The sequence below is a fragment of the Diadema setosum genome, chromosome 21, assembly GCF_964275005.1.
Source record: "Diadema setosum chromosome 21, eeDiaSeto1, whole genome shotgun sequence".
Lineage (NCBI taxonomy): Eukaryota > Metazoa > Echinodermata > Echinoidea > Diadematoida > Diadematidae > Diadema > Diadema setosum.
In genome coordinates this window covers 13,753,947-13,826,035 of record NC_092705.1, presented here as the reverse complement: position 1 = coordinate 13,826,035, position 72,089 = coordinate 13,753,947, and the positions used below count along the sequence as shown (strand labels likewise).

General features: G+C 39.0%; 4 protein-coding genes across 4 annotated transcripts; all 4 read right to left on the bottom strand.

Annotated features, from left to right (window-relative positions):
* Window positions 1-3,301: 3,301 nt before the first annotated feature.
* On the bottom strand, window positions 3,302-9,338 carry LOC140244544 (uncharacterized). The gene is made up of 2 exons (XM_072324170.1): window positions 8,796-9,338; window positions 3,302-5,466 (listed from the first exon to the last, which is right to left on the bottom strand). Exons 1-2 carry the CDS (start codon window positions 8,880-8,882, stop codon window positions 3,796-3,798), a joined length of 1,758 nt encoding a protein of 585 aa, XP_072180271.1. The 5' UTR covers window positions 8,883-9,338; the 3' UTR covers window positions 3,302-3,795.
* A 6,885-nt stretch (window positions 9,339-16,223) lies between these two features.
* Window positions 16,224-26,884, bottom strand: LOC140244736 (probable E3 ubiquitin-protein ligase HERC4). The gene is made up of 8 exons (XM_072324349.1): window positions 26,789-26,884; window positions 22,990-23,235; window positions 21,512-21,616; window positions 20,015-20,136; window positions 19,254-19,439; window positions 18,280-18,454; window positions 17,296-17,398; window positions 16,224-16,553 (listed from the first exon to the last, which is right to left on the bottom strand). The coding sequence occupies exons 1-8, from the start codon at window positions 26,882-26,884 to the stop codon at window positions 16,306-16,308; spliced, it is 1,281 nt and encodes a 426-aa protein (XP_072180450.1). The 3' UTR covers window positions 16,224-16,305.
* A 510-nt stretch (window positions 26,885-27,394) lies between these two features.
* On the bottom strand, window positions 27,395-33,616 carry LOC140244330 (uncharacterized). Its single transcript, XM_072323972.1, has 6 exons — window positions 33,453-33,616; window positions 32,712-32,841; window positions 31,081-31,291; window positions 29,923-30,068; window positions 28,046-28,167; window positions 27,395-27,410 (listed from the first exon to the last, which is right to left on the bottom strand). Exons 1-6 carry the CDS (start codon window positions 33,614-33,616, stop codon window positions 27,395-27,397), a joined length of 789 nt encoding a protein of 262 aa, XP_072180073.1.
* An 8,683-nt stretch (window positions 33,617-42,299) lies between these two features.
* LOC140244621 (probable E3 ubiquitin-protein ligase HERC4) lies at window positions 42,300-70,353 on the bottom strand. Its single transcript, XM_072324241.1, has 9 exons — window positions 70,226-70,353; window positions 68,069-68,164; window positions 64,220-64,474; window positions 63,279-63,383; window positions 59,020-59,141; window positions 51,291-51,476; window positions 50,639-50,813; window positions 44,815-44,917; window positions 42,300-43,067 (listed from the first exon to the last, which is right to left on the bottom strand). Exons 2-9 carry the CDS (start codon window positions 68,090-68,092, stop codon window positions 42,820-42,822), a joined length of 1,218 nt encoding a protein of 405 aa, XP_072180342.1. The 5' UTR covers window positions 68,093-68,164; window positions 70,226-70,353; the 3' UTR covers window positions 42,300-42,819.
* Between the last annotated feature and the right edge of the window lie 1,736 nt (window positions 70,354-72,089).

Genomic DNA, 72,089 nt, shown 5'->3' with positions numbered 1-72,089 from the left:
AAAACCGAAACGGAGAATTGTGTCCTCTGATTTCATGTCATCTCTAAAGTAGCTATCTATCTTCTGTTGTAGTTACAATTGAGAAAGTGGAAACATCATCGCCATGTAGCGACAACACTAACAAGTGACACAGTGATATGTAGACTGTATGAGTGACCGATGAAGATGAAATGGAAAATGATTTCGATGGATGGGGAAGATCCAATTCACCCGTTGCCTTATTTTATACTATATGCCACATACACATGCGTATGCTTCCCTCTATACGTGTGATATGTAGGAACAACAATATAATCATTGCTTTATTTCATTTTTTCTGTTGGTCTTCCATGCAAATATTGAATATGCAGATACAAATATGCATGCGCTTCCGTCTTGTGTAACGTGTAGGAAGCCTATGGAAATGAGTTTCTTTTCATATTTTCCAATCCAAGTCGTACTAATTTTAACAGTTATGTATAAAGCAACACGAAATGAGTCTAAGAAATGAACAATACTCAATAATGATCGAGAAGATTGATAGCTTCAATCGCACTAGCAAGATACGATAGGTCTTCGGAGGGATTCAGAGCAAGATACAAACTGGATGGTAGATGTATTCTTCAGACTGTATTTCATTTTTTAGCGTAATAGCACCTCTTTCATACGGCCTTTTCTTCTTGTCTTTCGGGCAAATCTTCCATTGTTTGTTATAAAAACGGAACGTATATAAAGCTTCCCTCCAGCTGTATGACCATAAATTCTGAGCTACTTTCCAGTCCGACATTAAAATATGGAAATTGAAAAAAAATAGGATTTTTCTTGCATATCATGTATTGTTCTTTCTAATTCTTTTTTTTTTTTTTGGTGAGACTTCATTCTGTCACATTACCTTGATGTTATATTATGAAAATAAAATCAAGCAATTACCATCTTTATACCAGAATCTCCTATGCCAATTCATTAAGTCAGTGTAATTTGCACAAACGATGATGTGTTAATCATCGTGCAAGTTTAGGTTCTTGTCATGCACAGAGTCTTTTTTTTATGTGTGTGTGTGTAACGCTGAAAATTATTCTATAATTATGAAGATGTCGTTGTGTATTACTTCGTAGGAGACTGTCATGAAACAATAGTATTTTACGTACATTTCCGCCGTAGAGGCAGTGTCAACAAACTTCGTGTCAACGATCTTCGTGTCAACAAACTTTGCAATCGAGAATCCAAAGCCCTCATTCGGTATCTCGAACCAATCACATTTCATCGCTATCGATTTCCGATAGATCGCCTCTTAAAGAAACTCGAAGGTTTGTAATGAGTATTTGTCATTTTCCTGAATTTGATCAGGAAAATATATCCACACGATATGAATCGTGTGGATTTAAATAAATACAATTTTCCTGAATTTGATCAGCATTTATTTTCTTTTTGTGTGGATTTAAATAAATAAAATTTTCCTGAATTTGATCAGACTTTATTTTCTGTTTGTTATGTAGTGGGGAAAATACCGACTTGTTCATACAATATAAATCGTTTTCTCTTTTTATTTGCCCGCTAATATGTCGACATCTTAATGTTTAATTATTGTATCATCTGATGCCTCCCGGGATGCCTCAAAAAGAGATACGAAGAGTTTGTTTGCAAAAACCGATAAGTACATTTTTGAAGATTTTGAAGTATGGTCTCTGTCATAAAGTACAAAATAATACCTTTTAAGTGATATATTGGTCACTACATATAAAGGTACATTTTTTAAGTTATGGTCAAAAGAAGCAAAAATTTTCTTATTATTCTCTTTATTTTTCTTGACCTTTGATCGCAAATATCTCTATTTGGCAAATATGGACTTATCTTATCGGTTTTTGCAAACAAACTCTTCTGATTTACACAGACACATGCGTGCATTTCGCGCACTCACACGCAAACATGTAGAGACTTCCACATGCTCTAAGTCATCAACACTCTTCAGTACTTACGACTTCTGAACTCTGACTTCAATTCGCTGATAGCTTCTTACGTCTGTGTGAAATGTGTGGATTTAAATAGGGCAAAGAGACGACTACACGAGGAAATATTGAGAAGACATAAACGTCATCTGGTTGATTTGAAGAAGCATCAACATTTGAGCGTACCACAATTACATTCACTTTCGTATCTTTGTAGCATTTACAAAACAAACATTCAAAAAATGTACCATAAATGGCTCTTTCAATTTTAATTGAGGAGCCATCTATGATGCATTTTTGAAGTTGTGTACTTAAATACTGCAAAGTTACGAAAGTGAGCGTAACTGTATATATTACATTATCTTACACTAACTTATATGAAGCGAAGCAAAAAGATAGTGGAAGGGTGATGAGGAGGAAGAAGACGACTCCGGCAGATAGAGATAGATGGATAAATAGATAGAGGGGAGGGGAGAAGAAGAAAAGGAAAGTGGAGAAAAATAGAGACGTTTTGCTTGTAATCGACGAGGGTATACAAAAGGCTTGTATATGATGTAGATGTCTGAAGATAGTGATAGATATCAAAATAAAGGTATGATATTGAGGAGGGAAACAGAGAAATGAATGAGAAGAAAAGATTAAAGAGAAAGAAATATTTACACGCATACACAAGTACACACACACACGCACGCACACACACACACACACACACCCAAAACCTTCAAAGTTTTTATACGCTCCCTCATTTAGACACAAACATACACTCACTTCAATCTTTTTGAAAACTATAGTCATTTTATTTAACACACACACACATGTGCATGTTATACGCACATCACATCAACACGATTTTGACTCGGTACAGTTAGAAATTTTCCTCCAATGCTATGCTTCTCTGACATTCATATTGATTATTATATTGTTATATATATCCCTTGCATGTCTATGTATATATCCTATAACTGTGTTCTGTATGTATGCACTTGGTATGTACCGTTGTGTTTTGTGTATACATGCAAACAAAACAAATTTCTAGAAATGGAAAATAAAATCAAATTGAAGGACAGCTTGCCAGCAGAGCTGAAGAGGATAGAACTAATTTGGCAGAGGGAGAAGAAGTGTCAGTGAGGAAAAAAAAACACAGGATGGATATATCGGAGAGTATGGATAGTAGGGTAAGGTAGAGAAAAAGGAGAGAAAATGATAGAAAAAGAGAGCGAAAGAAGGGAGAAAGACTGCTAGCATGCATTATACGTGCGATATATGCATGGTAAAACACACACACACACACACACACACACACACACACACACATTAGGCCAAGAAAGCAACATGAAGACATCGATACATACAAGAATAAGTGGAAATAATGTTTTGGTGACGATTGCGCCTTACATCAATAAAGAAAGTGCGATACAGGAAAATTTGGAGGGTATCATTGTTTATTGCCATCTGATACTCTTTCGGCAACGATTTACAATCACGTCTACATCACTAGAAGTCAAATGGTTACTTTGCAGAATTTTAAACATGCTTCGTAATCTGCAACTTGACTACTTCCTTTTGACTCAAAATTGAAATTGTGTCTTGCCTAACTTGGGGTAAAATCTGAAGGATCAAATTCCAAAAAAGTGAATTATACTTGGTGAGCATTGACTAAAAGTTAACGGCTTTGTATAGGGTTTCGATTGGATGTCACACCAGCAGCGGTTAATACAGAAATTACAATCGTTCATGAAGTTTCAATCCTCATTGAATTATACACATTAATATCTCAGAGACATTTAGTGTTTATCTCGATACTTTGTATCACATTACAGCACTTTACACAACATCTAATGGCAATACTTGCCGTTTGGTTTTGGACAATTTACGCCATTAGCTTACGGAGTATGTCCCGAACTCTCATTTCGTCCTTCCGTTTTTCGAAGGATTCCTCCCCAAGCTCGGTGTCGTTCGGCGACGCTTCGTCATCTTCGGAATTATCGTCAATAGCATCGGTGACCTTCGGCTCTTCGTCTTCTCGCGAAGCTGTCGTATCGACGTGGAGCAATTCCATTGGTGCTGTGGTGTCAACGTCGTCAACCCGCGCCGTTCGGCCGAATCTATCGGGAGTCATCGTCGCACGAATCGAGTCGGTTTGGATGACTGGCTCAACATTCGTCGTCGTGTCAGGTATCGATATCTTCTCTGGGTCGGCCAAGTTGCCTGTGAGGCCGATGCTATTTTCGTCTAGAGGAGCCGATCGATTGCCTATGGCAGCTTCGAGTTTATCTACAATGTTGCCGATGATGTGAACGTCGTCGGGAGTAACATCCGGAAGACAAAGGCGATAGATGAGGTAGTCGATGACGTCATACATTGTGTGGAAGGTAGACACGCCCCCTGCTTCCATCTCCATTGCATGGTTCGAGTAATGGGCGCGCACTACCTGGCAGAGCTTGTCGAGTCTCTCATTCCAGTCTCCATTCTCGCTAGATTCCGTAGATGTAACCTCAGACAGGGACGTTTGTGCTGGGGACGAGGTTGGTGATGCGCTAAGAGGGCGCATGGAACTCGTCGACACGGAACTAGCAGTAGTCTCTTGTTGGGATTCGGTGTTTGCTTGCCCAGGCGACTCCGAGTTGGTGTAGGAAGGAGCCGTCGATGACTGCTGGTTTTCCTCGGTGGCTGTTTGGTTGGAACCTTGTTCTTTGGCACTGGTTTGGCCTTCCGGAGCAGAAGTTGTCAAGATTGATCCACTTGGTGTCTCGGTGTTGCCGTTGATCAGGGATTCACCTGTTTCGTTAGAAGAGGTCGTTGCATTACCTGCCGTAGCGGTTGCCATGGTGTTCTCGGGCGAGTGTGGTTTGACAGTTTCTGCATTCGAAGTGGTCGAAGATGGTTGCAGGGTGCCCTCCGCATTAGTAGGGTTTGGATTAAGAGTTGTTTCAGCATACACAGACGAAGTGGCAGATGCATTTGTAGGAGGCGTCTGGTTGCCAATTTCAGAGGCAATATACTCCAGGATGCTTGCTATGGCGCGGAGATTGCGAATTGAAATGTCGGGGAGGCAGAGTCTGTAGATAAGGTACTCCACGACATCCTGCCGAGTGCGGATTGCGTAGACGTCGGTGACGCGAAACGAAACAGACCCATGCTCTCTGAGAGCGAGACAGAGAGGATAGATGCGAGTTCGCCACTCGACGGCGACCCTGTCTTTCCAAGATTCAAAGGAAGTGACCGACAACGGAGTTACCGCTGTCGACATCGAGTCCCGGCCAGGCGTGGTAGCTTCAAACTCTGGCCACTCTAAAGCGTCCAAAACGGTTGTCGACTTGGTAGACGAAAGTAACTGTACCGACGTCGTCACTAGTCTGGAGATTTCATCGACGACGTTCGAGGTAGTGGCAGATGTCGGGCCAGCGTCATCCACGGTAGGTGCACTGCGCGTGAAAAGCTTGCCTGCGGCATCGCGAATTTCGAGTCGCTTCCTGTCGTCTTCCATTCCAAGCAAGTCCAGGATTCTTTTTGCCACCATGTCGTCATCATATAGCTCGGTCTGGAGTGAGAATTGAAAAGAAAATAAATACAAATTGCGATCAATTATCACTCATCCACATTGGGATCTCTTACAAAATGAGAGTGTATTTAATCATTAAAGTGAACCCAAGTCTATTTCCCCAAACTCGGATAACGATCAGAAGAAAGCAAAGAAATAGTGATAGAGTCGCCATTCTAAGAATTTTCTTACATATGCCCATGTGTTTTATGGGTACACTGAAAACTAAAGCTGCAATCTCGTCCTCCAGCGCCCTCTATCCACAAAAGGCTGAGAAAAAAAGTCTAACACTATCTCCGCTCCCTCCCTAACCTTACCCTTTCCCGCCACAATAGACAGAGAATAGAGGTCTAAGTGTTAGGAAGCTCCTTGCCAAAGCTGCGATACACTTGGGGGAAACCAAGGTCTTGCTGCTAAAAACTGATTCATCATAAATCTGTCCATTTACAAGTCAGTAAACTATATTTCTGAGTTTGTCTGCTTTTTGTTGGGGGGGGGGGGGGGTCAAGAATGAAAATAGCGGACCTGAGGGAGTGAAATGACCAAGCCGAGTACGGTCTGAGAGGGATTATTATTTGTTATAAAAATCAATTTTTACTTTTAGTAGTTATCTTTGACATATTATGTATTATACACCTATCATAATTGAAGTACAGTCTGATTTTCTTTAAGATATCAATTGTTCTGCCCTATTCAATATATTCAATATTAAACGTTCAAACTTAGTTTCACCGTTTCTTTAGGCTGGATTTACATAGAAGTATACGATATACGGTATTCGCTATTCGTTATTCGCTATTCGCTATACGCTATTCGGGCATGGCGGGTCACATAAGGTAGCACGCGTGTCTTTCTTTTGGCGCCGTCAAGTCGACCCAGTACACCATTACCCGCAAAATCAACTCCCTATCCCATGCAGTGAGGATTTCTTCCTCCTACACAATCTTATTAACAATTTCTAAACTGAGATGACATTGGAAAGTACCATTTTTGTTACAAGAAAGCTGTAAATTGAGTAAATGAATAAAAAACTGGCCCAACTCTACCAGGGGTCATTTTGGTTAAATCAATTAAAACTGATTATTTCTAATTTGTTGAACATTGAGCAAAAAAAAAAAAAAAAGGGATTCCATCGGGATTTTAATTTGTTTAATAACATTAAATTTGATCATGATACACAACACTACGTCAGAATATCAGTCTACATGCTAATTTTTGCTATAAAAGGGCAAATCCAGACCAACATTTTCATAATTTCATAAACGAGAGATGGTATAACGCTGCACGAAAATCGAACAAGCACGATTCTCACTATACTGTTCTATACGCAGCAGTACGGCATTTTCCAATAGTGCCCTCTTATGTGACCCTGTATTAGGAAATCCTATCGTTCGATTCAAGCTATTCGCGTGCCCTCGAAAAACGTGCACCGTACACCCGATTAGTATACTCCTATGTGAACGCAGCCTTATATCAAGTTAATTAACCATCCATCCTTCTTGGATTTATTTGTGTTGCTGAATATTTCAGGTACTTTCTACAGTTACTGAACTTGAAGGAGTGTGAGAGGCGATATTTGAGTCAATGGCAGAAATGTTTTCATAGGTGGGTAAATCTTCAACACTTGAGGACACGCGTAACCGAGGTAGTGCAGGCCGGAGACCGAGCGGGTGGAGGGTGTGGGAGAGGGCATTCCTTCTGCCTCTTGCATTCATGTGATTGAAATTCAACGAACGGGTGCACTCTTGTTGAAATATTTGGGGAAAAAAACTCAATATGACAAGTATGAGACCATATTTTGTTCACTTTAGTTGCATGAAAAAGCGTCAAACCAACATTTCTGATGAAATCTGTTAAATTTGACACCTTAGCGAATCAACCGAGCGGCTGCGGTGTGGGAGGATACGTTTCTCCCACACGAGGAAGCTTTGCATATTTACAATTAAATTTCAAAGATCTGTTGTAAACTTTTAAAGGGATATTTTTGGAAGATTTTCACTCAAGACATACGATGCGTTGGCCAGTTATATAAGTTGCAGAAATAAAAGCCCTAAAAAACTAAACTTTATAATTGTTGCGTGATTTTCTCACGTATACTAATGAAATTATTTGGAAATCTAATGTCCCGAGTTTAAAGAAAATTGGAGAGGAGAGAACATTTTTGGAACAAAATCACCCCCCCCCCCCCTGCTGCGTAGGGCCATGGCCCAGATTGGGTCACACTGGCTAAAAAAACATCTCGCTCAGCCACTTAGGCCTACTCGGAATCATACTCTTACTCTCAAACTCAAACGTCAAAACGAGAGAAAACTATCTACGGGACAGTATTATCGATGCGCATGCTGTTCTTAAGGTATCACACCCGTAAATAAGGGGACCACCCGAGCCCCACCACTTTTTCGTAGCTGAGATAACTCAAATAGGACAACCTTGAAAAAACAAATATAGAAAATTAAGTCTTACAAGCCTGTCAAAAATTAACCAGGTTAACCAGTTAATGTTGGTGAATCCTCCTTCAAAATGCATCTCGTTTGAATTTAGGTACAAATTTTAAAATCAAGGATAATTTTTCAGCGTAGAATTAAATAAACAGTTGTTTTTTCTTGCAGTAGTGAAATCAGCCACATTTAACATTGTTTAAGGACCTATGAGCAGAGTTGTGGAGGAAAAACTCCTTGCAAATAAAAAAAAAAAGATGACCGGCAATAGTTTCTTTTGGGACAGTCACCCAAAACTCTTATTTACTCCAGTATTACCTCCTGCCACATTATTATGTGGGCGTGCACCTGTTTGTAATCTAAACAATAAAGGGTAAGGTGTTGTCGAGTAGCTGGGATGGCTGTCCCAAAAGGAACTATTCGGAATCTTCCACGTATTTTGCAATTTAAATTGTTTGGTGTTTCACTCTTTAGATGTGGGCCTGAGGAGAATCGTTTACAGGTGCGAGACCTAGTAATATGCTGAATCGTATAGTAACATGGAGCTCTGTTATCATCAGCTCTAGCTTCAAAAGCTGCGAGCTTCAAAGGCTTCCAAAGCGGCACAAGGAGGCAACCATATTTGGTACCAGCGTAAAGATACGGTTCTGAAGGGACATGTTGATAATCGTGTAACTAATATTACAGCTGAAATCAGTAAGTAAAACACGGATAACGTGCACCATTGACGAAATTTGATGTATGATAGCACATTATGATAGCAGCTTTCCCCATTCAAAATCTTTAAACAAGCACGTCTGTATCAATTCAAAGTCCTTCTCCTCGTCCCCAAAATTATAAGCAGAATAAGCTTCGATTCGATAGAACATTTATGTCATATAATGTACTTACATCATCAAACAGATCCTCGACTGGTCGAGCGACAGCGGGCGCCATACAGCCCGCAAGGAGAAGGAGAAGGAACGTGTGGAGCTCCATCCTGCCGTAAAACGAACCGTCACAATTTGCCCACGCGTGAAGAAACTCAAGCTGAAAGGCTTTACGAAATTGGCCTCTTGAAAAAAAGCCGAGGCTATTCGACGGGAAAAGGCTTGGCAGATACTTCGGCAAAGTTCCGGCGTAGAATTGGCAGAGCAGAGCTTAGCTCAGAAGAGCCATCCAAACTTGGCAAGGAATGAAGAGAGACTGAGCTTTGTAGTTCACCACAACGCCACAACTGACCGTCTGCAGAACCTTGCCTCAAAGTACATGTCCGCGACTCATTTGAAATAGTTATTTAACTACCAGTCAAGCTTTTAATGTCCTGTCAAAGCTCATGTTCACTCAACCGGGAATGTAAAAGCTCAGAAGCAAAGCTTCTTCTTTTCTATACATGTTTCTGGTTCAAGAATGAGGAATTTAGGTTGACGAGATATTCGTAGGTAATCGAGTGAATAACACAGGGAGACGACCGCGAGAAACAATCAACTTAGTACCATTTATCACGCCATCTCGCTAAAAGTCCTCACATTCACTGTTTTGGGGAACAGCCGGGTTTATTGTTCTCATTTCTGTTTTTTTTTTTAATTTTCAAACTCCGTGCCTGATGTCGGGTGTCAGTCCTAAGATGTCATTGACACCATCTTTTTAACATCTTTTAAAGGAACGATCACTGCTGTAATAGGTGAGGAGAAAATTTATTAGCGTTTTCACGAAACTTTCAAGTTATGTTCCACGTATGGCGATGAATGTTTGAGGCTTTAGTCAATATATTGTAGAATGTTAGTACGTACAGGTAGTTAATTGTAGATTTTATTATATCTATTGAGCATAAATCTATCGGCTTTAGATGATCCGGGGTACAGACAATAAATTACGTATTAAAACTATTACATAATGAAAACATGGAAGCAGCAAATCTGTACAGTGTTGTGATAAAAAAAAAACCACAAGTGTATTTTAAGTGTCTGACACAAAGATATCGATGAAATTATGTATCGTGAAGTAACATCATTAAGTCCTCTTTAAGATGCAAATCTTACACTGATTAAAAAAAAGAAAAAGGTTTTTCAACGAAAAATTCACATTGACAAATTTCACGATCGACAACAAATTTCACGATTGCTTAATAAGTAATCACGTTAGCAGCATAGTTGGCGACATTGGCAAGTGACATACCAAATTCGGGCCTTTGCAGTTTGATCATATCAGTCACAGAGGCCATAGATGTCACAGATTTCACCATGTTCTTTATGCCATAATCGTTCGGTCCTTGTTACGTTGTGGTACCTCCCGGGCTCTAGTTTTTGTATTATTGCCATATTATCGATGACCGGAACAATTTCAGTCTGCTAATTTCCTGTTCTTTATATACTTTGTTGTTGTAAAGGGGACAATGACATTGAAAATGTAGCGAATTACTTCAAGCAAATGAAAAATATCTTCTATCATTACCTTTGCCACTTCTCCTTCTTTCCCTTAACTTAAAGGGAAGGTAAACCCAAAGAGCAATGTGGATTGAGTGAAAGCAGCAACATTAGTAGAACACATCAGTGAAAGTTTGAGAAAAATCGGACAATCGATGCAAAAGTTATGAATTTTTAAAGTTTTGGTGTTGGAAGCGCTGGATGAGGAGACTACTAGAGGATATGACGTATGAGTGGACAACAATACAAAGAAAATATAAAGGATATTCAACAAAAATTCACTTTTCTAGAATTATGAAAGAGCAGTGGACCAACCGCTTTCAGAAAGCAGGGGGAATAATTGCTACCCTTAACATATGTCAATATCAAGTTGATGGAATTTGTAATTTTCATGAAAAATGGATTTTTGTAGTATTTTCTTTATATTTTCTTGATATTGTAGTCCACTCATACGTCATAACCTCTAGTAGTCTCCTCATCCAGCGGTTCCAACACCAAAACTTTAAAAATTCATAACTTTTGCATCGATTGTCCGATTTTCTTCAAACTTTCACTGATGTGTTCTACTAATGTTGCTGCTTTCACTCAATCCACATTGTTCTTGGGGTTTATCTTCCCTTTAAAGCGTATTGATGATGGAGAAGGTTCCGGAAACTCTGAAGTGAATTTTTCCTTGAATACGTACGTTGTGCGTGAATGAAGTCAAAGGTGACGCAGGGAATGAAACAAACAACTTCACACATTTTTGTTTCTGTTTCTTCCCAATATCTTACGCAACATCCCGAGTTCTTCGCAAACGGATTTCTTTCGCATTCAAATCTTTAGGCATTTCTCTTGTTTCAGATGTTCTTCTCTCCCTCTGCAGTTGCGTAATCACTTTTTACAGGTGTCAAGTGTCAAGTGCTAGTGTCCATTGCCACTTTTCCCGTGAAAGTTGCTCTATGAGTCGCCATTATACTGACCATCGTATCAGGCAGCTCATCTGACTGCACAATTTGTGGCATTTCAAATAGTAGGAAGTCAGTTTGTAGTTCCACTTTGCTCATGCGCAGAGAAAGGTATTGTTGTGCTATAAGGCATGTCGGTTAATAGATTCATTGAGACAAATATCTGTGAAGTAAGGATTATTTATGTAATCATTTTAAATGGTGCTTGCAAACACATCCACCTGCCAGCAACAAAGTGTTCATTGAAGTCTAGTGTTTGGCAATACAATAGAAAAAAAAAAGAAAATTGTTGACGTATTCAATGCGAAACAACGAAATGGATCCTTCCCCAAGTCTGGTAACCGGGTTTATGCAAGTTTATTCTTTGTTTGACCATGAATTCTAGAAATTGTTACGTCGGGCAAGATTATGCCTTACATCGCTTTGAAAACGAGACTAGTGAAGTGCCTAACTAACTGAGGAAAAAAAAAAAGAAAGGAAAAAAGTAATTTGTACAAGGGTGGACATGAGCTAATCACAAATTCTCTTATTATATACATGACGTGGGAGGGGTTTTTATGCCTTTGAACTCACATACGACATTCTAATCTAGATAAAGAGGAAAAAAGGATGGATGGGGGACGTCACAAAGAGACGAACGGAAAGTAAGGTAGACAAAGAAAAAGTACGACATCGTCAATAAGATACAACAATTGCGTAACACACTAAAAATTCCTTTTTGATCCATGAGATACTGTTTAATAAACAAACCTCATTTACCTTCAGCAAAGCACATTTTAACACGGACAAACATGTATTTCCTAGAATGATAACTTTGTGGAGTCACTTCTGTTAAAACAAACTGTTTTCCATAAAATACAGTCAAACCTGTCTAACAGCGGCTACCCATGGGAGACGAAAAAGTGACTGTTATAGACAGGTGGTCGCTAAGGCAGGTTTGACTATACCTTTACAACATGTGCTGTGATCTGATTTCGCAACTCTTAAGCAGAAAACATCTCTCTATAACGAGTAGAATCAACTTAAATGTTGCAACATGATATATATTTCCTTTGTGGTATGTTTACCCGGGCTTTATATTTTATGACTGTGTTCATGAGCGCTATTTTCCCGTTTTTCTCCACTCTGCCCAAGTTTATTCCATTGAGTCTGAGTGACAGCATCATCAGATATTTTCTGTACATTTCGAGCGCTGGCAGCAAATATACAAATACACCTGGTTGTCCTACGCTGATCAGTACAGCCATAAATGAACTGTAATACACTTTAAGGTGGGTGAAGATAAAGCATAAATATTAACTGCTCTAATTATATTCAAACGCAATCCATCACTTCGCTGGAATATTGAGCCATGGCACGAAAATACGCTATCATACTATGCAATATACTATTAATGTTTAAATAATGAGGCTCAGTACTAAAATTTGCAAAATTGCAAAATTTGAAAATTATAGATATAGAACACATACATATTTTGACCAACCTTCAATCAATATATGAATACATCTTTGAAATATTCAAGACGGTCAAAAGTGAACTGCAATGTACACTGCAAAAAGTCCGGTGTTAAATAGTGAACACCGAGCTGGTGTTAAATTTTCGGTGCTCATTTATGGTGTTAAATTAACACCTACGGGTGTCATTTCCAAATTTTAAACTGTTTTTTGAAGAGTTTCTTAGTAACTGCACTTCTTGTTGATTTTTAATTTAAACAGGACGATCAAGAATTTTACATTGAAATACTAGATTTTTGAAAAAAATGTGAAAATAAATTTACACCAAAGTAACAACAGCTGGTGTGGTCCCTTATTGAAGCTGGACGGGTGTTAAACCATTGATATTAACACCAGCAAATATCAAATCAACACCATGTGGTGTCATTTTTGAATTAACACCAGTACAGTGTCAAAATAACACCAGGTACAGTGTCAAATTAACACCACGAAGTGTCAGGTGAACACTTTTCAACACCATCACAGTGCATTTTTAACACCTGTGGGTGTGGTCCTTTATTGAAGTTTGATCGGTGTTAGATTTAACACCTGTGGTGTTAAATCTAACACCGATTTTTTACAGTGTATACGTAGGAAAGGTAGATTAAACATTGACACTTGTTGTTCTAATACTTCAAATGAAACATTTTTTAAAACGATTTCAAAACGTTGTCCAAAAAACTACATCTAACTTTTGCTAGACGCAAGATTATTCCGTTAAAGCAATAGTACTGTGATCATATTGTACATTGTATATACTTTATTGTGATATATGTGAGAAATATGAAAATAAATTGAAATGAAATGAAATGAAATATCATTTCAAAATGACGAGAGGTATTCAAGATTTCAAGGAATACAAAAAGTAAAATCTTCACGAATTTCAGTTTACATGCGGCAGACAAGATCTAGATACTCAAGATACTATTAGATACTGTAATCAATTGGCACAATACATTTTAATGATAGTGCCATTCATCATAGCAAATTAAACGTTTGGGTTTGAGTAAAAATAAATCGCAATAGAGAGGCTCATTTCATCATAACTTTTTCTTGCAAGGCACATGGATAGTATACTAGGTTTGATGACACAGGAGAATATATTCTCTTTGTGTTCACGACTGCAAGTGATAAAACACTTTCAAGCTATTGTCCAAGGCTGAACAATTGTCTTGTCGTTGTTGTTTGCATTTTTAAAAATTCTTAACCCAGCTGAGCAGCTGGCATAAAGTCTTTGCTAGAATTACAATAGACCACTTCTGCAATGTATTCCACTTCATGGATGTTCCTTTTCCTACAGCCCAGTGACAAAGCAGTTCATTTACCTGCTTCCTCCAACTTAGTTCAATTGGCAAGAATTCACTTAGTTGTTGTTGCTAAGTAGGGCAAGCCTCCGGCAAGCTTTGTGGTTGTTAAGGGTAACGTTTGTGAACGAAGCATGCATAAAGTTTGGATCATTACAGAACCGGTCTATAGAGATTGGCTGAATGAGAATGTAAACGCTAGCATTCCACGGATATATACAGAAGGTACTCCTTATAGCCCTACGTCACTGCACTCATGGTGACATTACAGGAGCACCAACTGCAGAACATTTGTACTGGAGTTGACTCGAAGATGCTTCTTTTGGCAGTACACATAACACACCCACATACCTACACACATTCAAAAATACAGAGAATGGGTATAGACATTTAAGGATTTTTTTCTTAATTTGGCATTTATATTTAGAACATTAGAGCAGGACTCGAAAAGGTTTACGGCGCTACCATATGTAATCATCACGAATCATGAAAATTGATCCGATATTCATAAAGCTTGCAAAGCAGTGTCATTTATCTAAATTTCAAATTCGCTTTCAAGACTGAACCTTTTCTCTCTCTCTCTCTCTCTCTCTCTCTCTTTATTTTTGTATCCTGGGAACATGTTTAAAGATCTGCAGACGAGAGTATAGTGCCGTATCAAATATCTGGCAAAGTACTGTATCTGGCAATTTATGTGAGATGGGTGTTCTTTCTTTTTATTTCTTTGGATCTACAGCAGATATGTGACTACGACTAGAACCATTATCTAAACAATATGATTCGAATTCTGCTACATAATTACGATCATCACAACCCTTGATATCTGGCAATTTGATGATATTCCGGGGAACATGATGATTTTTCACACATCTTTTGAGATACTATGCTGCAGTCTATAAATATCAACTGCTGTATACCAATGTATAACGACATTCACACAATTGTTATGAGGAAGCAAGGCAGTGTTAGAGGGATGAAGACTTATAAGAATACAGAAAGAAAAATCAAAAGTTACATAAAGAGATTAAAAAAAGCATTTTGCCTACGTGAAAAATCTGTGAATTCATTGAAAGAGCATGTCTTTGATATTATAGTTTAAAAAAAAACTTGCAAAGTATGCTGAATTTTCAAAACAAAATGATCTCAGTTCTCAAAACAGCTTGTATTGCAACATCCCAATGCAAAATAAAGTTTGAAATAATTGGCGAACACGTGCAACGCGTGCAAAATATTCAGAAATCTTGCTTACTTATAAAGATTGAAAGATATCACAAAAGTTGGAGGCAATTATTAATTTTATCCAAACATATTCATAGAACCTATAACAGTGCAAGAGTCTTACGTGACATTACAATGTCACGTGCATGATTTTCATTGTGTAGACATGAAGACATGAACATCAAGGTGTTTCTACAATCACACCAAATGAATAGTTTATGGTTTCTAGTTTAAGACTTGTAAGCCAGTTCGAAGTTAGTTCATGTGCACATGGGTACAAATGACCTTTCTTTCTTTCTTTTCCGAAGTTGGTGAGCCACTTCACTCGTCTTCAAAGGAACAAAATATTATATAAGCTTGCCTGACGTAACAATTTTATGGAATTCATCAGTCATTTTCAAACAAAGGAAGAACTTGCGTAAACCAGGTGACCAGAGTGGTCCATCAATTAGCACTTGGGAAAGCATCCTTTTTATCATTTTGCACTTAATGTACAAACAATTCTTTCTTTTTTTTCTGTTGATGTTGCCAAATACCACTTTTGCTCTCAGGTATATATGTTGGCAAGCACCATTTTTAGGGATTTACTTGAATAATCATTACATCACAGATGCTTGTCTCAGTGAATTTTCAAACCAACTTGCCCTGTTGGTATATGACCCTTTTCTGCAAATGCGCAACCCCGAACTGGCCTAAAGCCACAGTTTACCATTGGGAGCAGTGATTGTTCAAAAAAAGGGGGAAAATGACTTATCATATTTGATGCATATATACAGTTCAGTTGCATCACAAAACATCCTACCATATACAAATTTCCATTAAGGGGTGGGATGGTAATAATAATGATTGCATCCATAAGATTTGATGTTTTTGAAAGATATGGACCCTGTGTTCAAATACGTTCGTTGTTTTTTCCCTCTTTCATCCTTTTCGCCATGACTAATTCTATGAAGCACACATTCTTGAAATCAGAAACATGTCACTGTGTCCTTGCCTCTGAAGCACATAGCTGTTGCTTCCCTCCATTCTTCCCTTCAAGGTTGGGGCAACTTGTGGAAACCTGTGGTGATATTGAGGGCTTTCCTCAGCCGAAATTCCAGGTGTTCCTTGCGTCGGTACATGGGGAGATGCAGCACAACGTACCCCTGGCAGGTGTTCACTTCGGGGCACATGTCCTCCGCTCGTTCCCCGCGACAACTGAGTTCCCCACCCATGGGCCACATCCGAGGGCCGATCACTTCGAATCCACCAACAGGTACATGTGTGGCTCCAGTGAAGAATCCTACGGGGATACAATTTATGATACATTCTTATTTAACGTTAGCACACTTCCCCCATATGGTCCAACTATTATCATAGCCCCAGTCTTGCTTTAACTTCTGCTTATGCATGATATGATTTTGAACAAGTGATTATGGTTTTCTTCTCTGGATTGATTAAGATCCATCTGTGTGCATTTAATAAAGGAAAAGAATGACCATATGGTCATAAGGATCTCAATCGTCTTTTTGTTTAATACTAATGAAATCTTTGCAAGGTCAATCCGAGTTCAGGGACAACTGGCAAATTGTCTTGATCAAGCACAAGCTGCCTTAAGCTTAAAAACTATAAAATGAATCACACATAATATTACAATATGAATGTGCTAAAACGCTTCTCGTTTTTGTTTTTTTGTTTTTGTTTTTGTATTTGTTTTTGGTGTTTGTTTGTTTGTTTGTTTGTTTTTGCTTTGCTCATCATTATACAAAACACTCACACACACGCACACACACATACACACACAAACAATCATCGGCAACTGCTCTAGCTCATTTCCCACTTTTGCATAACGTGTGCATGCTTAAAAATTCAAAGTGTAAACTTTGTACAATGTTTTTATTAGACTTATTTATTAGCAGTTTGGCATTATCTCACACAGAATATGTAATGAAGCATGCAGTGTTTTTTCTAGAATAAATATATGCTTGTGAGTTTAACAGGAGGAAATCATGTAATCATGGATATCAAAAGTTTAACCAACTTACCCAAAAACTTTCTCTTCTCTTCCTCTTGAAGACTGTGAAAGACTTCCCAGAACATCTTAATGACGTAATGTTCGCGTGAGTATCCGTGTTCATACCGGAAGCTCTGAAAAATATTTTCAATTTTTTTTTTCACCGGTAGTAAGCTTACATATCATACCAATTACATTATTATTTCGTTGCAAAATAACGAGCATACTCTTAGCAGGAAAAAAAAATCAAGCTTATGCGACATCAATTATGTCACATATTAGCATAGCAGACGACATGGGCGAGTGAGAAGTTAGAGTAACTTTTTGTACCGGTATTTCATGACCTTGTACAAATGGATGCATTTCTTGTGGAGAATATAAAACTTAGTTGCACTTGAAAACTTATCTTTGCCCACTCTTTGATTAAATTCCCCGCTGTGAATTGATATCCGTAATCATTGCTTAGGCATTTATATTTGTACAAATTCAGACAATGTGCTACTCTGCCATTGTTCATGCTTCAATCATATTATGCAGCCGGTCACAAAATTATGTTTTGATATACTATATAACGTTTTCAATCTGTTGCTTGTTGTTATATCTGTTTGATCCTTTTTTCTCAACATTTTTTTTTTCTCAACAAGATTTTCTGTGTGGACATGTGCCCTTTTGTGGGTATGTTAATACAGCGTGTATTTCTTTGTCTAATAGTGAAAGACAGCACACTTTTAAAACTTCGTTTCTTTGGAAAATATATCAATTAACACTTACTTTATTTTCCGTGTGGTCTCTCATTTTCTCATATATCTGTCATTGATCATTGCTTTAATATCTATCCCTTTGCGTGTGTTTCTTTAACACCGGTTTTCATGATTTAAAGAAGTGAATTGAATAAACACTTCTTAACGGGGAAACGTAATGACGGGTATCAGGTGAGGTCAATACTTAGCAACCCACGTTTCACTCCAGCATGGAGAAATTTTGACCTGAAGGGAAAGGGGGAATCAAAACTCACCTTCTCAAACGCCTTCCAGTCGTATTCGCCACCGAGGAAGAGCGCTCTCATCTCCTCCCACTTGAAAAGCTCCTGGAAGCGGTTCATGATCGGCACTTCCATGAACCCACTCTTGAATGCTTGCACCTGCTCTTCAGCCGTGTGGTATCTGGAGCACAGCTCGATGTACTCTTTGCTGTGAGTGGGGATAAAGATCATCAATATCAAATGGGAGATTTAACATATTTTAACAAAAAGATGATAGTACCTTCTCCCAAATATCTGTGGATTAAGTGGATGCGAAAATATTGATGACACATTAAGCGAAAGTCTGAAGAAACGTTGACATTTCAAAATTCATTGACTTTGGAAGTTTTTTTTTTTTTCTTCTAAGTTTTAAACTGCAGAATTTAAGACACCACAACATTACATTACCGTACTTTTAGGACACTGGAAGAACATTCATTTTGATTTAACTGTCCCGAAATCGTGGATTCTTTCCCGAAGTCTTGGTGTTTCTCTAACGTGTAGCATAATGACAGTCGCGGAATCTGCTCTGATATCAATACATGTAATTTATGTAATGTGCACACAAACAAGAAAATCATAGTTTCCTCCACCTACAATTTTTAGTTTAAATACAAATGTATGATTGTCGGTAGGCTACTTTTGTTTTGATTTTGTCTTGCTAGTTTGTTTGTTTGTTTTTGTGTGTGTTGTTGTTGGTTTGTGGGTTTTTTTTTTTTTTTTTTTTTTTTTTGGGGGGGGGGGTTCGATCTGTACGTCCACACCAAACAATATTTTCAAGTCAGCATCAACTTGTCAAATATATTTGTACTTAATAAAAAATTATGTATGTGATATACGTTTTAAAAATATCTGTTGCTATTTGTATGACCAACGCTCCCTGTATCAAAGGTTACGTAGGCTGTATGGAAACTTAAATTTGGCCCAAAGTTAATGAAACAAAACATTGCATTTTATAGAAAACCTACACATTGTCTTTTGTCACCATCACTGCATCACCACCTTCTTTTAGTTCCTTGGTCTCTCCTCTGGAGTCGTCTACAACAAATGTCATCTCCATGGATTGAAGGTCTTCTTCAGACAGCTGTGATAAGGACTGAATGCTCTTAGCCATTTCTGGTTCTAGAAGCTGAAGATCTTCGGTACTGGACACTCTGTGAGACATTGATTGATGTTGTTTTATCGTAACAGCTACATATTTCAATTATCAAACTTATTCACTCCATGATATAATATATAATATATAACATATATATATATATATACATATATTTATATTTATATTTATATTCATACACGTACAGATAGAATGAACATTTCATTTTGACTTACAGGTTTATTTTTATCAATGGTTCATAAATATTTGGATGATTCCTTCATAAAAACTTTCAAAGAAAATGATGAAATTGATATTATTTACTACTGAACTGAAAAACCTTTACGTCACAACGCATTGACGCTTCGCATAATATAATGGATATTCTCTTGCACTGTCACTCATTTGAGTGAGTTAAACTGTTAAGAACTTCTACGTTCAGTTTTAGTGTTTGTTCTAATTTCTTCGTAAATTCGATGATTTATCACACTAGAGCCAATTTTGTGAGTGGAAAACCATATTGCCTTTGTGGTGATGTTCTAAAAGTTGCATATATTTCCATGAACCAAGAGGAAATGCAAAAAAAAAAAAAAATCAATAATGAAATTCCCGTAAAAAGAGAATGGTACTGACATGTCCACCATGATCTTCTTGTAGAAGAGATCCGGGAAAGGAAGAGTGATGATGACTTTGTTGTAGATCATCAGACCAAAAAGTTTCCCAATGGCCTTCAACATGTCTAGGCCATGAAAATCCTGTATCAAAGGATAAGAAATTACGTAACATAGTTTCACAAAAGCATGTGTCGCCTTGCCGATGCGTTTGTTTTTTTGGTTTGTTTTTTTTTTTTGTTTTTGCCTTTTCGTGTTTTCTTTAGTACTGCCGGGTAATGTATATATACAGTTTAAGTCCAGAGTTAGAAACATACACATTTGATTAAGGTGACGTCTATTTTACCATTTCAGTCTGGACAAATGCAATTGGGGAAAACGAGTGAAATGAGGTATTCGAAATCAAGTTTCTGTCAGAAAAAATAACAAACATTTCTCAGTCTCAAAACGATTTCGCCTTTCGATCTTTTTTTCAGGAAAAATTTTTAGTGCATGGTAAATTATGTTCGCTTATTCTTTGTTTGAAATCTAATACCCCCGCCTTCACAGACTTCATTCACACGTTCTCCGAGCGTTCTGTTGAGAGGAAGTAGAGGGTAGCATTCCACGAGTAATTATGAAACCACGGGGTAAACAATTATTTGTAAACTCAAAAGACATCGGTAATTCGGAAAATTGAAGGAATGGAGGAATCTTATAAAGACATGATGAAATAGTTCAATTTACTCTTGCATGAAATGAAATTTCATTACTACGAAGTATAAACATGATATAATCAATGCCTTTATAGAATAACTCTATTATCCATACAATTTTTAAACTGCCTGTTGTGAATGTGGACGCTAAACATTAAAAAGATACAAGTGCATGGATGAAATAACATTAGAATAAATCTAAAAATCATACTTTTTCATCAAGACACCTTCTGAACCATACTCATACATGTACACGTAAAGTTCTCTATGAAATTACAAGATTAACGGGATAGTACAGTGTTGGTGGAGATAAAAATTGGGATTTAATTTTTTTCAAGATTCCAAGATAACAATTATGAAATAGTACAGAACATACCATGTTAAGAGGAATTCAAAGTTTATTTGATGAAAATTGGGTTTGGAATAGCTGAAACATCCAAGAACAAAGTAAAAGAAAACGATCGTAATAAAATGTGGGTCCCATACTTTATTAGGATCACTCTGTTGTGGATATCTCAGCCATTTCAAAATCAATTTTCATCAATTAATAAACGTTGAAATTCTCTTGGAATTACATGCTCTTTCATATTTCATAAGAGGTTTCTCAATATCTCACCAAAAATGATAAAAACCTGAAGTTAAGTCTCTACCAAAACTATACGACCCCTTTAAAGCTATTGTTGAATGAAATAAAATTGTAATATTCACACTATTTGTTGAACCAGTATCACATATTCATCACACTAATTTTAGTAGTCTTGTATCGTATCGAAATTGTCTTACAATGAGCACATCAATGAAATCCAATTATATCATCCACACACCTTGTTGAACCAGCATGTTGTAGATGTAACAGGATCCCCTATTCTCTTAAAGGCAGGATATTTTCCTGGCTCGAGAAGCTTTTTAAAGAACAGCTCAAAGAACTCCTGGTAGGAATAAAGTGAGCGCATCAGTCATGTCGAGAATCACAGATTTTTCATTGAATCATCAAGTTGCTCACAGTTTATTAGCAGAAAAGTTATACTAAATACTATAAAAACAATTCAAACACAGTTTACAGGATTGTCCAAGTACAATTCCACGCCATTTTTAGGTTGACTCCAATGAAAAAAAAACCCAAACAAACATAGATGTAGAAATGTCAGAAACCTTAGATAAAGCATGGAAGGTTTACATTTCAATACGTTTTAATGATATTTATGGTGTACCTCATATGCAAATGAGCTGGGGTCTCCAGGTCATGAAGTTACAACTCTCCCATTGGTTTGTGAGCAGGTAATAACACAAAAATTATGTTTTGGGTGAATATCCCTGCAACTACAACCCTTTCCCTGAACTAGTTTAATTTGTGATAAGATCACCAGAATGGGACGCAAAAGATGCAATACAGTGCTATTGAGATCATTTTTGTAAGTCACGAAATACTTGTGAAGTGATGACATAATCGCTTCCCCTTTGCACAAACATTGATCACAGGTGTATATACACACATACATACAATATAAGCGTGCGCGTATGTGTGTGTATGTCGGTGCGCGCGTGTGCGGTTAACAGGTAGATTGATTTTCTAACAAGGAATTAAGTTTCTTGAATATAGTTCCTGTCACTAGGATAACAAGAAAAGTGTCTCGTGTTTATTACAGGGTCACCTTAATAATCAAGGACTTTATTAACACTGATACGTTGAGCATGATTTTATTAACTGATTTTGTACTCTTATACCCGACGGGGAAAACATGAAAACATGGGAGCTAGCTCAGGGCGCTGCAAAAGTGTTTGTTATTTTGGTTTTCTTGGTGATATTGAGTCCGAGAAATGAGAGTTGAATTTATTTCCTATTCTCATAATATTGTAACTGTAAAAAGGCGCGGATAACTGTCTAGTCCGGAGGGGAGAGGCAATCGTCCACTCCACCCCAACAGGCAGCAGCAGTAACTATCTCTGGAAGAATAGTCCATGTACTTGGTCTTTGAGACTGAAAGATAAAATCTTTGACAGTTAAGATATACGCTGCAAAGAGCTGGAACTGTTCACTATCATACCCCAGCAGTTTACGAGTAAGCCCTGGGCCAGGAGAGACAAAGTGGGCAAAGCATGTATATTATTGAAAAGACTCCAACCCCAACCTGAAACATAAGGCACATTATTACCCATAGTCCATATTTTATTAATACTCTGTGCGCTACCAGCACATCACGACCTCAAATCGAAACGTTCCTTGAGGCCAAGGTCTAGCTCTTAGGTTACAGGTGGTCTCTATAGTGCTATCTTATAGATAGACGAAACATATTGCTTTTACCTTCATTGGTCCTCCGCCATAGACGCCCAAGGCAACGTCATTGATGAAGTGAACCTCCAGTGGCTTTTCGATTTCTCCAATAGTCCTTATTCTCCGAACATTTTCAATTGCCGATTCTACGACCAGCTCTCTATCAGTCTCAAAGCGAATTCGCCTATGAACAAGATTCAGGGTCCCTGGAAATGGCGTGACTGCAATCCTTAGCAGCTCCTGATCGTTATGGCGTATATATGCTTCCTCAGTTTTCTGAAACGGGAAAGAAGGTTAATCCCAAATTGCTGTGAAAGCGTTCCAGATTTGCAACTGATTGACAAATTGCCCTACATCGACGTAAATAAGCACTGAATTGATCAGTGTTTTAGTAGTAGCCATGATAAAAAATCATGGGCGTACATACTCGAGCAGGATTCGAACCTACGACCTCCTGATCACCGGACAGGCGTCATCTCCACTAGACCACCGAGCTTTCGCCCGACAGCAAGTGTTGGTTCTAATCCTTATAGCATGCAGCGGGTACTGTTTTGTTATTCAAATTCATGAAAATTTCTTCCGTCGAGATGTTTTCATTGCAACTGATTGACAAATTGCCCTACATCGACGTAAATAAGCACTGAATTGATCAGTGTTTTAGTAGTAGCCATGATAAAAAATCATGGGCGTACATACTCGAGCAGGATTCGAACCTACGACCTCCTGATCACCGGACAGACGTCATCTCCACTAGACCACCGAGCTTTCGCCCGACAGCAAGTGTTGGTTCTAATCCTTATAGCATGCAGCGGGTACTGCTTTGTTATTCAAATTCATGAAAATTTCTTCCGTCGAGATGTTTTCATTGCAACTGATTGACAAATTGCCCTACATCGACGTAAATAAGCACTGAATTGATCAGTGTTTTAGTAGTAGCCATGATAAAAAATCATGGACGTACATACTCGAGCAGGATTCGAACCTACGACCTCCTGATCACCGGACAGGCGTCATCTCCACTAGACCACCGAGCTTTCGCCCGACAGCAAGTGTTGGTGTCCAGATTTGTTGTAACTTGACTGGTGTTCATGAATAACTCGTGTATTGCATTATACACCGAGCAGTGAAGTTGCTGTTCCAAAATAGAGAAAACCGGCCCTTCAGGCATTCTAAATTCACCTGTATATTTACACGTCTGCGCAATACATGGAGATAGCCTGGAGAAAATATCTGCTATTAGCCTCCCCAACTCCCCATTAAGGGTGATATTTGTTACTCCGTAGGCTCGTTAAGCCGAAAATGAAATAAAGCTCGTTATTTGGAAGATTCGTTATTCCGAAAGACACAAATTCCGTGACGTAGATGTTCGGGAATCTGAAAAGAGTTGAGGTTCGTGAATCGTAATATTTGCGGCGTTATTTCGAAGGTTCGTTCATCCGAAAATGAAAAGGTGCGTACCAACGATTCTTCAGAATTACGAACCTTATTTTCTATTCTCTCTAGTTTGTCAAAAGTTCTGGAAAGAATTGTATATAACAGACTGTACAGTTTTCTGATACAAAATAACTTACTCACATCTTGTCAACATGATTTTAGGAAACACAACTCAAGAGACGTAGCTCCTATTGAACTCTGTGATAAGATTTCCATTTCATTGTCTAAGAAAGAACATGTACTTTGAGTATTTATGGACCTTAGTAAAGCTTTTGATACCATTGATCATAGTATATTGTTAGAAAAGATTAATGTCTATGGTATACGAGGAACTTCTCTTGTGTGGTTTGAAAACTATCTTTGTGACGGAAAACAATGTAGGCCTACTATTCATAATAACCTTCACTCTGATGTATTACCAACCAAATGTGGGGTTCCCCAAGGTTCAATCCTGGGGCCTTTGTTATTTATTATATACATTAATGATATCTGTAATTCATCCTCTTTACTTCATTTCATTTTCTTTGCAGACGATACCAATGTATTTCTTTCTGATCATAATCTTGAGCGTGTCATTGACACTAATACAGAATTACCCAAAGTCTCCGAATGGTTCAGAAGCAATAAGTTATCATTAAATGTAGAAAAGACAAATTGTATAACGTTCAAAAGTCAACGATCAATAAACAGTAGCATTCATTTTGATATCATTACAGATGACATGAAAACTGAACAGAAAGAAAGTACGAAGTTTTTAGGCGTTACTATAGATGACAAGTTGAACTGGAATCTGCATATTGCCAATGTTGTGAATTCTGTAGCACGCGGAGTTGGAATATTGTACAAACTCAGACCCTACATATCAAGCTCTACGTTGTTCACCATTTCTATTTCCATTATTCTGCCTTATATTTCTTATTGCAATATCGTTTGGGCTTGTCAGAAGACTAAACTCAACTCACTGCTTCTCCTTCAGAAAAAAAGCTGTCTGTATTTGCACGAACTCGGATTACAGGTCTAATGCAAACCCGTTGTTTTTTCAGTTGCATACACTCTCCATTTACGACATTCATTACCTCCAAAACGCTGTCTTTATTATGTATAGATTCCATTCCCAAGAATTCCCACCAACCTGTTAAACATGTTTCGTTTTGATTCCGAGGAGAACCTCGACAAACGTGCACCTATGAAAAATCCAAAAACTGCCCTTGCCCTTCGATCCATACGACATATGCCGGTCCTGACATCTGAAATTCTCTTTCTCATGAAGTACGACGGTGCCAATCAAAGCATACTTTTAGACGACTAGTGAAGAATACCCTTCTTTGCAAATATGTTTAAGCAATACCATTTGCATGGTTCTTGCCTGCTCTCTCCCTTAGGTTCACAGGTTTATTTTGTCATACCAAGGAGGTGAGACTCACTTCCCTGGTCATACATACATCACGTACATAATAGCAGCGAGTCTTTCTATATTAGTTGTTACCAGAATTGTCCAGAATTGTCAATCTTGTACACCTCATCGACCACCATGATGTAGAGTATCCCTCTTCTTATTTCTTCCTCTCTCTCTCTCTCTTCTTTCTTTCTCATTTCCCTACCTATAAACAAATTGAACGCGCATAATACATTTTTTGAATGTTTATGTACATAATATGTGTACGTTATCTGTCAAGGTTTTCATAGCTTATGACGATCCACACAAAATGTACAATAGCATGTTTCATATACAAACTATGTGCATATTTGTGAATAATGTATGCATGTATATGCATTTTGTGAATAAATCAAATCAAATCATATCAAATTTCGATTTCGGATTTACGAACCTTCGGAATTATGGACCTTCGAAATTGCCTTCTCCAGGGTAACCAAGCGACCCAACAAAATGTTCTACACTCCAACAGAGGGACGCTTTAGGAATGGTGTTTATTTCTCCCATTATTGTGATAATCTTGGGAGGGATCCATCTTATTGGTAAATCTCTGTTACAGGCGAATTTCTTGAGCTCACAATCGGAGTTTGATTTTACCGTCGTGAACTATCGCCTACTGTTTTTTTTTTTTTTTTTTGATGACTTGCCATAGATGTGCTCTTGGTAGTTGTACAGTCCGAGAGAACGGAAATGTGCGTTGAAGATATTTGCATTGCCCCATGTTGCGATTCATGGAGCGCCCACGCCCCGCTGGATGTGAATGACCTTCCTGATCCATCTTGTAAATCAGTTGGATACGATTTTACTAGCCCTCCAGTCAATCGTGTGGTTCTCCTGTGCAATGTGCATCCCACCTCCCTTCTCCTAGCTACGGTATGTGTATAGCATCATCCTACTGCCGAGCAGGTACACACCACTATATACTGCAACACTGAATCATACACATAAATCAACACCTACCTTTTGTATAACGGTGAATTCACCACAAGCTATCATCCACTTTACTGACACAGGCAGCAAGAAAGGAAGGTCCATCACCAGGGAAAGTGGCCTCATCATATCGAAGAGTACCTTAAAAAAAAAGCAGCATTAGGGAGAAGACCTCTACCATCGCACTTTCGTTACTTTAGCAACCATTGTAATGTATCCTTACTGTAAGTTCTTAATTATTGCTTTCTTTGTACAGATTTAGATGCATCGTTTTTGTCACTGAAAAAAAAAGTGAGATTTATGTTTGTATAATATTATTTCACAGTGAAAAAAAAAATGAATTTGAACTGAACTGAAGTGAACTCATGGCCAGCATTTGATGATGATCACTCTTTAAAGTATTTTACACGTGAAAGCTTATTAATTTCAAATTTTCTCGAAGAACACACCTTGATAAGTCTGTAGTATTACTAGACATCAGTGCATAACCACATGGAACATTATTCTGCTGTACAAATTATTTCCCTTGGAACAGATAAACTTTTTTGCCTTAAGAATGAACCACAATTTGAGTCGCTTCATGTATTTTATGTTTAAACTTTTAATATTTATACGCAGCAAGATAGATATGACTATTCAAGGGTGACCTAGCCTAGATAAAGATGGCAGACATGTTGCAGTGTACAATCAACACCGTACAATCTCATCTGCTCACTAGCCGAAATACTAATAAACCTAACTTTGAGAAATTTTATGCTCACATGATTATTAAAAGCTTAGTTCCCCCAAATCTAAAATGCTCCATTAAATTATGAAGGAGCTTTTTTGTGGTAGACAGATATATTTGACCCACTGCTACAATTGTATCATCACCAATATGTTCATATAATCTATAGGGCCTGTTTCATAAAGAACTGCGATTGATCTTCCGCTCCATTTATTGAGCGTAATTCGGTGAATCGAGCGTAAGTTCAATTTTGAGCGTAAGTCCTGTTTCATAAGGACACGCACGCTTGATTTCAAGAAAGATCAAGTGTTACCTTCAGATTGAGATAGAGCATTACTTGCGATCAATTGCAAAGTTGTTTACGAAACGCAATATGCGATTGATTGCAACTCAACTTACACTCAATCTCTAATGAAAGAGGCCCCTGGTATGCATAACTATATCAAAAGTGATGTCACATTGTAGATATCCCTCTTACCACTCGTGTCGAACGAAACAAGCGAAATAAAAAACACAAATTCTGTAATACTAGTGCGTGTTGCCATTGTCGCATTGCCAACTGCTTTTGCTCGTTCCGGAAGCAGCTATCAAGATGCTTTAGCAGCACATCACCAGACTCCAAACCCTGAAGGTAAAAACTCTCGTGGGGAATGATTTTGTCGCCGGAGTGAGCTCCATTCACCTGGATTGAAAAGACGTCAGTAACAAGGAGTCACACATCTTTAGCTTAGGAAGGATAAGATCTGATAGTGCAAAACAACCTTAAAGTGAAAATCCACCCCACGGTTAAAGAAAATTCAAAGTAAAATGTGGACTGAGTGAATGCAGCAATATTAGTAGAATATATCAGTGAAAGTTTGAGGAACATCGGACAATCGATACAAAAGTTATGAATTTTCAAAGTTTTTGTGTTGGAACCGCTAGATGAGGAGACCACTAGAGGTTATGATGTCATGTGTGGACAACAATTTAAGGAAGATATAAAGGGAATTCCACCAAAAAAAAAAATCATTTTTCATGAAAATTTAACGTTTCATCAACTTGATACTGGCATGTGTTATGGTTAGCAATTATTAGCTTGCTTTCTGAAAGCGGTTAGTCAAGTGCTCTCTCATTATGCTATAAAAGTTATTTTTTGTGGAATTCCCCTTTATATTTTCTTTATTTTATCATTGTTGTCCACACATGACGTCATAACCTCTAGTAGTCTCCTCAACCAGCGGTTCCAACACCAAAACTTTAAAAATTCATAATTTTTTCATAAATCGATTGTCCCATTTCCTCAAACTTTCACTAATGTGTTCTACTAATGTTGCTGCTTTCACTCAATCCACATTTCACTTTTTGTTTTGGTTTCCTTTAAGAATAAAGTTATTCAAATCAACTAAGCAAAAGAATATACATGTACAAGCAGTACGTGTACCATATCGCCCGAGGCCGTTATCCCAGTCAAGAAACTGGCTTATTGATGGACAGCCTCATGCGTTGTGTGTGTTCCTACGAAAATCAACTATCTCTATTTCTTTTAAGAACCTTTGAAATGGATTTTTAGGCACTCGTATATATTTTGATGGGAATTTCTTGCTTTGTCATAATGATTTAATTTGTACAAGAGGAGAAATAAACCAAACTGGAATTGAAACATTTACAGCCGTCTCGCCTCAGTCGCGGACATTTTTTTTTTTTTTTTTTTTTTTTTAAAGTTCCGGAGTCGATGTGCTACTTGCGCACAGTGCCAATGTGAGTGTGCTATATATTCTAAAAGTCCCCTCATGGAACATAATCACATCAACAGCTAAGGAAGAATATTCTGGTGATAGGTAAACGTATACATGTAACATATCTTTAGCTCCTTACTCTTGTTCACCTGTATGACACTGGGTTTCGGCAACTGAATTGTGTAAAGGAGACCTCCAGATGATTTTTAGACTTTTGCCTTGAACATCTCTAAATTCGTTATCCTGGGTAAAGAGTGTCAGAACTTATAGTGATTGGAAAGAGGAATGAGAATGTTTTCGAAATTTGTTACAAATGACAATGAACGAGGATGATGACATAGTTTCACACCAGAATGATGAATGATTGGTTGCTCCAAGCAGCAGAACAAAAGAAAAAAGCATGTATCAAATTCTACACAGGTGAACTTGTTAAGTAAGTGCTATTGTAATGGATGATATTTTTACATTACTGAAATATGTGAGCCTCCTATGTCATCATCCTTGTTAAGTGTATTATGTCTTGTTTTATTTTTCCAGAATATTGGTTATCGACTCAAGGATCACAATAAATTCCACAAATCTAAACATGGCACTATCGATTTATGTACTACATGATGTGAAATTATATAAAGCATTTGGAATTCCCTTCAAAACACCTTTGATCATTTCCACTATGTTGTTGCGAACTTTGTTCCCTATATAAAAAGCAGTCATCCTACCACATGAAGAAGATTCAGTGTCTTCAGATATACATCTTCTCGGCGGAGGTTCCTGTATGCGTCTGGCCCATGCTGGCAATGCAGAGTCTTGAGAAACACCTCGACAGTCCTTGCTAAGAGTTCTGGCTCATGGCACCACCACGATCCTTCGAGGTACGGCCACACCAACGTAAAGGTGAAAACAATGATAAGCTAAGGAACAATTTTCAAAGAATATCGCGAAAATAAACATGAAAGGAAGCAACAAAACTTAATTGATGCACACACACAGAACGTCAAGTTCATACAAAATCAGTGACATCTCACAGGCTAAAGCGCTAGATGTAAAAGTCATAGGGAATTAAAATTCTGTATATTAGATCAACTATATATATTTCATATACGCTATAATCTTATATCCAACAATAACACCACTGACAGTTCAGCTTTTGATAGCTTAACCTCTGGCTTTTTAACCATTAACATTTCTCTCGCTGTTATGTTGGCCGTTTTCATTCGTCATCACTGCCATTTTCAGCCTTATCATTTTTCCTCTCACGTTTTTACGTTGGACAGTTTTCTTGACATCATAAGCTTTGACACTTTACATCTCTGCTATTTTTGACGCATAGGGCAATAATGCATGAATACTACATAGTTCCCTTAAATTCCCTGCTATGAAACAAAAGCAAACACATCAGAGAAAAAGAGAACAGGAAAGCATGTAAACGGAAGCCATTATCAGGACTATAGCATCTTGACATCTGATGAACTTCAACACACCTGCTAAACCAACACTAAAAAAAAAAAAAAAAAAAAAAAAAAAAACAGAAAACAAACCAGAAAACAGATACCCTGTGAAACGGTATCATTATACTTGGTTGATGGTATTTTTTAATTTGATATCTCCAAGTCAACGAATTTGATAATGCATCACATGACGTCACTGGTTGATAACGCTTGCTATTAATAAGCTCCTGGGAAAAACCACAAGGGGACTTTGCTTCAGACCAGAGTGTGAAACACATTCCACTAAGAAGAATCTTCGGTTTCTATATTTTACTTATTGACTCTCTCTCACACATTACATAAAATCTTGGGCAAAGCAGCGTTAACAAAATAATAGGATCTAATAACTCACTCATAATCTAAGTTGGTGCAATGGAGCAAAACACTCACTGAGAAGCTCAAATTTGGACTTGTCTTCCTCGTTCAATTTGAGAAGCGTCCTCGCCAGGTCCAAGAAGATCTCTCTGCTCCATTCCTCTTCCACCCTATCAAAAGTGGGACACTCCAGGAGAATAGGGATCAGACGTACGTCCTTCCTGTTGGTAGATTCGCACAGAAACGTTCCCAGATCCTGGTACACTCTGTGGATCACCTTGGCCATCTGCGCAAGATTGAAATATTGTCATGATCGTGGGTTTGCGTTTTACTTCGTATAAGAACAGAAATGAGGAGGGAGTAACATGAGTATGTGGGATAGATAATTATTTTGATATAAAGACGGTAATATGGGACATAGTGAATATCCACGGGAGATCAAAATGGTTCACAGTGCCTCTATAGAACCTACATGTTATTCCATATAGTATCTCTATGGAACCTACACATCCTATACGTAAGCTTTGCTTTTTAGTAGGTTACTCATATTGCACATCACTTATTTGCCTTATACATTGGTGCAATTTTGTTTCAAAGTGACTGTCGTGTTATTTTTTTTTTCTGAAATCAAATGGAATGTTAAACTTGTATGAAATGTGGAATATGGAACAAGAATCAAAAAAAAAAAAAAGTTGTCAGGACCACGATAGCGATATGTTTGTGGAAATGCCATCTTGTTTATTGTTAATGTGCAGGTGTATGTTTTGTCTCACAGTCTGTGTACGCATTTTTTTTTTTGTGTGTGTGTGTGCGTGTGTGCCAACGTTTTTCTCCGTTATAGTTTATAGAAAGAAGAGACATATCGCTGTATTCACTTTTCCGGGGTTAATTTTAAATAAGGCCCATTGCCTTCTCACTAACCCCTTCACTTGATATCTTTGGTTGTTTGTTTGCTTTTTTTTGTCACATCGTCATGTTACACTTGTCATACCATTGTCTCATTTTTATGTATGGATGTTTTATTAAGTGAAAATAAATGAAATGAAATTTGAGTTGTTAATAAGGTCCAGGGCATTGATACCATTCCACATATAATAGCTACGTCCATTGGTAATGCTATTCGGTAGTAACGACAGTGAAGATAGACAAGTATTTATATGGAATGATAGCTAGCTATAGGGTTAGAGGTCAGAGTTATAGATCAAAGTCATCGTATGTCTACGAAAAAGCAGTCTACAGCTAACTACAACTAGGAATCACCAGTGGCAATGGAATATTATAAGATGGGTAGATATGAAATAATACATCATTTGCATAGCTGTAATTGGGTCAGGGGTCGCTATTATAGGTTTGTCGTTTTCCAGCCAAACCGTTGGCTATTAATATCATTTGGTAACACACATTTTGTAGGAAGAATAAAATGCAGTCGCTTAATTGGATGAGATGACAGGGATAAAAGGTCACAGGTCAGGGTTACAGTGTAAACATGCAGTAATTACTTCCGTTGTGGAAACAGAGTTAGAAGTAAGCCCTCAAGGGTAATTGTCATGATAAATGTTTATCGTTAGTAAATATAGTGATATATTACTTTTGCATTGTATCTGCAATATAGGCTTATATTATATAATACCTGTGTATGTATGTATGTATATATGTATAGTTATTAAAACATGTTTATCTATACATAAAGATACAAACAAACAAACCTGCTTCAGGACATGCTCCTTGTCAGCGATGTGATGGTATGCTTCACGCAAAGCATCCAGATCAATGTCAAAGTACTGGTCATCATCACCAGTGTCCACGTACTGGTCATCATTCTCAGTGTCCACATAGCTGTGATCAAAGTCAGAATTCAAAATATCCAGCAAAGAAATATAAAAATACTAGTAATTGTAGTCTCCTCATATATATGATGGTCATTTTAGAGCAACAAAGAGGAAACAGTTGAAGAAAAAAAAAATGATGTGGATATAGTCTGACGGAAATGGTACATTAATTTGAGGTTGATGTACTAAATCAATGAACTGGTTTTTGCAGTACCTTGGAGCAGTAATTTTGTTCTCAAATACTGCATATAACGAGAATTACGTGAGTAAAGTGAAGTGTTTCCTGTATTTGCTGCATTCAACTAGCATCAATACACATAACAGTGACAAATACAAATGTGGGCATCGCTGCTTGGTTAGATCAAGAGTATGACAAATATATGCAAAGGTTACATCGTATTTTCATTGATTTTGTGTCACAAAGGAAATTAGTTAAGATAAGTTAAGATACAGTTAAACATATATTGTGAGGAATTATAATAATAATTACAACAATGACAATATTAATATACGAAAAAGAGAAATGTTGGAAGGGAGAAAAAAGGACGGATGGAAAGTGGAAAGTGGAGGGGGGAAAGAAATTAGTAGCGAAAAGAATGGGAAGACGAAACTACTCACTGGAGGTTACTGCTGGAGCTACTGACACGGAAATCAGAGGACAATGAAGAAGGAGAGAGGGCCTGTTTCAGCTTTGAGTGAAGGTCTGCTGTCAGCTCGGTGTCATCCCGGGTTCGCTGGCTTATCTTTTGCAGCACCTTCCCCAGCTTGGAGTCACTTGCCATGACTGGTAATATAATGCTTCAAAAGAGAAATGACTGACTTGTAGTGTTTTTTGTGTTTGTTGGTTGGTGTTTTTTATGCCTCCGCCACGAAGTGGTGCCGGAGGCATTATGTTTTCGGGTTGTCCGTCCGTCCGTCCGTCCGTCCTTCCGTCCGTCCGTCCTTCCGTCCGTCCGTCCTTCCGTCCGTCCGTCCGTCCTTCCGTCCGTCCGTAATGAATTTTGTGGACAAGGTAACTATCAAAACCTGTTGAGGTATCCTAATGAAACTTGGCATGTATGCGTATTAGGGGGTGAAGTTGTGCCTATCAACTTTTGGGTGCACATGCTCAAGGCCAAAGGTCAAAAGGTCAAGGTCAAATACATAAAATTTCACTATTTCCACCATATCTATTGAATGCCTGAAGATATTTTCTTGAAACTTAGTGTATACATGTATTACCCAATTAAGATTCTCTGGTGAAAGTTTGGGTCATGAGGTCAAAGGTCAAAAGGTCAGGGTCAAATACATAAAATTTCACTATTTCCACCATATCTATTGAATGCCTGAAGATATTTTCTTGAAACTTAGTGTATACATGCATTACCCAATTAAGATTCTCTGGTGAAAGTTTGGGTCATGAGGTCAAAGGTCAAAGGTCAAAAGGTCAAGTAAAAATATTAGAACTTCTTTTTTTTTCTCCATACCTTGGAAAATTGTTCAAGGTATCTTCATGGAACATAGTATATACATACTGACTGGAAGTGATTATCTAGAGAATGTAGGGTTCATGGGGTCAAAGGTCAGGGGTCAAAGGTCAAGTGCAACACCACAAAATTTTACTATTTCCCTCCTATCGTGCAATGCCAGCAGGGTTATTTTTTTTTACACTTGGTGTATACATGCATACATGTGTAACCTAATAGAAATTCTCTGGAAAGTTTTTTTTTTCTTTTTTTGCCTCAAAGGTCAAAAGGTCAAAGATCAAGTGAAAGTGCTGAACTAACTTTTTCCTCCATATCTCGGAAGTGGCTCAAGTTATCTTGAAACTTAGTACATATTATGCATGTTCTACCTGAAAGTGATTATCTTATGAATTTTAGGGTCAAGGGCCAGATGAAAATGGTAACAATTTACTATTCAATTCAGAAATTGCACTTTTTCTCCACACCTGTACCTTGAAAATTACTCAATGCCTAAATGTATGAATGGGTCAAAGTCGAGTTAAAGTCCTTAAATCCCTAGATACATGCTCTCCTATTCATCCAATTAAACCTAGGTCAAGGAAGGTGAACATTCAACACATTTGTGACAAACTTGTCATTTCAATATTTTGCCAATTTTGTGAAAATGTAATCACACATTGTCCACATGTACTATCTAGACCTATTGGGAAAATCATGCATTATGGCGGAGGCATACCAGTCGCCAAAGCGACATTTCTAGTTTCAATTTATCAATACATTAATCATGTTTCACAATCGTGCATACAGACACTAGAGTACATCATGCAATCGCAGCTGTTATAACTCTTTTTGTGCACAATGATGATGCGAAAAAACACGTGAAATGATACAACTTGACCAGAATGGTTGCACCTGACGACAGTGATTGCACCTCTAATTGCAAATAAATACATTTTACATCTTTGAAATGACGTGCTTCGAGATATAAGATGAAAAATAATGAGGAATATCCACTCCTTTCGTTTAGAAGGTATAAAGAATGAAGAGAAGGATGTACCGTTATCGTTACTCTCGTCTATCTATAGAGAATCATGGCAGGACACACACACACACACACACACACACACATATATATATATATATATATATATATATATATATATATCTTGATCCAACTTTAGGAAGACATTATGTAGATAAGCAATGTCAGCAGTAAAGTATGAGATTGAATGGGATATGACATGAATGATGGATACAGTAATAGGAGACACTATAGTCTCCCCATAAGATGTGTCTCTTTAGCAAAGTAATTATGAGCACTGACATGATATGAAAAAGGTAACATTATTTCCGCTTGAAAAGGGTAACTCAGAATACCCCTACGTCAAAAGACTCACCCATCATGGTATAGGACCTACTCCCCTTCCTAAAAAAAAAAAAAAAAAAAAAAAAAATAGACTATCCCCATTTTTTTAAGTCGATCTTCACCGACATAATTGCACCAGCGTTTTGTGCAACATGCCACAGCTATAATGATTTATGTCATTATTTTGTATTGTCTTCTAACCTCTATTCTAATGAATTACGTGGATATGAAATTAACAGAATGGCAGTCACTTAACTCCTTTGACTTACCAATATTCGTCGGTGTGTTAGCGCGGATCTACAGTGTAAAGCAAAGGAGTTTGAACTTATTGAGCCAGCCTGCCAGGAATGGCGTTTCAGTTAACTTACTCTCAGAGTAGACGGAGACGTCGGATACACTCTGCGAACTGCGAGTAGACTGATTGGACACAGGGTAGAACCAAGGTATGGCGTCGCCTAACTGCGACGAGCCCGAACGGGTTATAACCGTACAATGGAGCGCCTCGGGTGTCGGGGTTTATACCAAAGATCATATGGAGTGTACAATCTTTGTTTATATTACTATGCGACCCGCCACCCAGCCTGCTATCTCTGCCTCAGTGCATTGCGCAATATAGCACGGCGTTACAAGGAACGGGGAATCCCCGTGAACACGGGGTAAACGAAGAACGTATTGGAAGCAGCTGTCATGGCTGTGCATGAATAATAGAGGTCATATTTCTTAATTGACTTTTTAACATCATAAATGTGTTTTTGATGATATTTGCCCCTACGTATGAGAAAGTGCACATTGAAGGGTTGTAAAGCTTCTCAAAGGGACACTTTTGGGGTTTTTTTCAAAAACAAATCATTCAGTGTTGATCACTTCTTCATAAGATGAATACATAGATGCAGGCAGTTATTCTTGATAAGGGGGTGTCATCATCACCTTATTGCCTACAAAGTACTTTAAAAGACTTTGTTTTGTCAAACAGATTAACTTTATGTATTTTGAGCTGTTTAAGTGGTAGCCAAAACAAAGAAATACAATAAAATACCACAGTCATTCAAAGTTGTGTGATACTGATGACTGCTACATGTATGTACCAAGATCTAGTACCACAAGAACATAATAAGAAAACAAATTGTAGTCAAGCAGAGTTCGGGGTAGAGGCGGGGGAGGGTAGAGGAGGGACAGGGTAGAGGAGGGGGTGGGGAGGAGAAGGGGAGGGAGGAAGGGATCTGACACAATAGATCAACATAAACCAGCAGAGCTTGTATGGGATGAATACTTCCCATTGACTGGTGTGCATTATATGCATTCTCTATAGGGCTCACACGGGTTAATAATTCCCATGGGAGACGTGTGTTAAAATTCAAAATTCAAAAAATTCTGTAAAATAGCTGGGAGAAATGAGGTGTTTCATCATCACTAACCTGGATAAGTGAGATATACCCTTTCATCCATCAAAATTTCCAAGGGGGGTTCTTCGGCTCAAACTCTGTCTGTCTGTCCAAGGGTCAGCAAAGCCAGACTACGATTTCTTTTCATTAAAAAAAAAAATCACCTATTTTCTGTACATGAAGCCACTGAAATGTAGTCCCCTCAAATTCCAGCAGAAAAGCTTTCATCTTCCAACAAAAATGCAGTTTGTAGAGGAATTCATACTCAATATTCAAACTGCATCATTGGTGTTTAATTATTTTTTTTTTCCTTCATTTATTTTGGCATCTTTGGTACGAATTTGTGATGGGGTCTGGGACATTCCTGTTTATTTACAGGTGTGAGCCCTATAGGTGTATCTAAGAAGCAGCAAACATGTCATGTGTTTAGTTTATTTCGAGCATATTTAATTTTCAATGCACATTACGTTAGTTACTGCATTGTACACTATGAAATGAAAGACAAACAAGCATAGAATATTAAAACACACGTCACGGCCAAACAGGAGTCAAGGGAAAACACAAAGGAAGGTGTAGTACATAAAATGCGAGATATTCTCTCAATGACCAATGGACCCTGTCTGATGTTAATGTACTCGAATTCTATGCATCTTTGTTCATACAATATTGCCTTAACAAAAACAAAGCTTGACGAAGACATGCTCTGCAATGTCTTACCTAGCAACAGCTACATTGAATGCCAAGTAAATTGCCGCTACAACAACAACAAAAAAGTAATTGGAGGGAACAGGTGAAGGAGAGCGGTACAAGGCTGTGGAAAAGAAAACATTCATGAAGTTTGACATAGTTTTTTGCTGTTCATTTGGTAAATACACCAGTCAAATTGATTTTGCGTTCATTCAGTTTAGCAGGTTTTAATCATACACAGCCGATTTGTTGTTCAAAGTCATTCTCGAGCAGTAAAAGTTGTACATGTACGTTATAGCTCATATCGAAAATTTCTTCATTCAAATTGGTAGCATACTTCAACTTCGCGAAGTGGTCATTTGATTATAAAGCAAGAGACGGTGATGTGATTGCGCAGTGCTACTACTCCAACATTTCGAGCAATCAAATTAACACGATAGTTGCTTCAGTTATATCTCATAATCATTGTTATCACAGTCATGTGTTTCATCTATTCTTTTATTTTTATGCACTCTTTTCGTGCCTATGTCTTTTCTACTTATTCTTTAACTTTTGCATATAGGTACATGTATAAGTATTTACGGGTTAACAAGAAATCTTATTGAAAACATTATGTAGTGATCTGGGTTCTTCCTTTGCATAGTACGTCTTGTTAGAAAAAGTGTATAATTTTATTTTGCTTCTTCTTTTTTTTTTCATTGGGAAAAAGGTGCTCGGAACACTTAGATAATGAATGATTTATTGATCAGAAAAGTTCATTTGACAGGATGAAAAGGAAACCAAAGCCCAAATCTTTAATGTCGATTAAGTGAAAGAAGAAATGTTAGTAGAACACATCAGTGAAAGTTTGGGGGAAAATCAGACGATCCGTTCAAAAGTTTTAAATTTTCAAAGTATTGCTGAATAAGGAGACTACTACACTTCATGATGTCCATATTGACAACAATATAAAGAAAGTATGGGTTTGTATAAGGAAAATTCCACAAAAATTCATTTTTAATGAAAAGTACACATTCCGTCGATTTGTGTATACTGCTATATCAAGGGTAATATTCTACTGCTTTCTGAAAGAAGAAAGCAAGTGTGCTTTTTCATGAGGTTAGAAAAGTGAAAATATTTTGAATTTTCTATATGAAGTGCGGTAGTCTCCTCATGAAGGCATGAATTGCAGTAGTCTCCTTATCCAGGGATGATGGCACCGAAACTTTAAAAATCCATAACTTTTGATTCGATTATATACTTCTCCTAAAACTTTCACTGATGTTTTCTACAAATATTGCTTCATCCCATCAATCCACATCTATATTTGGGCTTTGCTTTCTTTTAATGTCGGGTGTGTCTGCCAGTAGCATGCAGGTAATCGGTTTGATGCCCCTCGACGGCGCCATCAACCTTGCTCTATCTTCGTCCGATGTACGCTGCACCTTGCGCATGGATCAAATGTGACAAGTTGGCGTAAGAGAAAGGGATATTCAATGTAACTGATACCGACCGGTTAAGAATGTTACAATGAAAAAGGCTTTCATTTTATTTCATTCTATATGAGAATTTATTTTATTTCCGACAAACAAAAATACAACTCCTGCAAAACAATCATTTAAATGTACATAAGTGGCGCAATCGCACAAAAATCAATGCAACATGGTAATACGTAAAAAATACTGTGAACTAAAGTAAAATAAAAATGGCTTTTATGATATATTTGCGAACAGAAGAATCACGTAATTTATTTCTTCCTTGTAGCTATAGCAACACAATTAAAGTCGTATGAAAAAAAAATATTTCAAAAATTTCATTTTTAACATTTACTTGTTACCATAGGAGTAAAAACTAACGTCCAATAGTGATAACTTGCAGCAAGTTATTCAGAACGCGAATGTTCACATGCAAATTTGTATGACCGAGAAGACAATTCTTTTCATTGCGACTAATCTGAATGCTCTCGACCGACATCCTTATTTAATGATGAAAATGATAAATTCTTTAACCGAAATGGGAAAAATTAATTATTAAAACACGAATATTTTAATGTCCAGCTGCATAATGTATCGCTATTTTTTTCCTCGTCTTTGAATGACCCTGCCCTTTGAAAGGGCGAATTCAAAAGACCTCCTACGTCAAAAGACCCATCCATTATGGTACAAACAAAAAGACTAGCTCCAACTTCTGAAAGTCTTCACCTACACCAAGTTTTTGTGCAGCATACCTTAATAGCTATAATGATTTATGTCATTTATATTGTCTTCCAATGCTATTTATTTCGGCGACTCAATGAATGACCCGACTATCAAATTCAATGACAAACGAACGGCGAAATGTCTGTAAAAACTTATACATTACAGCAACGGTACTGGTACAGGTGATAATGATAATTCAAAAAAAGCACCCGTTAAAAAGAACCTGCATTAGCCATTGTTAAGCCAAAGCAGAATGAGCTCAAAGCACACATGGACGAACGAATAGATACATTTAATTAATGTACATTCTTTCCTTTGCAGAAACAGTTATATTTAGTTTCTGTTTAACATTTAACCAGGTGATACTGACTAAATAAGTTCATGATTATAATGAATAATAGCACACATTTTGAAAACATCACAAATAAACAGCATCAACCGGATGAATTCATTCCTTTTCTGTGCCCAGTTATGTCTACATGTAGACTGAAATGGATCTGCTCAAGTGCCTGTATTTATATGTTTACATTTCACAGTTCTTTAGAAGACGAAACTTGTTTATCAGTATATGGTCTGTTTTGTTTGTTCGTTTTTTACTCATTATGCAGTGCGATCTACAGTCTATCGCACTAAGCAAATTACCATACCAATTAGGATGAGAGGGATTTTTTAAATCTCTTTTATTCTAATTGAATCTATGAATGCAACAGAACCAATATTGAAATAAACCGAATATAAAATGCATAGTTGCGTTTATTTGCCTTGGTATTTCAGTGTATGCATTCTTTTCAAAGATTGTTTATCACTATCACCCTTCAAATGCAAATTAAGACAGTATTTACTGAATAAGTACGTTAATTCAGCTCATTGAAATTCTGTTTTGTGCTGTCCAGGACTATTCCGCCATACTGTACTCCATGTAGGGTTGTTGTCATGTTAAACCAGACTTTAAGAGCCCAGCTGTTTGCGCCCTATCACTGTGTTCATGTATATTTTTCCTTCTTTAACGATAGCTGGGACGAGGTAACAGCTGGTATTTCACATTCTCACTGCACTGTAACTGGTTGTTGAATGTCTTTTTTTTTCTGGATTTGCAGGTGCATGTGTTCCCTTCTTAATACACTCAATGTACACATTTCTAATACTGTCTAAACGGTATCATTGTTATTATATATTAAGTCATATTGTATTGCCAGAACGACAACGGTTTATCCGCCTACAGCATGTGGCTTTTCCGACCCCTAACCTGCACTAGAGAAGAATTTGCTATGTAACTGTAAAATTGTACTCTTTTATTTTGTTTTTCTCTTATGTTCCGGTCATTGTTGTACCCGTGCTCCCCTTCTCAATCTTAAACTCGATTTTAACTGGGACCTACGCTCAACAAGCTCGCTTTTAAGTAGGTTCCTTCATATTTCTTTAGCATTCATTCGCAGATTCCAAATTTAACAGATCGACCACTATTATGCTTTATGTATTTGCAATATTCTATGTATGTCATGTATTTCATTTAATTTTGTTATATTTGATGTAATTTTTCATCTAGAAATATGAAAATAAATTGAAATTGAAATTCTTTTCAGTTGATATCTTTGTTATTTACTTTATAAATTATCTTGTCTCTTCCGTATTTTGATTATGCTGTAATGCGCAGGTAAGTACATTCCCACAGAAATTGCACAATACTAATTTACAATCATTATCTTCATTATCATTTGGCTGAATTCGACATCCAGTACGGCGATAATGTTCTGCTACAAGCTAGCAACTGTAAATGGTGTTAAGTGACCAAAAAAAAAAAAAACATGATGTGGAAGCCAGATCATGCTAAGCATTAGAATAAAACATGACACATGGAGAATCATTCCAATTTTGAATATGCTGACAGACAGTAAAACATAAATCCATGAAGGAAAGTTCGTCTAAAAAAAAAAAAATGATTTGATTTTGTCGACAAAAACTTGTCTTGGAATTAGATGCTGTACAAATATTGATTTATCATTGAAAATCTTCCTTTCTGCAAATGTAAGATATTCACCTGCATGATTTTAACACTATTGCCACACTCAAATTTGATTGCTGTCTCCTTTTAAGGTCAATATTTTAGTTGATGAAGGAAAGTATTCATTAACCCCCCCCCCCCCCAAATTGCGACCATCACACCAAGTGCTGCCGAGGGTGGCATATACCAAACTGTATACAGCCAGGATCTAACACCAAAATATGACAATGACATATTTTGTGTTACTCTGCAAAATTTGCTAAGTTTAAACGATATAATACATAACAAAGTACTAACATAATATCTATACAATTAATCTAAATACAGTATAACCATCTTCTTACACTTTGCACAATCTGAAGAAAACAATGTGTAAGTAGCTGTGTAAGTATCGTAAGGGTTTCTTGTGAGTTTCATGGGTCTTTGTTGTACATCAGAATGTGTGTTATACTATCACACATTACATCCCGGTAGCACAAGAATGATATGAAAAATGTACCAACATGACACAATCATTATGTGAATTTCTTTAGGATTTTGAAAAGACCATGCTTGAAACCGTAGTTATAGGCACGCATCAGTTTTCATGACTTATTCTTTTGTCTGCGTGCCCTCTTATGCAGACACCAGTAGCAAGTTGAAATTTTGCCAACATCTTGCTGTTTTAATTAATAACTTCTGTATAATTCATTTGGTTCCCCTTTTCCTCACACATTGAAAGTGGGATATTACATGTAATATGATTGCATCCATAAAACTTAATGTCTCTGTAAGATACGGTCTCTGTCTTTCATAGACAACGGTCTTTTTTTTTTCTTTCTTCCAGCATCTCGCCATGGTACATCAAATCTTGACCATGAAATCAGAAACATGGCATTGTATCTTGGCTTTGAAGCAAATGACTGGTTTTTCCTCTATTCTTTCCTTCAAGGAATGTGTAACTTGTGGAAACCTGTGGTGATATTAAGGGCTTTCTTCAGCCGAAATTCCAGGTGTTCCTTGCGTCTGTACATTGGGAGATGTAGCACAACGAATCCTTGGCAGGTGTTTACTTCAGGGCACATTTCCTCCGGTGCTTCCCCGCGACAGTCTTTTTCCCCGCCCATGGGCCACATTCGAGGACCGATCACTCCGAATCCACCAACAGGTACATGTGTGGCTCCAGTGAAGAATCCTACAGGGATATAATAGTACCCATACGCATATGCTCATATACAGATACATATAAACATATTAACATAATTATATATACATTTAAAAAAATATTTATCATGCTAAAAGATTCAATTTATTTGACACCTTTTTTCTATAAAAAAAAATCCAAAATTAGGCCTATATACACATCATTTTATATAAAAGAGAATGCCTGATAATCACCTGGAATATTCTCTTGAAGAGGTGTATAAGAGCAGCTTTATTTCACCAAGGTGAAACTTTTTTTTCACAGATGTAACAATTGTTGCTTTTAATGAAATTCCTATCCATTTACCTCATCACTCTGTATGCATTTCCGCAAAGAGAAGGAAGGAAAGGAACTATAGAAGCCATAAAAGATTCTCCTTCATTCATGCCATCATTTTACAAACCATTTTATTTCAACGCTTTGACTGTAACGTTTTGTCATGGTGATTTATGATGATAATAATAATGATAGTGCCTTTATATGACGCTTTATACTTGTGTTTCTAAGCGCACACGTGCTATTCATACAAAGACTATAGAAAACACAATAACATTAATTACAGTCAAAAGACGATGAACAAGAAAAACGATACGTGTGATTCAGTGGTACAAGAAATAATAACTGTGTGCACCTCCAGCAAAAAAAAAAGAAAGATAATAAAATAAAAATATATGTATATATGTACAACTAATTAAACAGATGAGTTTTGAGAAGGATTTAAAATGATTCAATAGATGATTTGATTTGATTTGATTTGATTTGATTTATTGATTCCTGGATTATCATTGTACATGAACATACATGTACATGTACATATACAAATGTACATACATCGTTGGAGCCATACATATATACATAATCATCAGTTGTTAACAAAATAGTTTTTCTTCATTGCCTTTACACAATGTACAGCAAAAACATATCAGTAATACAAGCGTACAATGAATGAGGCATTTTGAATATGAAGAGGGAGTTTATTCCAAAGGGTGGAGGCAATGGAGGAGAAGGCTCGGTCACCATAATGGGTTTTTGTACGTGGGCCATGAAGTAATTGGAGAGAAGAAGATGAACGGAGGGGTCTGGCAGAAGAGTTTGAGCGAAGAGAGACTAGGTTTGGAAGATACGTCGATGCAAGATTGCATATCGGGTGCTTATGGTGTTGCTCAGTGCCGAATATACAACGACGATGAAAATGATAAATTCAATTATTTGTACAGTTTTACAAAGACTCAGTTGAATGATAACCCACAGCAATAGCCAGGAAGAGAAAGGCAGACCATAAACAATCGTCTGATGTAAAGATATTAACCCTCAAGGGTCTAAATGAGGACCACAGGGAAAATTGCTTCAACCAAGCAGATGCTGGCTTTTGATTTAAAAGAACACTGTGTTGCTAACCATGGTTTTACTTTCTTAATCTGTGTACGACTGCAAACGACAAACTGAATCTTTGTACTCTATTTATTGCAGTACCTGCTTAAAGGTTGAGGAATAAAACTCTGCAGAACATTTTTATTGGATTCCCAACTTGACACTGTCAGTTCCAAAGTAGTATGACATGGTATTTCACAACAGAATATTGAAAGACTTGTGCAGGGGTGTTTGGTGTTTTTTTTTTTCGTTTTTTTTTTTCAGAATACATACGTGGAAGTCTTAACCTTAGCAAAGCTATTGACTGTTGTGATATGCAAGGAAAAACTAAGGATTGTTTGAAAGCTCCTTAGTAAAACCAACTTACTCAAGAATTCTCTCTTCTCTTCCTCTAGAAGACTGTGAAAGACTTCCCAGAACATCTTGATGACTCGATGTTCTCTGGTGTATCCTTGCTCGTACCGAAAGCTCTGAAACAAAGGTTTTCATGTTTGTATTTATTTTTTACTTAAAGTCGATGTATTTTGTACATTTCGACAGGTCACTTTTAGCAATAAAACAAACAGACTCTGACGACGACAATTCGTGAGAAAAAGAAATATTGGGCGTAAAATCAATATTCACTTTACTGCAACATCAGAATCACACACACACACACACACACACACACAAACTGTGAATGATTATTGTCCATAATGATGGCTTTAACAGGTGGATGCATTTCGTATGGAGATTGAAACGTGATTCGCTCGTGAAACTATGAACATCAGTTTTGAGCCACTACAAAATCTGTCATCATTCATGTGGGTATTCCACATTTACATTAACACTGCAAGAAAAACAGTCGACATGATTACGTACAGAGGATGATGAGATCATTTTATGATTTTACATATTTTACCATTGATGTCCTCCGCCAGTATATTGTTATGTAGACATGTACATGTATACTACTGATGGTTAAAGCGCAATAGCACCAACTAGTGTTCATTGCAATACAGATCTGTGACTGGCACTACTGATGACAATCACGAATAAAACCACTGTTTATACGATCGAAGATCATCCAGTATTTCTCTTCATAATTGCGTGGTGGCAGCGCTGGATCACTACCCACAGCCTAAGTGAAATCTTGCCCGCCTCTGAGAGGAGTTTTGCTGGAAATAAACAGCCAGGTCCACTGTAAACGTAAGTTTTTACAAGGACTTATAGTTATCACGTACCTTTGTAGTTGGCCAGTAGTGTACAGTCCCACACATCTAAAATGGCGTGCGCTATGCCCAAGGTGCCCAAACAATGGTGCCTGGGCAAGATAGAGACTATCACCTCATTCGAAAGTTGGAGAGAGAATCTCCTGTACACTCCAAACCTAGATCCCCACTTTGCACCGTTTTTCGGTGAGTCAGTGACATGGTCAAAAAAGACAAAGGCAAATCCAAATAGAGGTTTCCTTGATGACAATAGCTCTGTCCCCTCAGAATCTCGCAAGACGGCTCAACAAAAGGCTGTCATGCTTGATCTCATGCTTGGCCAGATTGCAAAATTCTGTCCTGTAATTGCCAGGAACTGCATAGTGCGCAATTCTACCTCACTCAATGACATTTGGTCAACAATTCGCCTTCACTATGGATTTAAGTCAACAGGAGCTCATTTCATTGATTTTTCTGACATCAAGTTAGAAACCGATGAAAGACCTGAAGACCTGTATCAAAGGATACTTGCCTTCGTAGAGGATAACCTTCTGACCTCAGGTGGGGGAATCACTCACCAAGGTGAGCCCATCAAGGAAGACGAGGAGCTTACGCCAACTATCGAAAACTTCATAGTGCTGCATTGGCTCCAGTTGTTACATCCTGATCTCCCACAAATAGTCAAGCAAAGATATGGTACAGATCTCCGGTCACGTACCCTTGCTTCTCTCAAGCCTGAGATTTCTCAAGCCCTTACCAGTCTCCTCGAGTCAGTTGAATGTTCTAGAGCCATGCGTGCTGCTGCCTTTCCCCCGCGCAGTTGTAGTCGGTCTACTCCTAGGCGTCCCCAACCGCAATTTCAAAGTCGATCCCGCGTCAAGCCTGCTAAGTCCAGCCCCCTCTGCCTTCAGGCTGGTCGCCCTAGCAGTCACTTTCTCAGTGTGTGTCCCTATCTCCCTGACTCTGATAGGCAGTACATGGCTAAAGCCCGCCAAGTCGCAAAGATTTTTGACGATGAGATACTTGCCGATAGCATTGACCCCCAGGATTTTCAGGTTGATCCAGGTACCCACTCTGGTGTAGATGGTGAGGAACCCTCCACTACACTCCGTGTGCAAGTGCGTCAGTCCCCTTACTTTGATGCCTTTTACAAGCATCATGTTGTCCGTATCACTGTTGATAGTGGTGCTACAGGAAACATGCTGCGTGCCTCCACAGCATATGCCCTCGGTTGTACTGTGACTCCCACATCCCAGTCAGCTCGCCAAGCTGATGGCACGTCCCCCTTGGAGGTTGTTGGTGAAACTCGTCTCACCTTTTCTCGTGATCGACATGTCTTCCATTTTGAGGGCTTAGTTGTGGAGAATCTCGATGTTGAGGTCCTCGCTGGGACTCCATTTATGGAGCGCAATGATGTAGCTCTTCGACCCGCTAAGCGCCAGATTACACTGGATGATGGCACAGTGTATGTGTATGGTTCCACTGGAAAGTCCAAAGTTGGTCATGCTGTGCGACGTGCACACGTTCTCCGTGCTCCTGCAACAACCACAACTCTCTGGCCAGGGGAGTTCCTTGAGCTTGAGTTGCCTTCCCAGTTTGAGTCTGATGAGATCCTTGCTGTAGAGCCGCGCACAGACTCCCCTCCTACCTCCCCCTTGCAGGATTGCTTCTTGGTTCCCCAAGTGGTCCCCAGCATAGCCGGTATGATCCGCATTCCCAATCTATCTGATGCTCCCTGCGTTATTCGCCGCCATTCCCATCTGTGCCAGGTCAACCCCATGGGCATGGAAGATACAGAGCAGTTGCAATCACCTATGTCTGATCAGCAGGCAAAATCTGCCCAGCCTCCTGGGAATCGAGCCACAAGCCGATCTTTTGAGTCAGTGGCTGTTGATCCAGATGGGGTTCTCCCCTCTCAGACAAGGCGTGCCTTCCAGGCACTTCACTCCAGATATGATGGAGTGTTCACTTCATCATTCCAGGGCTATAATGGTGCGTCCGGACCATTCCAGGCTGTTGTGAACATGGGCCCAGTGCAACCACCTCAGCGTAAGGGCAGACTCCCGTTGTATTCCCGTGACAAGCTTGTTGAGTTGCAGGAAAAGTTTGATGACCTCGAGAAACTTGGCATTTTTGCACGGCCTGAGGATATTGGCGTCACTGTCGAGTACGTCAACCCGTCTTTCCTGGTCAAGAAACCCAGTGGAGGTCACTGGTTGGTCACAGCATTCACTGATGTGGGTCGCTATTCCAAGCCCCAGCCTTCAGTCTTACCAGATGTTGATTCCACATTACGTAAGATTGGTCAGTGGAAATATCTTGTGGCATCCGACCTTGCCAGCGCTTTCTATCAAATACCTCTCTCCTAGGAGTCAATGAAATACTGTGGTGTGGCTACACCCTTCCGAGGTATTCGTGTCTATACCCGTTGTGCAATGGGAATGCCAGATTCTGAGACTGCCTTGGAGGAATTGATGTGTCGAGTACTTGGGGACTTGTTGGTTGAAGGTATCATTGTCAAGTTGGCAGATGACTTGTACTGTGGTGCTGACACAGCGCAAGCCCTGTTACAGAATTGGTCTCGGGTGCTACAGGCCCTTGCTGCCAATGGCCTCCACCTATCCCCGACCAAGACTACAGTATGTCCCAAGACTACCACTATCCTAGGGTGGATATGGTCGGAAGGAACCCTTCGCGCAAGTCCACACAGGATGTCAACATTGTCAACCTGCTCTCCTCCCACTACAGTGAAAGGTATGAGATCTTTCATTGGTGCGTACAAGATGCTTGCTCGTGTGCTCCCCAGTTGTGCTGCATACTTGAGCCCCCTTGATGACTCCATTGCTGGCTTCAAATCACAAGACCGTATCCACTGGACAGATGAGTTGCATGATGCCGTCACCAAGGCTCAGACTCAGACATTCAGTCCTCACGAACCATCACACTCCCACGCCCCTCTGACCAGTTGTGGATTGTCACAGATGGGGCTGTAAAAAAAACATGGCCTTGGTGCAACAATGTACGTGACACGAGATCAGAAGCATCTTGTTGCTGGCTTCTTTCGTGCTAAGCTGCATGGTCGCCAGGTTACCTGGCTCCCCTGTGAGGTTGAGGCGCTGTCTATTGCCACCGCCACCAAACATTTCAGCCCGTATATCATTCAATCACATCACCCTGTGTGTATCCTCTCTGAAAGCAAACCATGTGTTCAAGCATATGAAAAGCTGTGTCGTGGAGAGTTTTCAGCTAGTCCAAGGGTTTCCACATTCCTAACAACTGTGAGCCGATTCCAGGTGTCTATTCGCCATCTGGCTGGCTCTGCAAATGTCCCTGCAGACTTTGCCAGTAGAAACGCTCCTTCCTGCCATGAGTCCAAGTGTCAAGTGTGCTCGTTTATCACCCAGTTGGAGGGTGCTGCTGTTCATCACAGTACCATTGAAGATGTTCTTTCTGGCCGTACACGCATTCCATTTACATCCCGCAACGCATGGGGGCGGATTCAGTCAGAGTGTCCAGACCTCCGCCGTATGCATGCTCACCTCAAGCAGGGTACCCGCCCGTCGAAGAAGCTGACGGATATTCGTGATGTGAAGCGCTATCTCCAAGTTGCTACTATAGCTGGGGATGGCCTTCTTGTCGTCCGGCAGGAACGTGCATTTCAGCCACGGCAAGAGCGTATTGTCATTCCCCGCAAGGTGCTTCCTGGCATCCTTACTGCTCTCCATCTCCAACTGAGCCACCCTACCCCACACCAGCTCAGACAGGTGGTTTCTCGCTATTTCTTTGCCTTGGACCTAGATGCAGCTATTCAACAAGTCATCCAGGGTTGCCATGGCTGTCTTTCTCTTCGGAATGTCCCTCATGCTGCAACACCCCAGACCACATGTGATCCGCCAAGCGTAGTGGGTGTATCCTTCGGGGCAGATGTCATAAAACGCGCTCGACAGCTCATCTTTGTCCTCAGAGAGACCGTCACATCATATACATCAAGTCTCCTTATCCATGATGAACGCACTGAGACCCTGCGTGATGCTCTCCTCCAGTTATGCCCACCTCTCCGGCCACTAGAGGGTCCTCTTGCTGTAGTGCGCACAGATTCAGCCCCAGGTTTTGCAGCCCTCCGAGATGATCAGGTCCTCCATCGGCAGGGGATTACGATAGAGCTAGGTCATACGAAAAATGTTAACAAGAATCCCGTCTCCGAAAAAGCTGTTCGTGAGCTAGAGAATGAGCTCCTTCGTGACGACCCCAATGGTGGCCCGGTTACCCTCCTTGCACTAGCCTTAGCTACGAACCGCCTCAACAGTCGACTCCGTGGTAACGGCCTCTCTGCTCGGGAATTGTGGACTCAACGTGATCAATTCACTAGTGAGCAAATTCCTGTGAATGACAAAGACGTCATCATAGCTCAGCACAACAGACATCTTGCTAATCATGGTCCTAGCGTCAAGTCGAAGGCTCCCACACGTCCACCCCCCTTGCCAGACACTGACATTCAGGTTGGTGATCTCGTCTATCTTCAAACAGACCGATCCAAGACCCAGTCTCGACATCGCTACCTCGTTTGTACTGTTGAGAATGAGTGGTGCAATATCCGCAAGTTTATCGGATCGTTTATACGATCGAAGATCATCCAGTATTTCTCTTCATAATTGCGCTCTATGTTTACGTGAGTACGTAAAATCTAACATAAATTTGCTCTATGAGCATATTGCAGGCACTTTGACAGTGTATTTCATTCTTTAAGGATACTGCATTATGTATCCAAAAAGTTTTAAATTTCTTAAATTTGGGAACTTTATTTGCAAGTTTCTTAAACTCCGTGAACCTCACTACACCATATTCTCGACAAAGACCTGTTTGAAGTCATGGTTGACCCATTTATGACTTAAAAATGATAACTGAACCGAAAACATACAAAACCATAGGGGAAAAGACCCCTTCAGAGGGGGCAAACGTGTCGGGGCAAATGACGAGAGAACAAGACGAAACAGAACGTACCTCCTCAAACGCCCTCCAGTCGTATTCTCCACCGAGGAAGAGCGCTCTCATCTCCTCCCACTTAAAGAGCTCCTGGAAGCGGTTCATCAGAGTTACTTGCAGAAACCCACTTTTGAATGCCTGCACCTGCTTTTCAGCCGTGTGGTATCTGGAGTACAGCTCGATGTACTCTTTGCTGTTGGTGGGGTTAAGATCGTGGACAACTTTAGAATCACTAGTCACAAGAACATTACATCGGAGATTTAATATGTCTTAACATGAATGGGGAAGTTTCTCCAAACATAATCTGCGGATTCAATGAATTTTGCTGGCAGATGTAGTGAAAATCCGAGAAAACTTGACGATCCGTTCAAAAAAATATCTATTTTTGAAGTTTTCTCTGGGATTATACAACCGTAAGTAATTTGAGATGTCACAATAGGACACTAATTTTATGTTTCGTATGTACGTCCACATGAAACAGTATAAATTCAAGTCACTTTCAATACGTCGAATTCTTAACAACAATTTCATGAACAGTCTGAAATGTCTGTTGCTATTTGTTTGTAGGATTGAAGTTACCTGTATCAAAAGGTTGCGCCTGAAATTACGTCGGCTGTCTGAAAAATTGAACCCAAGGTTAAAGAAACAGAATATTACTTTGCAAACCTACACGTTGTCTTTTGTCACCATCACTGCTTCACCACCTTCTTTTAGCTCCTTGGTCTTTCCACTGGAGTCGTCTACAAGAAACGTCATCTCCATGGCTTTAAGGTCTTCTTCAGACAGCTGTGATAAGGACTGAATGCTCTTGGCCATATCTGGTTCTAGAAGCTGCAGGTCCTTCGTGCTGGATACTCTGTGAGACATTAATTAATTTTGTTTTATTATTACAGCTACAAAACCTAGAACTTCATCCATTCAGCTAAAAACATACAGATAACAACTTACAGGTTACGGATATAGACGACACATTTCATCTTGATTCACACGTTATTTCCATAAGGGTTTCATGAATATTTCGATATTTCCATTATACAAACTTTGAAAGCAACTGACTACGGAGTATAGAAATTTATTTTGCTTCTTAACCTCGTACACACTGATGCTTTGTATGACATCTGTTCTTTCTAGAACAATTATTTCACTTATTGGGGTGAGTTAAACTGCAGAAAACTCCTAAGTTTTGTTGTTGTTTTTTTGTAAATTTTTATGTTCTATCGCATATATCCAAATATTCTGCCTCTCATAAGTAGATCTCTCAGAAACACAAGACTTTGTAAGAAGTGGACACGCGTGAGATGAGAGGGAACCATCTCTTCATAATAATGCCGTTCTAGTATAAATTTTCCCGCACAATTTCGTCACATTTGCATTTTTGATACATAATGATTCGTGCAATTGCGAACGAATTCGAATGATCACTGAGATCAACATTCAAAAAAGATAACTAGTTCTTTCAATTCAATTTCATCAGCGTGAAATCTCATGATTTTCTCACATAAACGCGTATCAAGCGCGTTCAAAATAAAAATGCTCGTGAGACGCATCAAATTCGCACCATCACCGCCCTGATGAACGTTAAGGAATTCGAATTCACGAATTCTAGTCAAGCAATTTATAGCATTTGGGCAACGTTTTTGTTCCTGCTTAGATGTGCTATTTGTAGCTCTTCATTTAACGTTTGAATATACAGTTGTATTAACAGACCTTGTGATAAAACCTTTGCATTAGGCCTATAGTGAAATGTTTCATTCCTTTAAGCTATAGCTTGTACATAGAACGCCACTTCAGTCATGGACCTAATAACATGGACTATTCACGGCAGTCTTTCTTTGATGTAATGATCATCTCCGACACATGATTATGTACATCTTAATGAGTACATTCAGGTGTCTTGACAATAACGATTGTGTAATCATGTATCGTCACCAAAGACTCGTTTCCCTCATTTCAGTCTTGTTTCTCTGATGTGCCTTTTTCAAATGTCTTTGAATAAATACAGATGATGAGGAGCGGCAAAACCTGAGATCATGACAAATATTGTGTCAAAAGATGGGCAATTGTTGATTCGCACATTTTCGCACACGCATAAGACCTTGCCTAATGGCAAGATATACCTGTTCTCCACCATTACCATTATCACGCTGTCACCCCGTTCAGAGAGCTGAAAAGTGCCCGATGTGCTCCGATGTATCCCGATTCGACTGTTGATCTGCAGTCAGTCAACTTATTAGCATGCAGAACCGAAGAAATATACTGTGGACCTCGAAGAGGCTCCTCACCTCACGGTTCTTTTGCAGCAATGCATTGTTATAAACAAAGACGTGCTGATTTTTCTAAGGCATTTTCTTGATGTTGTCATGAGGTCTGGTGCATAGACTAGCATCATATGCAAGGTACACAGTATAGTAAGCAGTACCCAGCACTTGAATGTAGGCCTGCAATGTGGAGTACTTCTAGCATAGAAAGAGCTAACATGGTGTCTTGGAGTGGAGATCTCCGTAGCAGAATGCAATATCTGCCTCCAAAAGGAATTTTCAAGGTGGGATCAGAGAGAATTTGGATGTAAGTTCGATTTGCCCGACATGAACAATTCAACATTGCATTGTGCATGCAATCTTGTGACTGTACTGCAGCTTGTATGGTGATGAAATCGGCGGGTGTACCCAGTCACGGCAGTTCGCGCACTGAAATGCTGTTTGAATTCGTTATTAAAGTGACTTTCCAAGCCTCAACTGCTAGAAAGGCATCATATCAGATTCCCCCTCCTCCCCAAATGCAATGCAAAGGGAATACAGAGACGAATTGGCTGAATTTGAGGAAGCATGGAATGATTATTGCATTGCCACTGAACTTGATAAAAAGGATGTCAAAATCCAAGTTGCTACACTGAAGACGGTGATGGGCCAAGATTGCCGCACAGTGCTTACCGGTCTCAAATTATCCACGGAGGAAATGAAAGACATCACCAAGATTCTGAGTAGCCTCAAAAGGCATTTGTTATGAAACGAAATGTACTATATGAGAGGTACATATTTCACACAGCAGAGCAACAACCACAAGAGACTGTTACTCAATTTGTTGACAGGCTGCGTAAGCTGGCAGCTACCTGCAAGTTTGGAGAGCAACGCTTGGAAAATGAGATGATACGAGACAGACTGGTCATGGGCTGTAGGGATCAAGGGGCGAGAGCAAGACTGTTTCGGGAAGATGAATGCACATTACAGAGAGCACTTGATACCCTGAAGATCAGTGAAGCAACCACACAGCAGTTGAAAGTTATCAATAGTGGTGAACATGAGCAGCAGCGAGAACTAAACTTTGCTAAGAACAAGCAAGGTCGTCAGTCAAAGAATCCAAGAAAGGGAAAAGATGACTGGAAAAAGAAACAACAGCGAGAACAACAGCTCCCGTTGGAAGGAAGTGCATGCCTGTACTGTGGAGGCAGGCATAAAAGAGGAATGAGGAATTGCCCAGCATATGGCAAAGAATGCAGCCGATGTAAGAAAATGAACCATTTTGCAAAGGCCTGCAAATCCAGAATTGAAACTGTACATGCCGGTGACCAGGAAAGTGACACAGACGATACAGATGAGTCGAATTTCAGCCTGGAACATGTTGGATCCCTAAATGAAAAGAAAGGGCGTAAGATTGTAGTCCCTATCATGATGAAAACTCAAAAGCATGTTCAGAAAGTCATGTGTCAAGTTGATACAGGGGCCACCTGTAATGTAATGTCCTACAGAGAACTATGCAAACTTGAAAAAAGTGACAAACCATGCATGCACCCATCAACCACAAGGATAAAATTATACGATGGAAATTACATACCGGTCAAGGGTGAGACAGATCTGATATGTAGCTATGAGGGGAGCTCGTACAACATCAACTGTAAGATTGTGGAGACATCGAGCGAGATGCCCCTACTTAGTGGACAATCCTCCATCCAGATGGGCATGATACGAATCAGCGGCGAAGTGGAGACTGTGCATCTGACACAATCAAGAGACCTGATTGCAGAATACAATGACGTTTTCGATGGTCTTGGCTGCTTGCCTGGAGACTACAGCCTGACCTTGGACAACAATGTCATGCCTGTCAAGCATGTTGCACAAAAAGTTCCAATCAAACTACAGGACGCAAGCAGCTATCTTACCACTTTTGCTACACCATTTGGACGCTACAGGTGGAAGAGAATGCCATTTGGGATCTCACCGGCACCAGAGGAGTTCCAAAGAAGGCAACATGAGATCATCGAAGGGCTCCATGGTGTTGAAGTCATAGCTGGTGACTTCTTGGTCTTTGGAAGTGGAGATACCATGGACGAGGCAGTAGCTGACCATGATCGAAACCTGGAACAATTCCTACGTAGGGCCAGGAAGGTCAACTTGAAGCTAAACAAGGCCAAGCTGAAGTTGAGACAGACCACCGTGTCATACATGGGACATAAACTGACAGCGGATGGACTACGACCAGATCCGGCGAAAGTCAAGGCTGTAGTTGACATGGTCCCACCTGAAGACAAGAAAGCAGTGCAGCGTCTACTAGGCAGTGTGACATATCTAGCGAAGTTCTTGCCAAGGCTTTCTGAAGTAGCAAAACCGCTGAGAAGGTTGACGGACGCAGGAACACACTTCGAATGGCTGGAACATCACACAGAAGTCCTGAATGAAATCAAGCTAATGCTCACACAAGCTCCAGTCTTAAAGTACTTTGATGAGGCTGCTGAAACGACCATACAGTGTGACTGACACATCTGAGAAGGGGTTAGAAGCTACACTCCTGCAGAATGGCCAGCCGGTGACATTTGCTTCGAGGGCTCTATCCCGAACAGAGCAGTGCTACGCACAGATAGAGAAGGAATGTCTAGCTATTGTTTGCTTGTGAGAGGTTTGATCATTACATTCAAGGCAAACCTGTGACGGTAGAAACAGACCACAAGCCTTTAGTGCCGATTTTCACGAAGGCAATCCATGGTACCCCCAAGAGACTACAGCGAATGCTTCTTCGGCTCCAGATGTATCACCTGGATGTCCAGTACAAACCTGGAAAAGAAAAGATTTGCTCCTTGCTGATTGGCTGAGTCGAGCATACCTATCGGGCACATGGGGGTCTGATAAGATATACAAGGAGATAGAAGAAGATACACTTGGTTTGCGGTTCACCGTGATTCGCAAACCAAGTGTATCTAATATACCACACCATGCAAACACCTTCTCTCAAAAATCACGAGATAGAAGAAGTCAGCAAATGGACCTCATGAAAGTTAGCGAGTCCACAGAGCACCAGATCAGAAATGGGACAACTGCTGACCAGCAACTGCAGGACCTCATGTTGATGATCCAGCAAGGATGGCCTGATACAAAGGAAGCAGTACCTGGCAGTATAAGAGAGTACTTCAACTTCAGGGATGAGATCACAGCACAGAATGGAATCCTGTTCAAAGGCCAGAAGGTGATTGTCCCCCAAATACTCCGAAGCAGAATGGTGGAGAAGGTACATAGCAGCCACCTAGGAGTCGATGCATGTGTGAGAAGGGCTCGTGACACACTCTTTTGGCCAGGCATGGCAAGCCAAATTAGAGATAAGGTGGAGCAATGCTCAGTCTGCAACGCCATGAAACCAAAGCAACAGAAAGAGACAATGATGACTGCTGAAATCCCTGCAAGACTATGGCAGTTTGTGGGTCAAGACTTGTTTCATATGAACAACCGAGAAAATCTGGTGACAGTGGATTTCTACTCTGACTACTGGGAGTTGGACCAGCTAGAGAGCACCACGGCCCAGGATATAGTAGAGTGCTCAAAACGCCACTTTGCACGACATGGCATACCTGAGCGGGTCATAACAGACAATGGACCTCAATTTGTGGCCCAGGAGTATGCCAGATTTGCAGCAGAATGGGACTTTGACCACGTTACCAGCTCCCCCCGGTACAGTCAAAGTAATGGTAAATCTGAGTCGGCAGAGAAGATAGCCAAAACACTTGTAAAAAAAAGGCTATCAACGATGGAAGTGATATTCACCTTGCCATGCTTGAGTGAAGAAACACGCCTGACCATGACAGAGCAAGTGCAGTGCAGAAACTAATGTCCAGGCGTACTCGAACAAGGCTTCCAACGCCAGAGGTACTACTCATGCTAAGTGCTGGATGTACCAGAACAGATCAGAATGAGAAAGCAGAAGGCCAAACTCCAGTATGATAGAGGGGCCAAAGATCTACCAGAGCTGCACATAGGCCAAGGGGTACTTCTACAACCAGACATGGCTCACCTGCCATGGAGACCCGCAATTTGCAGACAAATCCTTGGTGACCGGTCATATGTGGTGGAAACGAAAGACGGATGTCAGTATCGGCGCAACCGGAGGTTCCTGAGAGAAACGGCTAACACCAAGCCAGAGTCTTTAACCACCGTAAAGGTAGCAGAACATCCAAAACAGCCAGAAGGCAGTCAACAGCAGCCAAATCATCTCGGAGATACTGCTATGAACGTCACACATAAGCAGCTGGACCAACTACCACATGGGACCGACCAGAGAACGGGACAAAGAAGGCCCAGCGAAACAGCCCAGCAAGCTCCGCTTCCATCATCTACTGCAGGCAGACCACAGCGGCAGAGAAAAATCCCAGCAAAGCTTAATGATTTTGTCCTTACTAAGTGATTTGTGGGAACCCAAGAGCAGCAAAGGGATAGTGATTAGTCAGCAAAAGTCATGACATCGGGCAATTTAATCCTGAGACTCTTATCTGTGGGCCAGTACCCTCGCTCTACTGGTCCAAGGTGCTTTTTGTTATTTTTTTTTTTTTTGCTAGTAGATTGATATTTTGTAGCTGCACGTTAGTTGTTAGTCAGCAAGAGTCATGACATCGGGCAGAATCCCGAGACTCTTAGCTGTGTGCCAGTACCCTTGCTCTACTGGTCCAAGAGTGCTTTTTGTTAGTTTAGTTTAGTTTTTTAGTATTTTGCTTCCATGGTAAATTATTTGATATGGTGTTGAACTGTAAGAGTTAACAGTTAACAAGCATCCAGATTGAAACAACTCGCCTCGGACACAGAGAAGCAGCGAGACACATTTCAAGACTGATGGACCGACTTAAAGAAGCAAAAATATATTAGGTATAATGTTGGACAGACATGTATGTTTGTTATATTGAGAGGAGCCAACCAGCTTTCCCGACACCTTCCCAACTTGGCAGATAACAATGACCTTCATGCTTCAATAAATTTACACAAACATGAAGGGAGGGGGTTAAAGGGGTTGTTAGAGACGGTTCGGTTGTGAAAAGGGTCGTAGATTAGCACATGATCATGAGCTTGCCTGACCATGCAGCTAACTACAGAGCAAAAGGGTGTCCATCAGCGAAATGTTTGGGAAGGTGGGGTGGAAGTAACGGACCGAAAAAAAACCTTCCGAGCCCTCCCCCCCCCCAAAAAAAAAAAAAAAAAACCACGACATTCTGCCTTGCACTTGCACCTTTGAAATGTTAGAAGCGCAAGTTCAATGATAAATAAAGTGATGCAAATTCTCTGTAAATACCCCACTACCCCGAACAACATTCTATAGCACTGCGGTTGTTTTGTGTATATTCAATGGCGCAGATGAGCCCATTGTCTAATGCTAAGTCGGGAGAGCTGAATGCTTGTTTTTCGACTATCCGTAGAATCGATAGAAATGAAGCATGTTTTCATGCAAATTTTTCTCAAGCATGCGATATTCACATTTAATGCTTAAGGTCTCATGATAATGAAAGAAGAAAATATGAATATTTGGTTTATGAACATTGTTTTTCGAAAACGTAACGTTAACAGTCTGAAAACTCACTTAAAGTCACCATTTGTGCGTGCAAATGAAAATTTGGAAGCACCATTGTTCGTTGTTCTAACTTAGTCATGCATGAATGATGAACATTAAGTTGTACATCAAATGAAGGCAGAAAAGTTTATCTTTCCATTGATGCTTATCTCATAAAGAAAATGTATGATTTCGATAGTAAAAAGTTGCATGGAAACCCGGTTCCGTTTTTTCTGGGACACGCTGTACTATATGTTATTGAATCAAGACAGTGTATTTGAGAGAAAATTGAACGCCAGTCGTGCCGGCGCGAAATTGAATGACAATTTCGCGTCGTTAATATCAAATGAGTTGCTCTCTAAGTTGAATGAGATAGAATTGAAAAGGATTGCTATGAAACGAATGCTTAAAGAATGTAAACGAACCAGGAGAGTATAGTGTTGACGAAAATCATATGACCTCGAGCGCCTATTCTTGAATTCGAATGCAAATCTCATAAAAATAGGGCGGTAAACCTGCATAATTATCAATTTCCCTGACCCAAGAGCAAATGTAGCACAGTCAACATACAAAATTAATGCATTAGTGCGAAAATCGGTACTGACATGTCCACCACGATCTTCTTGTAGAAGAGATCCGGGAAAGGAAGAGTGATGATGACTTTGTTGTAGATCATCAGACCAAAGAGTTTCCCGATGGCCTTCAGCATGTCCAGGTCATGGAAATCCTGTATCAATGGATAAGAGATAACGTAGCGTGGTTTCATTTGACCATATACAGGTGGCCTTGCGATTACGTTTTGTTTCTTTTTTGTTTCCTGCTGAGTAACAGATTCAGTCACAGCTCGTTATTCCGAAGATTCGTTATTCCGAAGGTTCATTATTCCAAAGGTTCATTATTCCGAATTTCATTAGCAGATCAACGAATCTTCGGAATAACGAACCTTCGGAATAACGCCACAAATGTTCGTATTAACGAACCCTTTTTCATTTTCGGATTAACGAACATCTAGGTATAGGGAATTTGTGTGTTTCGGATTAACGAAACTTCGGAATAACGTACCTTCGGAATAACGAATAGCACCCAAACATTCATTTAGCTCCAGACATGGCAATCATCACCTCGTTATATCCGACCAAAAGGATTGTTTTACTTTTCTTTTGTAATCGACCTCGTTGTAGCCGGGACCTTGCTAAATCGAACTCGCTTTAAGCGTGGCGATTTGTCATCATTGAACACGCACGGAAAATCGAGACTGGTATAAATTCACCTCTTTTAAGCCTCGGTACCTGTTGTAAGCGAGCTCGTAATAACGGGGTTTCCCTGTATACCATTCATACTTTCGGACTGCATGTTGCGTATGTGGGTGAAAAACATAAGATTGTTTTACTTTTCTTCTGTAATCAATTAATCAAATCCGACCAAAAGGATTGTTTTACTTTTCTTTTGTAATCGACCTCGTTGTAGCCGGGATCTTGTTAAATCGAACTCGCTTTAAGCGTGGCGATTTGTCATCATTGAACACGCACGGAAAATCGACACTGGTAAATTCACCTCTTTTAAGCCTCGGTAACTGCATGTTGCGTATGTGGGCGAAAAACATAAGGATCATAAATGGGTGAGATTTACCTTAGAATGAATGAGAAAACAATACTACAGTATCATTACACCTTTTTGAACCCCACACATAAAACTTCTCGAAATTATTATATTTGCTGTCGAGTTCAAGCAAGTTGTGATATCCATACCCCCTGTAGAATAGATATCTTAGACTGGATATTTTTTTTTGTAAAATCTATGGTATGGTATGGAATGGTATGGAATGGTTTATTGATCAAACTTCGCAGCCGAACGGCTGAATTGTGTCTGATTTACATCGATAAAAATACAGTAAGACAAAATAACTTACATACATTTGTATACATCACACGAACAAAATACAACCATTACGACAACAACAAAACAAATCATCGATACATCAGTAGTGGAAGTACACTCAGTATATAAATTACAGGTATATTGGAACAAAAACAGAGTTGAGTGAAAAAAACAAACAAACCCGTTTTACATACATGTATCTTATATCCTCCATTAGTGACGTATCAGAACCCTTTAAGCTAATAAAAAGGGTATAGAAGGATAGGGGAGGAGGCGTGGAATCTAACCATTTCATGTCTTTTAACAGTAGTGAGTTAGTGTAGACCTATTAAAATCCATGATTGATCTAGTATTGTATGCATCCGCTACCAAAATTTTATCAAAAGTGCATAGCTAAGCTTAAATGTGATAAAAAGTAAAAATCTACACCTTACTGAAACGAGTGCAAATATCGTGTAATCATCTAATAGTCACATCACGTTCCTCAGTTGAGTTTGTGCGCATCCTAGCTGCGCAGGTTGGCAGTGACGTAACAAAGAGCGTAGAAGCGCACGCATGAGTGATGAGCTGAGCTCGCTGAGCTGAGCAGCTGCTAGTAGATCGACGTTTTTACATTCCCCGTTGATGCAATTTTTCGAGATTTTTACATTTCCCGGCGATACGTTTTTACATTCTATGACACCTATCCAGCGTTCTGGGCACTTACTTGTACAGTATCTTACTGCGTGGTGAATATTCATGATGAAGCGGGACGGGTACCCAAATCTTCAGTGCTTACCGCTAGAGTGTGGTACGTTCGGATACCCGACAGCTCCCGACCGCGGCCGCGCTGAGCGGCCTCGCTCGGCTCGCGTGACGACTGTACGCGTTACAATCTGTACATACTACGCAAAGTTCAGCGGTCCGAGCCGCATAGGCCCTATACATGGTCATGGTGAATTAGCACAACACTGATCGACGGAATCGGGAAGCTTGGACGTGGAACTCAGCTGTTTCCATTTTCAATCCATGGATCTGTTTTGTGACATGCAGTTCATTATCTGTTCATCAACATGGTCAAGTGGAGTACTAAGGTACCTGGGCCTGAAGGGGATAGGCCCTACTCGGGGCTACTAGTCTACTAGTCTAGGTGTTAAAAACAACAACAACAACAACAATAACAACAAAACAAACATATGACACACATTTCATCTTTAGGTCCAACAACTAATTCAATCTGAGTATCTCTGTTAAAATCTAAATTAGATCTAAACTTGTCTTTACTAGTACAACATATTTTTTTTTTTTACAAAATGCAAAGTCACGAAAGTATTATCAAGCAAGTATTTATCACTTTCACCATTCAGATATTAATTTTTGATTACCAAATCTGGTGTAACAAAAGGAGAATTAAAGAATGTTTTTTCGGGGGGGGGGGGTACTCAAGGTACATCTCCATAGTTTACAACACGCACTTTACCAACCACTGCAACAACCAACACATGCAATCTACAATCAAGTCATTATATTAAGATTTGTTTTATCTTTTGGAGGACCGTCAGACTAATGCCAAAACTCCCATTTCCTTGTATGTATTCTTCTTCCTCCAGTATCACTTTCTGCACATGGTTACAGCAAGTGGGTAAAACAAACAAACAAACAAGCAAACAAACAAGCATGTCAATGTGGAGTTTTCCACGCTTGCGTCCACATAATACTATTATGCTAATATGGCTGCATAAGGGAAATAATAACAAAAACGCACATGGACCTTCCTTTCTGAATATTTTTCCTCCATATCACTGCAATTGTGATACGTATTTGGCTAGTTTTTTTTTTTTTTTAAATGGGGTTTTAAGTGACCGCATGAGATTCATGCATCCTAGGTAGCAGGGTATATCCCTGCATTGGTTCCTGGCCAGATTTGGGGGGTCTTACGATGATTTCTGTCGCAGGGAGGCTCTGCTAGCACTAAAACGAGCACATGAACCCCCCCCCCCCCCCATTTTTTTTTTCAAATGTTCTGCATTAAGTAACCCTTCTTCTACAATTTGATAAATTTTCGAATAAATGACATGGGTTTTGAATGTACAGCATGACATTAATGAACCCCACCTAATCAGGGCACCCACGATAAGTTTATAACCAGATTTTGGGGTCCTACGATAGGATGACTTCTATCATATGGGGGTGCTGCCATCACAAAAACTAGCACATGAATCCCCACTTTTTATCGTTTTTCTGGAATAAGTAAGCCTTTGTCTACAATTTGGTCAAGTTTCGTGAAAATGACATGGGTTTTAAATGTACAGCATACGTTTGATGAACCCAACTCGTCAGGGCATCCCTCCATGGGTTCCTGACCAGATTTTGGAGACTTACGATGATATATGTCGCATGGGGGCGCTGCTAGCACAAAAACGAGCACATGAACCCCCACTTTTTATTATTTTTCTGGAAATAGTAAGCCTTTTTCTACAATTTTGTCAAGTTTCGTGAAAATGACATGGGTTTTGAATGTACAGCATAAGTTTTATGAACCTTGCCCTTTAGCTCACCCCTAACAGAAAACGTCGATGAGAAGGATTTTAGAGATTTCGGTGTTTTCTGCCGCGTTAGGGCGCTGCTTGGTCAAGAATGAGAGTGTAAACCCTAACTTTAAAACCTTTTCCTCGTTTTGGGTACCTTTTTCTGCAATTCTTGCAAATTTGGAGAAAATAACGTGGATTTTTAAAGAATTATGTAGCTTTAAGTTTGTCATTGCAGATTTTGTTGCCAATCATGGTCTTGATCCTGTAACGCTATCATTTTGGTACAGGACGGCAGATTAGTCATATTCTTCAAAGTCCCGTAGAAGAAAAACAAGCACATGAACCTATGGTTTTATTTACATATTTGGGCTTCGGATGGGTCAAAGTTACGACATGGAAAGTTTGAAGAAAATGACATGGACTTTACTTAGCTGAGGAACGTCCTTAAATAAAGTCGAATGATATTATCTACACACCTTGTTGAACCAGCATGTTGTAGACATGGCACAATCATTTATTCTCTTGAAGACAGGGTACTTTCCTGGCTCGAGAAGCTCGTCAAAGAACAGCTGAAAGAACTCCTGGTAGGAAGTAATAAGTTAAAATGTTTTGGTCAATGACGTAGCTTAATTTCAGTTAAGATTACGATAATAGAACACAAAGGATGCAGCAGTTCTTATTTACATTATGATAGCAAGAAAACGCAAAGATGATTCATGTGTAAGACAAGAAAAGATTGAAGAGGTGATTACATTCCCTGTTCTACTTTGTGCACACGTCTGTCACAGGGGTATGTGTGTAGATTATATTCATATATATGTATGCATAATTATATCTATATATTAGTTAGAGTAAACGTACATAATGATTCTTCACAAAGAATTAAGCTTCTAGAACAAATTTTTCTGCCTTGAGCATATTAGAAGGTCTCGTGTTTCTTCTAGGGTCTCCTTAATCCAGAACTACGTTAATATTGGTATGTCTTGTTAGAAAAGCTGAGCCCGCAAAATGAGAGCAGTGGCCACGTGATTAGTTTCATCAATTCATTCATTCATTAGAGCCTCCAACTTGAACAATACATTCCCCTACAAGAGATCGACGACACCAAAGAGTCATATAGCCCACGAGTCACACATCCCCCGAGTTCGACACTGCACAAATAACGCCCATGAGTTCGACAATATAACACGGGGCTTGTAATGTTGTCGGTCTCGTGGGCCTTGTTTGCTTAGTATGGAAATCATGGACTGTATAACTCGTGGGTTGTATGATTCGAGGGAGTCGAACTCGTAACATGCACCCTACAAGGGTGTGGTTATTGATGACGGAACATTCTTATCGTTGCAGCATTCTCTATTCTATACAAAGGAATGATCACTCAAGCGACAAAAGATGAAACATAAATGATGACTTTTACCTTCATTGGTCCTCCGCCATTGACGCCCAAGGCCACATCATTTACAAAGTGAACTTCCAGTGGCTTTCCGCTTTCTCCTGTGGCCCTTGATCGAACATTTTCAAGTGCTGATTCCACAACCTTTTCCCTGTTGACCTCAAAGTGAATTTGCTCGGGGACAAACATCCTAGTCCATGGGAAGAACGGGGCGAAGGGGTTGCCTGTTTTCATCATCTCTTCAACGATATCGAGAAAGCACGCTGGATATGCCAAAAGCTGAGTTGTGTAAGAAGGTAAACTCATATATCATAATATAGTCTTTGGGGCCTGTTCTGTTATAGATTACAAGTAGACATTTAATTTCATGTATACACATATTGCCTGTATCGAGCTAAATGTTAATCATGGATCGCCAAGTTTGTCAACTGCCTTTGGGTCACCCAAATGCGAGGAGTGCCTACAGAGAGGTGTTGTAATGCAGTATCTCCACGAGAATCTCATATTCAGGCGAGGCCTCTGTTGACAAGTGACTATTATGAAGCGGTGGCCACTACGGCATTGTTGATTACATTCTTTTCATTGTTTGACAGAAATTCAGTAAAAATTCAGTCAAAAATGGTCTCATCACTCCGAATACGCTTGTCTTCAAAACATTGAGACGGTGTGGATAAAATCACTCTTACTAATGATAATCATGCATGTGTTTACAAAATTGATTGCTAAGATGTAAAAATCGATAGCTCAAAAAACGAAATTGCAAGTGATTTGAAGTGTTTACACAGTGGATCGCATTAATCTGAATTTCCCCAATTTGGAAATTTATGACCAAATACGAATTTTGTACTGTTAATTTGAGTGCCTACAAACGAATCTGAAAGCACTAAACATGAAATCATCGAACCAAAATCACTCCACTGCTTGAAAACCTAAATCTGAATGCACATGAAATCAAAATGTATCATAATTTTACAAAATTGACTGGGAACTCTGTAACAAAATTTTCTAAATATAATATGGTCAGAAAGCACCTGCCTTTGTACCTTGGAAAAACAAACTGTTAACACATACAAATCCTTGCATAGGAATGAAAATATCTTTCAACAACGTGACCATGAAGGGCTAGGTCTTCCCAAAGAGATTTTTCCCAGTGGTGGGGAGGAGAAAAATCTCTTTGGGACATCCTGATCGTTTGCAGTGCTAGGGAAGGGTAAAGGGCAAGGGTCATCCGGGAAATATATTGCACACGTTCAGGCCTACCTGCTCGTTCGTCAAAAATTTGAATTTTAAATTCCAATTTATTTCATATTTCTCAATTGATAAAAAGAAATACATCAAATGTAGCAAAATTAAATAATATATGATATCCAGCTAGGAGGCATATTACAAGATGAAATAGGGCCAATACATAATATCAAGCTAAGAGACATACATAAAATACTGCAAACATACAAAACACAGTGGCCGATCTACAAAAGTTGGAATATGGGAATGAATGCTAAAGAAATATGAAGGAACCTACTAACAAGCAAACTTATGGAGCGTAGGTCCCAATTAAATTCGAGCTATAGATGGAGATGAGGAGCACGGGTACAATAAATGACCAAAATATAGAGAAAAAATACACAAAAAAATACAAATATAAAGGGATATTTCAAATTCTTCTCTCATGCAGGTCTGGGGGTCGGATAAGCCACATGCTGTCAGTGGATGAATCGTTATCATTTTGGCACTTAGTAGTAACAGATATGAATCAATGTATAATGACAATGGTATTATACGGTTTAGACAGTTTTAGAAAATCATACATTTCGTGTCTTCAAAAGAGACGGGGAAGTATTGAGAAGAGAACACATACACCTGCAAAGCCAGACCCCCCCCCCCCAAAAAAAAAAAAAAAATACATCCAACATCCAGCTGGATAAAAGAGGGTATAAAACTCAGAGAATTCATTGGAAAGTTGAATTTGTAGCCGCACATTTTATTCAATTCAATTCAATTAAAAATGATTTTATCATTGTAACAAAAGGAAGACAATAACTATTGTATCTTCCACTAAGAGCCCCATTACCGCTAGATAGTGAGGGCTTCAAGGGAGGCTTGGTGTGTATATTCTATCACACTGGCATATGATACCTGCCAATTTGAACAAAATTTGATCATTTTTTGAAGTAAACAAACTTTTGCATTTTTAACAACAATAAAAAGAAAGAAAATGTAATAACTGGCCCCCAATTTGATTGAGGTCCCGATGGGGCCTAAATCTGTCATAAACAAGCTTGAAAGTACATCAATTTTTTTGTATTTACTCAGAGTATTCCTGGCATTATAGACACTGTTCTTTCTTTTTAATATTCTCTAATTTGGGGGTTCTGGGGTCACAAGTGGGTGGCGGCATAGTGCCAATTTATCATATTTATACAGATATATATCCTATCACCCTAGCTACAATAACTGCTAAGTCTGGTGACAAATTTGACAATGATTTGTTCTGGCAATAAAAATGTGAAAATTGGGCCCCAATTTGGTCCCCACACCACAGAGCCCACCCCTAGATCCGCCATAAACAAACTTACATAACATAACATAATATAATTGACAAATGTATGACAATCTATGTATCATTCCTTCAAACGCATGTCGAATCTATATTTTTTTTTTTGTACATTCTGTTGAAAGAAGTGAAAATAAAATCTTTGAATTGAATTTCTTGGGCAAATTATTTGCATAGGGCCCCATTTCTCTCTCTCTCTCTCTTCTTTCGTTCTTTAAAACAACAACAACAATTGAATTTGAATTGAATTGAATTGAATTGAATTATAACTTACATAATAACCATAATTTACCTTATCACTTCTGGCTCTAAAGAAAACGATTTAGTTAGATTTATTAATCTAGGAGCTTAGAACTCCCTCCACACGACCTCAAGGGGGCCACAGGGGCATTACGTCCTGTCCTTCCAAAAGGAACGATGACCATTTATACAGGTACGTGTATATTCTTGTATCATATAGCGATATTACCTACCAAGTTTGATGAAAATCTGAAGATGCCTTTTTCACGGAGGTGAACATGTGAGAATTGGGCTCTCATTTTACCCCCCCCCCCTTCTACACACACACACACACACACACACACACACACATACAACACAGGGCCCACCTTTTGACTTGCTGGATCTGCCATGAGCAAACCTGAAGCTACAGCCACCAATCTACTTACTTCAGGTTCGAGAGAAGATTTGTAAAGATTACTTAATTTTGAGACTCCGCCCGCTCCCCCATTTACTTAGCTCTATTTCTCCTAGATCTAGACAAGAAGATTTTAAAAAAAAGATTCAGTAGCAAGGGAGAGGGACATTGTGCCCATTTGAGCAAATTGAGATCCCTATCCCCATATGGATGCTACCTGCCAATATGGTGAAAACACTTAATAGGGTTTTCAAGAAAAAGATGAATCAACGCAAAATGTTTACACAGGATATACGATGCAAAAGCTCATCTGAACCTTTGGTGAGTTAAAAAAAGATATATGTATATATATATATATATATATATATATATATATATATATATATAAATACATATATATACATATATATATATATGAATAATATACATATATATATATATATATATATGTACATATATATAATATAAATGTACATAGTAGGTGTGTGTGTGCGTGCACCGAATACATTTATTTTCGATACTGTTATTTTTTTTTCTACCCGGTAAAATCTTGATTGGAGGTCATCCGACCACCATCCCCAGTAACGTGCTACTGACAGTATTTATAATTCTGCTTCACCGCTCTTTACCGTTTTGCCGCTACTGCTCTAAATTAAAAAAAAAAAAGTTATTCAATACTTACCACCTGTTCAGCGGTGAATTCCATACAAGCTATCCTCCACTTTATGGACACAGGAAGCAGGAAAGGAAAGTCCACCAAGGTAAATGGCCACTCAAACTAATGGAGTATAATTGGAAACATCAGCAGTATTAAAGAGAACTCTGCCATCACAATGTGGATATCATTTCAAATCGTCTCAAAGATCACCAAAGAATTCCTAGATGACTTTGTAGCATCACGGTACATCGGTGCATAACCACAATGAACATTATACTGTTGCACATAATTTCTCCCTTGAATTGGCATAGGAATTTTCTTCCCCATGCATAGATTAATTCTATCTCGGCCGTCGATCGCCATGAAAAGTGGCAAAACATTACCTGCGGCGCAGTCTACCAAATTATAACAGAAGAAATTGAAATTTTCATTACACTAATTATGCTAATTGAGGAAAATGCATAAAATCATACATTTTGTTATAGATCAGAAAACAAAACTCATAGAATACTAATTTTTGGTGATAACATTTTTGAAGCATTCCTATAGGAAGGTACTTGTAACAAAAAATATGGTATAAAAACTTATTTCTTTTGTATTGTATTTTTCTATGAATTTATGTCTTTCTTTGTTTTTCGACTTTCTGTTTTATCTTTTTTTCTCAAAATTTATGACAGCACATATTTCAAGCATAATTGTGCTAAAAGTAATAGATTTCAGCCAATGAATGTGAAAATAATCATATTATTTTGAATAAGGTAAGAAAACTGCATTTGCATAGCCTTTATACCAAATCACGTTTTGAGCCAATTGCGGTCTGACAAGCATGTATAAAAGGTCGTGCAGCATCGTATCGGTATGGCTGATTTTCGCGAAAATGGCATCATAAGATGTGCGAGACTAGAAAGTAAAAAGTCAGCGAGCAGCGCAGTCATAATGCGTGGTTCTCCGAATAGGTCTATAGCACAATGTCTTGACAATGTGTAATGACGGTTTCACATAACTGGCAAAATATTGGAATGACAGGTTCGTCACAAATGCATTGAATGTTCACTTTCCTTGAACTAGGTTAATTTGGATGAATGGCTATACTGTCAAAGAGTGCATGTATTTGAGGGTTTGAGGATTTGTACCCAACTTTTGTTCCTTTTATAAGTTTAAAGAGGAAGTGAAATTTAGCACTTTCACTTGAACTATGATCTTTCGACCTTTGAACTTTTGGCAAGAAACTTCCAAGAGAATCTGTATATGGTAATACATGCATACACTAAGTTTCAAGAAAATATCCGGCAGGCATTGCATAGATAAGAGGGAAATAATGACATTTTAATAAGTTGACCTTGACCTTTGACCCCTGACCTTTGATCAATGACCCCTAAATTCCCTACATGATCACTGCCAGTCAGTACATGCATATATACTAAGTTCCATGAAGATACCTTGAAATATTTGTGAGATATGGAAAAAAAAAATTAATTTTAAAATTTTCACTTGATCTTTGACCCTTGAACTTTGACCTCATGACCCAAAACTCTCTCTGGGGAATCTTTATTTGGTAGTTCATGTATACACCAAGTTTGAAGAAAATACCTCTAGTCACTGCATAGATATAGGGGAATAGTGAAATCTTGAGCATTTGACCTTGACCGTTTGAGCTTTTACCTTGAGCATGTGTGTCCAAAAGTTGATAGGCACAACTGCGCCCACTCATGCATATACATGCCAAGTTTCATTAGGATACCTCTAACGTTTTTTTTTTTTTTTTTAGATACGCTGTCCACAAAATTGATTACGAACGGAAGGACAGAAGGACGGACGGACGGACGGACGGACGGACGGACGGACGGACGGACAACCCGAAGACATTTAATGTCTCCGGCGACATTTCGTGGCGGAGGCATAAAAATGGCATGGTAGTTCACAGTCAACGCCACGCAAGCTATCTTTCCGACATTTGTAATGGACCTAAATCAGCTACTTAAGAGATTTATCTGACGGAGTTCCTTTGCGATAGACAGGTACTTGAATTTGATGCACTGCTACAGTTGTACACTTATTCGTATCTTCTTATCATAATATATCACCATAATCAAAATGATTCCACATTCTAAACGCCCCTCTTCCTATGCATTCAACTCATGGAGAAGGGGAAAAACGAAACAAAACACAATGCTGTCATACCAGTTCGTATACCCATGGTTGCCGTTGATATGTCAGCGTGGTTTGCTTGTTCTGGAAGTAGTTGTCAAGATGCTTATCCAGCACATCATCAGACTCCAAACCCTGAAGGTAGAAACTTTCGTCAGGAATGATTTTGCCGCCCGATTGGGCGCCATTCACCTGGAGAAAAAGGACGTCATTGACAAGATGCTAGTTAGCTTAGTACACTGTAGGAAGGATAAGATTTGATGGTAAAAACATCCTTAAAGGCAAAATATAATCATAGTTCACAAATGACCTCAGAAACTGTACAAGGGATCGTATAGTTTTGGTTGAGACCTAATTTCAGGTTTCTAACATTTTTTGGTGAGATAATGAGAAACCTCTTATGAAATATGAAAGAGCTTGTAATTCTATGAGGAATTTCAACGTTTATTTGATGAAAATTGGTTTTGAAATGGCTGAGATATCCAAAAAAGAGCGATTCTGATAAAGTGTGGGACCCACACTTTCTAACGATCGCATTGTTTTACTTTGCTTTTGGATGTTTCAGTCATTCCAAACTCGATTTTCATCAAATAAACTTTTTATTCCTCTTAAAATGGTATGCTCTGTACTATATAATAAGTGTTTTCTTGGTATCTCGCAAAAAGTAAAAAGACAAATTCTCATCTCCACCAAAACTGTACCATCCCTTTAAGTTTTATTCTCAAATCGGACATAGATATGCTTAACAAATGTATGTGATAACACGATTTAACTTGTCACCTCCTGCTGATCTACATTTTTAAACAAGCATGTCGGATAAAATGAAACCCTTGCGATTCGAACGTGCCACCTATTACTGCTGCTGGGCAGGATACCTGACACTATACCATCAGGCTATATCCCTTGCTTTCGGCAGTGGCACGTTGAACTTTATCGACCATCGGCACCAATATTCTCTTTCTATCACTTTATCTTGTCCGCCTTGGACTATTTAACATACCAATGTCGGAATTTTAGAGCTTGGGTATGTTGATCAAAGTTCACATCGCGTAAGTCAGACAAGTTTTATGGTAGACCCTTTCGATATAATAATTGCATTGCGTGACGAAACAAAATTCCAAATGGTGGACGATGAATTTTGAACCCTTCTGAGAGCTGCTCTTTTTTAAACCTTTAAAGTGAGAATCACCTCCAGAGTCAAAGTGATTTTCATGTATAGAGTTATATCACCTGAACTAACGGAGACAGTTGCATTTAAATCGGAGGAAAAAAGTAGGAAAGCTATAAGAAATCATTCTTTAATGGCATTTTGAATAATGTCGTAGGCTCTGGTATTTCCCCATAGCTTAGAAAGAAACTATCAATGATTTTCTCTTTAAGTCACGAACTAAGGAAGAAAACATATGTGATGCAGAGGGGGTTATAATTGCTGAGGTATATAGTGACAGTGATTTTCAAAATCTAATATGTTCGTGCCAAATATGTAGAGGTATAAATGATTAATTAGAGTGATGATGTTATCTAATTCAAAACTCTCCTTTACTCCAAAACTCACTCCTGACACTGGGTTTCCACGACTTAATTACCTTAAAACATCAGTATTCATTTGCAACAGTAAACGTTGTTTCCTATAAACCTACCGCGTGAAGAAGATTCAGGGTTTCCAAATATAAATCTTCTCTGTCCAGTTGCAGGTACTCCTTTGGCCCATGCTCGCATTGGAGAGTCTTGAGAAGCACCCTGACAGTCCTTGCCAAGAGTTCTGGCTCCTGGTACCACCACTCGCCTGCGAGTACCAGGACATAACAATATAAAATCGACTAATTAATGATAAGCTCAAGAACGATTTTCAAACAAAAAATGATAATAAAGCAACACAATTTAACTGATGCACATA

What these genes read in the sequence shown, in the direction of transcription:
- LOC140244544 (XM_072324170.1), bottom strand. Translation starts at nt 8,882, where the DNA reads ATGGAGCTCCACACGTTCCTTCTCCTTCTCCTTGCGGGCTGTATGGCG. An exon ending in TCGAGGATCTGTTTGATGAT is followed by an intron (nt 5,467 to 8,795) that starts GTAAGTACATTA and finishes TTCTCACTCCAG; the next exon opens with ACCGAGCTATATGATGACGA.
- LOC140244736 (XM_072324349.1), bottom strand. Translation starts at nt 26,884, where the DNA reads ATGAGGCCACTTTCCCTGGTGATGGACCTTCCTTTCTTGCTGCCTGTG. An exon ending in AAGAAGATCATGGTGGACAT is followed by an intron (nt 19,440 to 20,014) that starts GTCAGTACCATT and finishes AATGTCTCACAG; the next exon opens with AGTGTCCAGTACCGAAGATC. An exon ending in ATGGTGACAAAAGACAATGT is followed by an intron (nt 18,455 to 19,253) that starts GTAGGTTTTCTA and finishes CCCCACTCACAG; the next exon opens with CAAAGAGTACATCGAGCTGT.
- LOC140244330 (XM_072323972.1), bottom strand. Translation starts at nt 33,616, where the DNA reads ATGGCAAGTGACTCCAAGCTGGGGAAGGTGCTGCAAAAGATAAGCCAG. An exon ending in AGCTCCAGCAGTAACCTCCA is followed by an intron (nt 32,842 to 33,452) that starts GTGAGTAGTTTC and finishes CTTTGATCACAG; the next exon opens with CTATGTGGACACTGAGAATG. An exon ending in GTCCAAATTTGAGCTTCTCA is followed by an intron (nt 30,069 to 31,080) that starts GTGAGTGTTTTG and finishes CGTACCTCGAAG; the next exon opens with GATCGTGGTGGTGCCATGAG.
- LOC140244621 (XM_072324241.1), bottom strand. Translation starts at nt 68,092, where the DNA reads ATGGAATTCACCGCTGAACAGGTG. An exon ending in CAACATGCTGGTTCAACAAG is followed by an intron (nt 59,142 to 63,278) that starts GTGTGTAGATAA and finishes CCATTGATACAG; the next exon opens with GATTTCCATGACCTGGACAT. An exon ending in AAGAAGATCGTGGTGGACAT is followed by an intron (nt 51,477 to 59,019) that starts GTCAGTACCGAT and finishes AATGTCTCACAG; the next exon opens with AGTATCCAGCACGAAGGACC.